This window comes from Vicia villosa, linkage group LG2 (genome assembly GCF_029867415.1).
Source record: "Vicia villosa cultivar HV-30 ecotype Madison, WI linkage group LG2, Vvil1.0, whole genome shotgun sequence".
NCBI classification, from domain to species: Eukaryota; Viridiplantae; Streptophyta; class Magnoliopsida; order Fabales; family Fabaceae; genus Vicia; species Vicia villosa.
Genome location: NC_081181.1, coordinates 2,351,859 through 2,423,947, shown reverse-complemented (window position 1 = coordinate 2,423,947; position 72,089 = coordinate 2,351,859). Strand labels below are relative to the sequence as shown.

Here is a 72,089-nt window from a genome sequence, read left to right as displayed (position 1 = left end):
AGTTTCTCGAATTGAAAAAGCAAAACCCTAACATCGAGATTCTGTTGAAAACTTGAGAAAGCAAAACCCTAACATCGAGATTCTGTTGAGAATTTCGAACGTGTGACTCTCACGTGTCAAGTTTCATTTTCAAATTATGATCATTATATCAAACGTGAAATAAAACTTCACATCGTCTTCAATTCATTTCATTATGTGGCCCACACGAAATGCACCATAATTGATTTAGGTGAAACTTAAACAAAATAGTATCTCATTAATCACCATTACATATAATCCAAATACAGATCAATCAACAGTGTAACTCAAAGTTAAAAACAATCAAAAATACTCTACATAGTTTCAAAATTCTTGTAACTAAGTAACTCAACATTGATTATGTATTTCTTTAATGCAAATACTCCAAGACTCATCATCTACATATCGATTCATGTATTTCTTTAATGCAAATACTCCAAGACTCATCATCTACATATCGATTCATGTATTTCTTTAATGCAAATACTCCAAGACTCATCATCTACATATCGATTCATGTATTTCTTTAATGCAAATACTCCAAGACTCATCTACAAATCAAACCTGAAAATACAAATATATGAAATATCTCAGAATGCTACACTTTAACATCTTGAAATCAAAATCAGTAAGTATAACAACAAATAGCTAACCTTATTTCTTTCAACCTTCTTTTTAGTTCTTCTTTTCTTGCTTCAAGGACCCTCAACTCATTTTTGCATTCTTCAAACTCCACTGTCTTTCTTCTAAAACACTCTTCATCAAGTCCTACAACTTCATGCATAGTCCTAAGAAAGAATCTTAATGAGCCAATCTTTCTTTCGAGCCTTAGACATCTTGACTCCATTGTGGCTAACTCTTCAACAATTGCTTGCATTTCTTCTTTCAAAATTAGTTTGAGATTAATGATTGATAAGTGGTAACTTACACATAAGTGCTAACTTATATATATACATTTTCATTATGATTTTTGAAAAAAAAAAATATTATTATTTCATTATGAGGAGGAGGGTAAATCAAAATTTGCTATTATAGGAGTAAAATACAATTTTTTTTGTTTTGATAAGTTTTATTAATTATTTTTTTACATATTTTCAATTATCTATTTGAATTTTTTAATGTTAAATAAATATTAACATCATTTTTAATTTCAACATTAAAAAGGATTAAAAAGGATGCTTCCATTTAACTTAAGTGTGTGCTAATAATGCTTCTCTTTAATTATTACGTGTTTATGTTATTTAGAGTTATTAAACCAATTTTGGTTATTATGTGATTGATGAAACTTTGATGCCAAACTTATTTGTTGTTCCGCTGTGTATTTCCTAAAGAATACTTTGTTTTGGTTTTTATGATCGGTGGATCATGCGTGATATTCTAATTGGTTGAGTTTATTACTAAATTTTCTTATTTTACGTCGAGTCAATAATTAGGGTGTTACCAATATAATCAGGATCGAGACTTGGGTCGTAAGATCTTACGATTTGAACTTTCCTTTTAGTGCTAAGATCTTATGATTTGGGGTGCTTTTGTAGTCAAGATCGTAAGATCTTATTTGTTATATTTATGTATTTTGAGCTACTTATTTTGAACTTGATCTTTTGAGCTTATTAAATTAAGGAATGATGGCTATGAAATTAATTAAATTAGTTGAATGTTGAGATTTATAGGTTACCTTGTTCATGTATTATAATTTTCATGTTTTTGTCCATATGAATTTACCATTTTGCCCTTCGGTGAAATCTTAAGTGTTGTTCTACGATCCTAGTTTTACAATCTTTTACAGGTTGTCCGATCCAACTTAAGATCCCGTGATTGACTATCTTGAGTACACTTTTCACCTTTATCTCCAAGAATCTACTCTAAAATCACACATGCACAAGAATTTGAAAATTGCACCAAGCCTTTCCCCTCTCTCCAATTCTCCCTTCTTCAATTCTCTCTTCCCTCACTTCTATTCTCTCTCACTTTTTGCATTCTAGTGAAAGAAATTTATGGAGAAAATGAGGAATTCCCCTCAATTTGGACTTACATAGCTTCAATGCAATTAACTATTTTTTCCTTGCTATTTAGATCATGTCACTAATTATGTCACGACTTTAATCATGCTAACAATTTCACTTATTTAATCACCAATAATCCTTCATAATTCCATCAATTATACTTAGAAGTATTTAGGGTTATTACAGTTGTAATCAATTACAACATAAGCCAGTGTGATTTTTCATGAACCATAATCACTATTTTGAATGACAAAGTTTTATGAAATCTTTTCTAACTTAATGTAATCCTTTAAAAAAGTTTTTAATCGTGTATATAAGACATAATACGCTAGAAAAAAATTACCTCTTTCAATAATCAATTTCATACAATTCAAACATTGTTTTCAAAGTGTTCATAGAATTTTAAATTATTGGAACTTTACATAAATTTTGTATCATTCAAAAGTTTCATGAAAACTTTTTGAGCATTCAAGATATATAAGTTTAAATTGTAATATATAGAAAGAGAAGACCAATCATTCAACTAAGAATCCAAGTCAAGAACAGATCTTATTCAAATTCATTTACAAATGGCGTGTTGTGACTTAGTCATCAAGTTTGTGATGAGAAATTGTTCTAAAGAAGAAAGTAATGTCATTTCTTTTTTGTTTATCGATTAGAAGGTTGTAAAGAGGCCTTGGTAAAAACTTATATAAGGATATAAACTAGGGGGCAAAACGGGATGCCTCGTCCCGTTCCACCTCGTCTTAAGCCCGCAAAAAAAAAAGAGTGGGGCGGACAAGCCCGCCAAGTAGATATGGGCATAAAAATCTTACCAACTTCGCCAAGGTGGCGAGCGGCGTGCTTGCCCGCCTATTTGTTTTTAATTTTTTAATGTATAGACTATTTTTACCTTTCAATTAAATTTTTCACTTACTTTTTAGAACATTTTTTTATAAAACATCTTTTTAACAAATTTTAGTTAATAAATATTTTATATATTCATAAATAAATATTTTATATATTCATAAATAAATATTTTATATATTCATAAATAAATATTTTATATATTCATAAGTAAATATATAAAATAATATCATAAGAATTAAAATTATTAGAATGAACTAAAAAGGGGCGAACTTAAGACGGGACATGCTGAAAGAATAAGCGGAACAGGCTTTGGCGGGCGGCGGATTTTGATGAGACGGACTTTGGGGGGCGACAGACCTAAAATCTCTACCCAAACCTCCATTTTTTGACAAGTGCGCGGGCCTGGCAGACTACGACCCATTTTGTCACCGCTAATCTAAACACATTGAATATATCTCTTTTATTCTTTATTTTTATGCACTTTAATTTTTTTCACTTTACATTTTCTTAAATTGCGATCTATTCATGACTTCCGGGAAAATTACATGTTAACAAACTTAGTGAAAAATTCAACAATCCTAATTTACTCCCTCTTAAATATCATAGTTACTTGTGAGATTCTTAAAAAATATTGCACTAACTATAACTAAATTATTCATATTTTATGCGTTATTAATATCAATTTTATATATTTTAAATTATTTTTTATTATTTTTAATATCATATTATTTATAATATATATATATATATATTATATATATATATATATATATATATATATATATATATATATATATATATATATATATATATATATACATATATATATATATATAATTATTAATATTTGTATTTTTGAATTAATTATTTATATCATTTTATAATATTTTACAAAATAATTTCTTAAAATTTCTTATGATATTATAAATAATTAGCATAATTATTAATTAATTAATATTTATTTATACTATTAATTAATTTTTCTTTTTAAAAAATAATTGATTTATAAATTTTACTAACTTTTTTATGATAATATCTATATAAACAAATGGGATTTTTTTTTTGTTTCCAATAACCAATTTTTGAAAGAAAAAAAACGTCAATAACATGTATTGGAAAAAATTACGCAAATAACTAGATTTTAGAAAAACCTACAAGTGCACACCATCTCAGATGACGCATGCTTGTAAAAAATATGAGTAGGCGTCAAGTGAAGTGACTAATGCATGACGTGACGCCATTCCATTTGACGTATACATGTAAAAATTAGGAGTATGCACCAAATGACTTGTCGCATGAGTTTATATGTATTTTCTATAAATAAGTCCCTTATCTTCCACCATTTTCACACATCTATTCTCTTTCTACTATATATCTTCTTTCAATTTTTTTCTCATGACATCCGAAATAATATTTAAAAAGGATGACCATGTTATTTTTCTGTGAAACCTCCGATTAAAATGAAATTTTGGAACATCCATTCGATGGACCATCTTAAGAGGTCCTTGATGCGTTGGTTAGACGGAGATATCCAAACTTTGAGAACATGGGTAAACGACTTTTCGAAAGCGGAGATTCTTCTATGCATGCCGACCTCTTGGATTTTATAGACTCAAATCGCATTGATTTTGGGGCCCTCGACCCAATCACAATAGGAAATTCCTAGACAATAGAATATTAGGAGAGGACAAAGACGTGAAAAATAGATATTATTGTAATCGTTTATTTTTCTAACCACGTAATCATAACTTTAATTAATATTATCAATTTTTCCTTTTATTCTTAAATACTTTTATTATTAAAAAAAAAGGAATACATCTATGCGCTAGATGACTTGGCGCATGCTCTTAAGTTTTACATGCATGCGCCAAATGAAATGGCACCACGTGACATATTTGCATGCATACACCAAGTGAAGTGACACCTACTCATAAAAATTGCATGCACGCGCCATCTGAGATAGTGTGTACATTTTGGTCGTTTCTAAAATCTGATTATTTACGTAATTTCTTCCAAAACATAATTATTGACGTATTTTTATTTAAAATGCTGGTTATTGAAAAAAAATCAATAAATCATGTTCCCAAAAATTAAACGATAGATAGGTACTGTTGATAGCTTTACTTCTCTGATATGTTTCGGATGTAAGATGTTGGTTCAGTGTGCTGTTGATGGCGACCGTGCATGAAGTTTCATTGTTTCCTGAATCCGAAGGTGACATGGTTTACAGATTTTGTTTGCTAATCAAGTTGGAGCACCTTGAGGGAGGATGATCATACACTGTTGATGTTTACTTCTCGAAAGATGGGACCAATGTAATGGCTGTTGATATACGAGTAGGGTGTAAACCGCTGATGCTTCTGAAAGAGATTTTTAAGTAATTAGGATTATTTTAGAAGACAAAACTTAAAAAGTTTCAATGTATCATTGTTGCTTGTGGACTGTAAAGTTGTCAGTTTGAGTAGCCTTTGTGTATGATGTTTACGTTGAATCGTGATGGAGTGACAGATTGTTGTAGACCTTGTCGTGGAATCCTTATGGGTGATGGTAAAAGTTCCTGAAGCTATTGGAATGTTTTGAGTCGCGAATTAGAGTCGGAAATGCGAGGAGATGAGTATGATTTCAAGGATGGTAAATGTTGGTAATGGTACAAAGACATTATATCCTGGTGTTATCGTAAGGTGTGTAATAGCATGTTGTTGCATGACGTCGGTGTTTGCATTTCAGATAACTTTGGAAATTCACATCTTGTGTACTGAGTATCGGATTGATGTTCCGTTTGAACCTATGAAGAGATAAATATATATTATATCCTATGAAAGTGTTTTATAATATAGTAGATGCATTCCTATATGGAGGAACTCTAAAGTCGATTACGGATCTAGATGCATTTGGCCATGGGTGGTTATTATCGCATTCGTTCGAGACGAGGTCGAGTGTAATATGTTGTTGGTGAATAAGTGAGAGAATGAGATGCTCGACATTAAAAATGATATGAAAGTATTGGAGAATCACGTCAAGATGCAGCTGATGCCGATTAACAATGATTAGGATGAAGATATCCTTTTTAGGGAATATGCTTTTAAGAAGAATTAGAATCTTGTTTGTGATGCCAAAGTGGCGGCATGTGTAAAGAAATAATTTGGAGAGGTTTTATCACTAAACCGATGTGGAACGACATTGTTGAGATTTCAATTGGAATGGGGCGAAGTGTAATGTAATGATATAGTAGTAATTCTTGAGTTGGAGAATACTTAACCTTCGTGTGATGCCAAGCAAGTGTAGAGTGGACCGTGTAATATGTTGAGCATTGGAATCTCATCGACAAGATCGAATGAGGGGAAAATTATGGACGTATTTGTGAGCCTCAAAGTAAATTGTTGGATTATGGTGTTGCAAGTGACTTGAATACCCGTTTTAAAGGAACACTATTATAGTTTGGTAATGAGGGTTTATGCTCCATTATGGTTGTCGGCTATCTATTGACAAGTTGAAGAATTAATCACCCTTAATCTCTTATTGATAGTAGACGGAATTGTATTGAATGGGATAGACTTGTCTTGCTATCTTAATAGTGTGTAGAGTGATTGATGTTATATCGTGAGGATAGTCGCTCACCAGTCTGTGTGAATTAATCGAGAAATGGCTATGAAAGAGTTTAGACGTATCGAACGATTCAGAGTAGCAGGTTTATATGCGAGCTAACGTTGCATAGTGAAAGATTGGAATATCAAAGTGAACAAAGATTTTATGGTGGATTTTAAAGAAATGCGGAACTAGACTGAAACTTGTAAACTAGATAGTTGACAAAAATTTTATTTAGGATGGTTTCTTAAGATGGATGACCAGAGTTGCGCATCTGAAGCATGGTGTGGCGCAGTTGCTATGTGTACGACATCGTCCTATGGGAATTATATGGCTTGATCTACATGTTTGATTTGGTGAATTGTTGATATATGGATGTTGTGCCAAGGCACTATGCTTTCTAGTAAATATTTGCTGATTTTATAAGAATATTATTGTGGTTGTTGGTTGATGGTGAGTTATGTGTATATTTGTCGAGTTATACTGTTAAGTTGATCTTATAATGATTATGTCACTGTCGTCATGATGTTGTTGTTGATTACTGTAAATAATGAATAATACTCCATAATATGAAGAAATTGATTATGTTGGCAATGTTGATGTCACTATATGGGTGATACGACGATGTGAATAGAGTTGTTGATATTTTGTTGATAATTGACATACATAGATATGGGAATGAAATTGTGTAATGTGTTTTTGTGTTGAAAATGTTGTTAAGATGATAATGTAATGTTGTATATCCAAGTATAAGGGTGTTGTTGTTACCGATTTAAATGTTGGTATGCCAGTATGTGGTTGAGTGGTTGAGATGCTATTAATGGTTATGTCATGAAAGTGTTGAATGATTAGGATGTGTGTACTTGATTTGAATCGTGTAGAGTTATTGTTATGTCAAGAAAAGTAGTGAATGAAGTGTTGCCAAATGCGACTTGGGGACCAGAGAGTTCGATGCGAACTTCGCGTTAAGAGTTGTAGTATCGAGTGGATTTTCGAGGACACAAATATTTTAAGTGGGGGAGAGTTGTAACGCCCGTTAATTTAATTAATTATTTAATTAAATTATTTTCGAATTATTTGTTGGAATGTTGTGATATGTTGATATAAGTTGCTATATTATTACTTGTTGATAACTTAGTTGATTAATATTAGTAATAACATTAGAATATTAATAAGACTATTATATGGGGTTGTTTTTATGGTTGTATGTAGTAAAGGTGGGGTGTGAAAGTTAGGCCCAATAGAATAATAAAAAATTTGAGGTTGATTTAAATAAAAAATTAGGTTATAAGTGTTGAGAAAGAATTGGAGAAAGGGTTCGTGAGAAAGTTGCAGAAGAGGAAAAAAAGGCAAAGGTTGGAAGTTAGGGCAAGAGGACTCGATCGGTAGAATAAGATGATCTCCAATCCAAGATAAAGGTGGGGTTATGACTATATAATGGGAATTATGATGATTGGTATATGGGGATTTAGTTCTGTTTTATGTAATCGTAGTTATTATGTTTTGTTGAGTTGATGAATCTGTTGTGTAATTGTGATTTATATTGTGTTAATCCATGAATTTCATGTGATAAGAATGTTGCTCTGATATTTGAGTTAAATTCAATTGAACAAGTTGTTACTGATATATGATAAATTATGAGTTCTTGCATGGTTGTAGGAAATAATTGAAATTAAGGTAAACTGTAATTATGTAAATTATCTTGTGTTGTTCCGAACTGGCATGATTAATCGAGGGAAAAATCCATGGGATAATCGATTGATTTTTGGATGAAAATGGTGATTTTCTGAGACACAATAGACTGTTTGTGGCAAGTGTCACCATGTTTTAGTGGCGAGTGCAAAAGTTGGCCTGGACTGGCAAAAGTTGTAAGTTGAAGGCCTATGCCTTGTTGATGCCTCTATTAATGGGCAATTATTAAGTTAGGGGCTTTGCGCCGTTGGCACCACATGCATGTGCATCGTAACGAGTCGCATTCCAGGTTGCATTTTGAGTAGCTATGATGATAAAATAGTTGTTATATTATGTTGATGATTTTGTTGTGATAAACGTTGTATAAAAGTTGTGAAGCGGTGACTTGCATGAACTGATTGTAGCATAATAATTATCATACATCCGATTATATTGTTAGATATCTCACCCCTTCTATTTGAATGTTACCCCTATGTTGGTCGTGTAGGTAATCCAAAGTGAAAGTTGTTTACCTTAATTATTTCGAGTCAGGTGCTAGTCTCTCTGATATCTAACACTCGGGGGGATGAACACTTGTTGCTTATTGTTGTCATTGCTTTAGTTGTTGAATTTTAAGTTGATATTAATAAGTATTTTATGATTTTTGAAGTTGTTTTCAATTGGACCAGACGTTATGTCGTTTAAGTTGAAATGATGATTCGGTCGCTTTATTAATGAAAGTTGGTTTGTTTTGAAAGATTAAATTATGTTGTCATCAGTTTATCCGAGTTTTAAGTGTTATGTATATGTTTTATATGCGATTAAATGTCGTTATTTTTAAGAAGTAAATGTAGCATCCTGTTTATATGTTGGAATTTCTTAACTCTGATTTTAATAATATTCACCGGGTAAAATGGGGTGTTACAGAGATTACTAAATCTCAGTGAGTTCTCATATCTTATGGATTATCTAGGTTCTACAAGGTGCATGCAACCAAATGGATCCACAACGGATCTGGGGTTTTCCTCATGGATGGGTACAAACACTAAAAAGGTATAATCCACATTGTAAGTCTCTTGACTAGCCAAAGAGATCAACAAGCAAACATGACTATTAGTTTCCTCCATAATAGGTCTTCTGGGTTTACTTGCCTTCGTTCTCTCGGGAGTTATCCTTAAGGTTGGGTGTTCAAGGGTTACCTGCCTTTCTGCTATTGGAAACTGTCCTCAAGTCACACAAACAATTATGCAGACCCGTACCCATGTACGAGGAATTCAAAAGTAACATGTCTACCCAGGCCCACCCTATCACACCCTCGGTGAGTTCCCTATGTACATCACATCAAGAGACTCACACAAGACTACCATATGATGGATTATATGAATACTGGGTGATTTACGCCTATTATGCAACAAAACCTCATTTGTGACGAGTTACCAAGTCGACTTCCTAAGTGGTGTCACTACCCCGTCAATCATATAAATGCAGGTGATTGACCAAATGTGAAAACGCCTACATGACAGTACAAGCCTAGCGGGCAAAAGCCTAGTGGCATTGCCTACGTGGTACCACTAAAGGCGAGTAATCAAAGTGATATTGCGTATGTGGCATCACTAACTCATCATACCAAGCACGCCAACATGTACTCCAAGTGGGAAAATGCCTCATAGACCCTCACTTGCGCATCACAATGGTAGCTCATGTGTGTATGACATACCGATAAGCCGATGTGTTTTCCCTGGTCATGCAATCCTGTTTCATTCTCACACTAGTACACCGCAATCCAAGTCAACCGAGATTTACTACCTAACAACATAAGTCTAATTCAGTTCAAGCATACGTCCAAAGAGCCATATGCGAATGTTCAACCGGAAGAAACAAAAATCCAACCAAATAAATGATCACATTCTATTATTTCATCACATAACTCATATTTAACATTTACATGTATTTATTAATCACACACATATCCATGAGTTTAGTATAGAACGATCATAAGACAATGGAGGTGTTCAGTTCACTCTACGGAAATGAGTTACTCTTGGGGGATTTATCGCACAAAATGCTATTTGTAATAATTCTCCAATCGGGGTTCAGAAGTGTTGAAGAACGACATTTTGATAACGGAGATGATTTTCCTAAATAGTACGTCTTATTGGCTTTCCAACAACATAAGCTCCACGTCAAACGGATAAATGAGTTAGAAGTTATGAATTTTCGAAATTCTGAAAATTTAGCTCAACATGCAGAGTAACGGGTTACTTCTTTTAGGTAACCGGTTACTTCAGTCCATAAGTCATTTTTTTCACTTTTTCGCTCCGAGGTAACTGATTACTTCATACAAGTAACCGGTTACTTCACTGACAAATTCAAAATTATGCATTTTTAAGCTACTAAATCCATTCTTTTTCCAATCCAAACATTCTCAACATGTCACAACATTCCAAAATCATGTATTCACACATTTCTAACACAAAACAACCAAGATAACTACATGTTATCAACATGCAACCACATCCCAAAATGAATCAAGCATCAAGAGACATATTTTCCATCATTGCAACAACATGCAATACAATGATCTCACTAAGCCCTTATCATGCAATCTTTTCCACCAAATCCATACCCAAGTTCCTATCTATGGAACTCACCTTGGATTTAATGGAGGTTTGGATGATATACATGCTTCATTGAGAAAGACTTTAGATATTATGTGTCTATATTATTATTTGTCTTAATGCAACATGCATTTTACATTGCAACAATTGTTTAATCTAGGCAACATGCCTTTTACATTGAAATAATTGTTTAATCTATGCGACATGCCTTGTACATTGCAACAATTGGTTAATCTATGCAATGTGCCTTGTACATTACAACAATTGGTTAATCTATAATACATGCTTTGTACATTACAACAATTGGTTAATCTATAATACATGCCTTGTACATTTCAACAATTGGTTAATATATAATATGTATGCACGCTTAATCCAAGACTCATCTACAAATCAAAACAGAAAACACAAATATGAAAGGTCAAGACAAAATCATCAAAATTTAATATTCTTTCAAATGTATCATCACAAATGCACCAATACAAAACACACTTATCATTCTTGAAGGTGGTATACAAGAACACCTTCAAGAATAAAAACACCTTCATGCACCTTTTTCCTTTTGAAACACAAACAAATCAAATATCTCAAAATGCTCTTGAAACAAAAACTACCATGAAATGAAAATCACTAACTATAACAACAAAAAACTAACCTTGCATTTCTTCCACCCTTCTTTTTAGTTTATCTTTTTTTGCTTCAAGGACCTTTAATTCATTTTTACTTTCTTCAAATTCCATTGCTTTTTCTTAAAATTCCACTGCTTTTTCTTCAAAAACATTCTTGATCAAGTTTTACATCATCATGCATTATCCTGAGAAAGTATCTCAAACTACCATGAAATAAAAAATATAGTATATATAATTGTTCAGAATTTGGATAAGTATATTGCATTGTCCAAGCGGCAACAACGTTTGAAATATGCTAGGTTGGTCACATGTTCGATACTTGAAGCAGTCATACATAATGTATGTAGGTTTTTTTCATATTTACTATATAATAAAAGGAGCATTATTCCTCTAGCATCATTCCACCATTCAAGCAATATCAATCTTTTCCATCTACTTCTTAACATCAATTCTCTCATAATATTTCATTTAAATCTCTTAATAATTTTTTTAAACATAAATTTTAGATATATTAATATTTTATAATTTAATATTAAAATATTTATTATATGTTCATTTTCATTTATCATTAAATTTTTTTATAAAACTTAAAACATTCTTATAATTTTTAATATTATTTACACTTTAAGTGAAACATCTCTTTTTAAATTCTTTCCATTCTACTTATTTGAAACTTGTTTTTAAAACTGGAACAAGGACTCCAAAGTGTATGAGAAGAAACTCTCTTTAAAGTCAAATTTAAATTATTATTTATTTTCATAATTGAATATTTAAAAAATTATTATATGATAAAAATCAAAGGTTATTTGATTAATTTTTTAATAGGGGTTTGCTTTTATTATTAGCCTCGGGCTTCTAAAAAGTCAGTACAGGCCCTGTCAAAGAGCCAATGGTTCTTTTCAGCTCTAGGCACATTGACTCGACTCTGGATATCTCTTCAATAATGGCTTTCATGTATTGTTTCCTTCACATTCAAAATTAGTGGTGAGATTACTGAGTGATAGTGGTAACTTGTTATTATTGAGAAACCAGTCATCATTTCAAACCAAAAACATGTTTGCTTACCATGATTGAAGACTAATACAATACAAGAAACAACTCTATGAAAAGATTGCACCAAGAAGCTTTCATACCTTCAAAAAGAACTAAAACTCCATAACAGAAAATGGCAAGAAATCCAAAACAAAAAGAAAAACACAAAACTTACCACTTATCCCAACATTTTCTTTTCTTGAAGCAACCTTAGTTTTTTTCCAAGTGCTTCAAGCTCCACGTTATGCTTTCTGAAATAGTCTTCACTAAGTTTAGCACATTTGATGGTGTTTGTAAAGTATCTCAAATACCCCATCTCTTTTAATCTCTACGCATTTTGCTTCAATTCTTGATATCTCTTCTCTCAAGTTCTTCATTTCTTTGTTTTTTCTTTATTTGACCAACTCACTGTTTCCGCTAATAAACTCATACATTGTGATATAAACAACTTTCATCTTTAAATACATAGATGCATTCAGAAATACGCATGTTTGTTTAACTGGTTTTTTTAATTTGTTATAATTAAACATTAACTTTAGTTTTTCTTTTTAGTTACTAATTTGACTCGAACCAAAAAAAAAATATCACTACCCATCACTTTTGATTGAGAATGAATACCTTTATAGTAAATAAATTTAAATTTTTAATTTATTTTAAAATAAAATAATATTAAAAACATATCATAACGTAACATTAATATTTTCATATTGATATTCCACTAAACTTTAAATATCCTATTGCAAAAAAAAAAATTAATATTAATACATAAAATATATTTTTTCTACAACTTTCCACAATATATATTATGTGATTATGCTATCCTAGCTTTGTCTTACACCGCTAACATATTTCGAGTGTATTCTCACCCCCATTTGTTTGTTGTGGTGTATGTGCTCCTATGGGATACAGATAGGCAGGTTAATGAATAGATACTTGAGGTAGAGGACGACTTCAATGCCTCCTTAGTTACTTATTCGTTTGGGTCTTTAGTGGAGTCGTTGTGATATGTAACACTGGAACAAACTATTCTTTTGTTTCTTATTATGTGTTTATGTTATTTATAGCTGTTAAACCAATTTTGGTTATTCTGCGATAGTTGAGACTTCGATGTTAAACTTATTTGTTGGTCCGTTGTGTATTTCTTAAAGAATACTTTGTTTTGGTTTTTATGATTGGTGGATCACGCGTGATATTCTAATTGGTTGAGTTTATTACTAAATTTTCTTATTTTACGTCGAGTCAGAAATTAGGGTGTTAGTAATGTAGTCAAGATCGAGAGCTGGGTCGTAAGATCTTACGATCTTACGATTTGAAATTTCCTTTTAATGCTAAGATCTTACAAAAAAAATTGGTGTGCTTTTATAGTCAAGATCGAGATCTTTAAGGTAAGATCGTAAGATCTTATTTGTTATATTTATGTATTTTAAGCTACTTATTTTAAACTTGATCTTTTGAGCTTATTAAATTAGAGAATGATGGCTATGAATTATTAATTAAATCAGTTAAATGTTGTGATTTATAGGTTATCTTGTTTATGTATTATTATGTTTATGTTTTTGTCCATGTGAACTTACCATTTTGCCATTCGGTAAGATCTTAAGTGTCGTGCTACGATCCTAGTTTTACGATCTTTTACATGTCGTCTGATCCTACTTAAGATCTCATGATTGACTACCTTAGGTGTTACACATTTCACCTTCTTCTCCAATAATCTACTCTAAAATCACACATGCACACGAATTTGAAAATTGCACCAAGTCTTTCCTCTCTCCAATTATCCCTTCTTCAACTTTCTCTTCCCCCACTTCTATTCTCTCCCACTTTTTGCATTCTAGTGAAAGAAATTGATGGAGAAAATGAGGAATTCACTCTCAATTTGGACTTACATAGATTCAATGCAATTGTCTGTTTCCCTTGCTATTTAGATCATATCACTAATTATGTCATGGCTTTAATCATGCTACTAATTTCACTTATCTTATCACCAATAATCCTTCATAATTCCATCAATTATACTTAGAAGTATTTACGGATATTACAATTGTAATCAATTACAACATGAGCTAGTGTGATTTTTCATGAATCCATCAAAAAGGTTTTAATGGAGTATATAAGACATAATACACCAGAAAATAAAATTACCTTTTTCAATAATCAATTTCATACAATTCAAACATTATTTTCAAAGTGTTCATACAGTTTCAAATTATTGGAATTTTACATAAATTCCGTATCATTCAAAAGTTTCATTAAAATTTTATGAGCATTTAAGTTATATAAGTTTGAATTGTAATATAGAGAAAGAGAAGACCAATCATTCAACTAATAATCTAAGTCAAGAACAAATCTTATTCAAATTCATTTACAAATGGTATGTTATGACTTAGTCATCAAGTTTGTGATGAGAAATTGTTGTAAAGAAGAAAGTAATGTCATTTATTTTTTGTTTATGGATTAGAAGACTGTAAAGAGGTCTTGGTAAAAACTTATACAAGAATAAACTAGGGGTGGCAAAATGGACCGCCTCGTCTTAAGCCCGCAAAAATAAAAACGGGACGGCCAAGCTCGCCAAGTAGATATGGGCATAAATATCTAATCAGCCCCGTCAACGCGGAGGATTGGCGGGTTTGCCCGCCTATTATTTTATTTTAATTTTTTAATTTATAGACTATTTTTATCTTTCAATTAGATTTTTCACTTATTTTTTAGAACAATTTTTTATAAAGCATCTTTTTAACAAATTTTATTTAATAAATATTTTATATATTCACAAATAAATATATAAAGTAAAACCATCAAGAATAAAAATTATTATAATTAATTAAAAAAGAGCAAACTTAAGGCGGGACGGGCTTTGGCGGGACGAATTTTGGTGGGCGACGGGCCCAAATCTCAATTCAATCCCGCCATTTGTTGGCGGGTGCGCGGGCTGGTCTTGCAGGCCAGGATCCATTTTGTCACCGCTAATCTAAGCACATTGAATAAATATCTTTTATTATTTATTTTTATGCACTTTACATTTTCTTAAGTATCGATCGATTCACGACTTCCGATAAAATTACAAGTTATCAAACTTAGTGAAAAAAAACAACTCAGCCATCCTAATTCACTCCCTCTTAGATCTCATAGTTAAGTGTGAGACGATTTTAACAAATATTGCACTAACTATAATTAAATTATTCATATTTTATGTGTTATTAATATTAACTATATATTTTTTAAACTATTTTTGTTACTTTTAATATCATATTATTTATAATATATATATATATATATATATATATATATATATATATATATATATATAAACATTATTCGTTTTTATTTATATTTTATTAATTATTAATATTTGTATTTTTGAATTAATTGTTTATATTCTTTTTTTAATATTTTACAAAATAATTTATTGAAATTTATTTTGATATTATAAATAATTAGCATAATTATTAATTAAGTTTTATTTATTTATACTATTAGTTAATTTTTCTTTTTAAAAATTAATTGATTTATAAATATTAATAACTTGTTTACGATAATATCTATAAAATAAATGAATTGTTTTTACAATAACTAGTTTTTGAAATAATACGTCAATAATAACGTTCTGGAAGAAATTACGCAAATAATTAGGTTTTAGAAAAGACCTACAAGTGCACGCCATCTCAGATAACGCATGCATGTAAAAAATATGAGTAGGTGCCAAGTGAAGTGGCGAATGCATGACGTGGCGCCATCCCATTTGGCGCATGCATGGAAAAATTAGGAGTATGCGCCAAATGACTTGACACATGAGTTTATATGTGTTTTCTATAAATAAGTCCATTATCCTCCACCATTTTTCACACATCTACTCTCTTTCTACTATCTTCTTTCAAAAAAAAATTCTCATGACATCCGAAATAATTTTCAAAAGGGATGACCACGTTATTTTTTTGGTTGTGAAACCCCGATTAAAATGAAATTTTAGAACATCAATTTGATGGATCATCTTAAGAGGTCATTGATGCCTTGGTTAGACAGAGATATTCAAGCTTTAAGAGCATGGTTAGCCAACTTTTCAAAAGCGGGAATTCTTCTATGCATGCCGACCTCTTGGATTTTATGAACTCAGATCACATTGATTTCCCGGGACCCTCGACCCAATCACAGCAGGAAATTTCTAGACAACAGAATACTAGGAGAGGACAGAGACGTGAAAATTAAATCTTGTTGTAATCGTTTATTTTTCCTAACACATAATCATAACTTTTAATTAATATTATCAATTTTTTCCTTTTATTCTTAAATATTTTTATTATTTAAAAAAATGAGAATACGCGCCAGATGACTTGGCGCATGCTCCTAATTTTTACATGCATGCGTCAAATGGAATGGCGCCACGTGACATATTTGCATGCATACGACAAGCAAAGTGGCGCCTACTCATAAAAATAGCATGCATGTGTCATCTGAGATGGCGTGTACGTTTTGGTCATTTCTAAAACCTGCTTATTTACGTAATTTCTTCCGAATATTTTATCAATAATATTATATTGTTTAATAATTTGTTTTGAGAATGAATGTAATATTTTGTTATATACTTTTATAATTTCTTTTTCCTTTTATTGTTTATTTGGATATGATTATTATTGGTATGTGAATGAAAAGAAGAGGATAAAGAAAACTCCTATTGTTTCCACTATTGCATTCTTGCTACTTGAAAATCATGAGAAAAATTGTAACTCATGTAAGTATAATATTAACAGTAATCTTTGAGAGAAATGTGTATTTGATTTAAATTTATTTATTTAAGTATTGGATATCTTCAATAAACAAAAATGATAGTGTGAGAATAATCTATTTTTCATTGGAACTCTCTCAATTATTCATGCATTATTATTAATGATTTTGGAGGTACCATTTGCACTTTACTTAGAACAGAACTTTGGGTCATCTAGAATATAAACGACATCTTATTTGAAAATACTAAAGTTATCCACATCATTTGTGAAGACAAAGCATATTGCATATTTCATGGTAAAACTCGCATCCACTAACAATAATCTTCTGATTCACAACTTCCTTTCATCAGAAAGGAATTTAATTTTATCAAATCCTATGCATGAACAGCCCACCAATAGCACACGTAGTTAGTTAGGAGTCTGTTATATTTCAGTTACATGTATGAGTTTTATATACTATACAAGCTAGCATAGGTAGCTTATGGTGTAGCTCAGCTTTACTTGTATATATACTTGCACTGTAACCTCTCCATAGCTAATGAGAATCTTCTTATTTCACTATGTTCATTGAGTTTCATAATATGGTATCAAGCCATTATCAATGAATATTCTTCAAATTTCTCATTCCTCTTGTTGAGCTTTTTCATCATTTTTCTTCGCAGTTTTTTTTCTCATCTGCATATTGTTCTTGATCGTTTCTTTTTCCCATTGTTTCTTCATCTTTCGTTCACACTCTCGTGTGCACATCATCGATCCAATCATGCCTCCGCGTACCGCACCTAATTCTCAGCTTGATCTTGATTCTGTCTCCTACATTCATCCCAGTGAAGGCCCTAATACTGTTATCGTTACACCGAAGCTTGATGGTTCAAATTACCTCACATGGAGTCGCTCCATGCAGCGTGCTCTTGGCGCCAAAAACAAACTTAATTTTCTTGATGGTTCGATGGATCTTCTTGATGAAGATCATCTCAATTTCACACAGTGGCAGCGATGCAATCACCTTATTCTCTCTTGGATCATCAACTCAGTGAGTGACCAAATCGCTTCCACCATTTTATTTCATGAAAATGCTATAGATGCTTGGCACAATCTTCATGAACGGTTCTCTAAGGCCGATCGCATTCGCATCTTAACTTTGCGTTCCAAGATCAATAATCTACGTCAGAATTCTAGGTCTGTTATGGAGTACTTTCTTGAGATTAAGGGCTTATGGGAAGAGCTTAATTCCCATCGCCCTCTACCTATTTGTGTTTGTGCTCATAGATGCCATGCAGTGCAAAAAGCTCAGGATCATCTCCTTGAGGAACAAGCTATACAGTTTCTCACAGGTCTTGATGATAAGTTTTTTGCTGTAAGAACTCAAGTATTGATCATGGATCCCCTACCATCCATCAATCGAATCTATTCTCTTGTTGTGCAAGAAGAGAGTCACCATCATACGACTACTCCCAATGATGATTCTTCTATCCTTGTGAATGCTGCTCAGAAATCCGATTTCAAACATAAAGGTTTTCAGAAATCCTCTCCTCGTGTTTGCACCTTTTGCAATAGAATTGGTCACACCGTTGATTTCTGCTACCAAAAACATGGTCATCCCAATTTCAACAAGAATAAATCCTCTGTTAATGCTAGTCAAGTGGATACACCTGCCACTGAATCTCTTGTTGCAAATCCCGAGCCTCAGAATAACACACCAATTACACAAGCTCAGTATGACCAGTTGATTACTCTATTGCAACAAGCTAATTCATCTGCCCTTGCTGCTAGTGTTACTACTAATCAAGTGTCCACTAGTATGCTACCTTGTGACCAATCCTCAGGTATCTTTTGCAATACCACTCAGCATATGCTTAAAGCTCCTCATTCCTGGATTTTGGATTCAGGGGCAAATGATCATGTTTGTTCCTCTTTGCAATTTTTTCACTTTTATTATAAAATTGCACCTGTTAAGATTACATTGCCTAATGGCAATAGTACCACTGTTCATTATGCTGGTAATGTTAGGTTTACTTGTAACGCCCCAGACTGCTTTCGGGATGATCGACTGACCCCACAAACCAATACGGGTCTTTTCAGCATGCTTTGACCTCACTCGCACGCTTCCCAGGAAACTTCCCAGAAGGTCACCCATCCAAATACTACTCCAAGTCAAGCACGCTTAGCTATGGAGTTCTTATGGAATGAGCTACCGAAAAGAAGATGCATCTTGTTGGTATAGGTAGTACCTATTAATCCTTATAAGCTTTCCTTCAACCATGCAGTCCCATACCTGCATAGCCTTAGGATTCCTCTCATCCCGATGTGGCGACCACCCTTGCCATCTAGGCCTCAGGTTTTACATGCGGTGCAACCACCCCTCGCCTTCTTCGGCCTCGGGTGTTACATGCCCACCAGCTTCCGCATGGTTCGTCCTCGAACCACATCGTACTGGGAGAGGTCTGGCTATGATACCATTTGTAACGCCCCAGACTGCTTTCGGGATGATCGACTGACCCCACAAACCAACACGGGTCTTTTCAGCATGCTTTGACCTCACTCGCACGCTTTCCAGGAAACTTCCCAGAAGGTCACCCATCCAAATACTACTCCAAGTCAAGCACGCTTAGCTATGGAGTTCTTATGGAATGAGCTACAGAAAAGAAGATGCATCTTGTTGGTATAGGTAGTACCTATCAATCCTTATAAGCTTTCCTTCAACCATGCAGTCCCATACCTACATAGCCTTAGGATTCCTCTCATTCCGATGTGGCGACCACCCTTGCCATCTAGGCCTCAGGTTTTACATGCGGTGCAACCACCCCTCGCCTTCTTCGGCCTCGGGTGTTACATTACTTCTCTTCTTTATCTTAACCATGTTCTCTTTGCACCTGAATTCAATCTCAACCTCATATCTATCTCTAAGCTTTGCCATACCTTGACATGTTCTGCTATTTTCTTTGTTGATCAATGCTTATTGCAGGAGCTGAATACCTCGAGGATGATTGGTTTGGGTAAAAAGGAGAATGGCTTGTATATCTTGCAGATAAAGGATGCTCAATATAAAGATTTCCCTGGATATCTCCAAGTTCATATCCCATCTCAAGCAAACTCTTGTCATACACACAATTCTAATCAAAATGTTGTACTACCTAAAAATGCCCTTTGGCATTTCAGACTTGGTCACATGTCCCCTAAGAGATTAACTCAAATGTCAAAATTGTATTCTTTTTCTAATTTTGATATTCATGCCACTTGTGACATTTGTCAACATTAGACAAAGAAAACTGCCTTACTACCCTAGTCATTCTTTAGCTTCCCACATGTTTGAACTTATACACTTTGACATTTGGGGCCCTTTGTCTGTTCCTTCAATTCATAATCACAAATATTTCTTAACCATCTTAGATGATCATTCTCGCTTTGTATGGATAGCTTTACTTAAATCTAAATCTGAAGTTTCTCAACATGTACAGAATTTTATCAACATGATCATTACTCAATTCCATGTCACTCCTAAAACCATCAGGTCCGATAATGGTCCTGAATTTCTCCTAAACCAATTCTATGCCTCTAAAGGCATCATTCACCATAGGTCTTGTGTTGAGAACCCACAACAAAATGGTCGTGTCGAGCGGAAACACCAGCACCTTTTAAATGTAGGCAGAGCACTTTTATTTCAATCTAAACTTCCCAAATCCTACTAGTCTTATGCCATTCAATATGCTACTTTTATCATCAATCGTGTACCTACACCCATCCTTCAGAACCAGTCCCCTTACCAAGTTTTACATGATACTACTCCTGCCTTAGATACCTTTAAGGTATTCGGCTCACTTTGTTACGCCTCAAATATCCAATCCCAAAGAACCAAACTTGATCCCCGTGCCCGTAAATCCATCTTCCTAGGCTATAAAACTGGCATGAAGGGTTATGTTCTTCTTGATTTTCACACATCTGAGATATTTGTGTCTCGCAATGTCAAGTTTCATGAACACATATTACCATACAGTAGTTCTGCCACTGATCCTCAAGACTCCACTCCTTGGTCTTACTTTCCATCCAAGTCTCCCATCAACCCATCTAACACCACTCCTCCTACTTCACCACCTGATACTCAGTTTTCCATACCCTCACCTCCAGCTTCAAATCCATCCATTCCACCCCAGCCTCTCTCTTCTGACACTCCACTTTCTAACCCTACATCTCTCACCCGATCATCTTCTAGAATGAGACAACATCCTCAATATCTACAAGATTATATATGCAATTCTCTCCATACTTCAAAGCAACCATCCCCAGGTATTTCGTATCCCTTGTCCCATTTTATTTCGCATGATCATCTTTCTTATGCTCACTCTAAATATGCTTTATCTCTGGTCTCTAACTCTGAACCTAAGACTTATAGTGAAGCTTCTAAACATGATTGCTGGAACCAAGCAATGCAAGTTGAACTTTCAGCTCTTGAGAAAAATGGGACATGGAAGATTGTTGATATTCCACCTGGTATAAAGCCTATTGGCTGTCGTTGGGTGTATAAAATAAAGTATCTTGCTGATGGTTCTATCGAGAGATACAAGGCGCGTTTAGTTGCGAAAGGTTACAATCAAATCGAGGGCCTTGATTACTTTGATACGTACTCCCCAATTGCCAAGATCACCACTGTTTGTTCTGTCATTGCTCTTGCCTCTTGCAAAAACTGGTACATCCATCAGCTTGATGTCAACAACGTGTTTTTGCATGGAGAGATTGCAGAAGATGTCTACATGGTTATTCCTCCCGGAGTTCACACTGCGAAACCTAACCAAGTTTGTAAGCTCGTGAAATCTCTTTATGGCCTTAAGCAAGCTAGCCGTAGGTGGTATAAGCGACTCACAACATTTCTCCTTGCACAACATTACACTCAGGCTACCTCTGATCACTCCCTTTTCATTAAATCCATTGATACTTGTATCACCATTCTGTTAGTGTATGTAGATGATGTCATTGTCACTGGCAATGATCATGCAGAATTACACTCGATCAAAATGGCTTTACATTCAACTTTCCAGATCAAAGATCTTGGCAAACTGCAATATTTTCTAGGTATCGAAGTTGCTTATTCTCAAGCTGGCATTCTTCTTTACCAACGTAAGTATTGCTTGGATTTAATAGAGGACTCTGGCTTCCTTGATTCAAAACCTGTATCCACTCCTGCTGATCCTTCTATCAAATTACACCATGATTCGAGTGAAGCTTATCACGACATCCCTTCTTATCGAAGACTCAGTGGGAGACTCCTATACCTCAATGCCACCAGGCCAGACATCACCTTTTACACACAACAGCTGAGTCAATTCTTGTCAAATCCCACAGTTACACACTTTAATGCTGCTTGTCGTGTCTTACGATATCTCAAATCTTGCCCTGCCCGTGGTATACTGCTTCCTCGTGACTCCACATTACAGTTGCATGGCTACTCCGATGCTGATTGGGCAGGTTGCTTAGATACTCGTCGATCCATCTCTGGGCAGTTTTTCTTTCTTGGTCGCTCACTGATTTCATGGCGTTCCAAAAAGCACCTAACAGTGTCCAGATCTTCATCAGAAGCTGAGTACCGTGCCCTCGCCGCAGCCACATGTGAACTTCAATGGTTATTGTTTCTCTTGCGGGATCTCCATGTTCAATGTCTCAGAACAACGGTTATCTATTGTGATAACCAGAGTGCAATCCATATCGCCTCTAATCCCGTTTTCCACGAACGTACGAAACACTTGGAGATTGACTGCCACATTGTCAGAGAAAAACAGAATCAAGGTGTCCTCAAACTTCTCCCTGTCAAGTCACATGATCAGCTTGCTGACTTGTTCACAAAGCCACTTCTCCCTCAACCTTTCAACGCTCTTATATCCAAGTTGAAGATGATAAACATTTATCAACCTTCATCTTGTGGGGGGATATCAAATCCTATGCATGAACAACCCACCAATAGCACACATAGTTAGTTAGGAGTCTGTTATATTTCAGTTACATGTATGAGTTTTATATACTATACAAGCTATAGGTAGCTTATGGTGTAGCTCAGCTTTACTTGTATATATACTTGCACAGTAACCTCTCCATAGCTAATGAGAATCTTCTTCTTTCATTATGTTCATTGAGTTTCATAATAAATTTTATGTTTATAACTTTTTATCTTTCTTTTTTCAAGCATTATAACAAAGAATGATTTCTATTTTATTGTATACATCAATTGAATCTTATAAATTATATTAGTTTTATTTTTATTATTATTTTTAATTTTTAATATTATTATTTTTATTTATATTAATATGATAATAATTATTAATTATCTCTAAATATCCTTTAAAATTAAATCATTATTTACGAAAAATAAAATTGTAAAATAAAATTTAGTTGTAAGTTATAATTGATTTAGTTTTAAGTTATTAAACTATTTAAGAGTTATGTAATGATAAACTATTTGATTTATTATAACATTTAAGTAATATGTATTATGAATAATTAATTTATTTTGTTAAATGGAAGAGAAATATGACATCTTAATTTTGTCATCATAAAGTTATATTTAAGAATCAAAATATCACATTGTCAAAAAAAAAAATCAAAATATCACTAATTAATTAAAAAAAATTAACATAGATTGGTTAAAAAATTAATAACTTAAAATCATAAATGTTAGAATCATCTATGTCTATAAAATTGAAAAAAAAAAAACTCTTTAAAGTTTCATTTTAATTTTCAAAATTATTTCTTATTTAATTTAATTATTGATGTGAAAATAATTAATTTATTGAGATGATTATATAAATTTTTTCGATTGATTAATGATATACATTGAGCTATAATAAATAATAGTTTTTTATACCCCATGAAATAACCAATTCATTAATCAGGTCACAACATATTTCTTCCACTACAATAAATAAATAAATAAATCATGAAAATATGAATCAAATTACTTGATAAACATAAGAACAGGGAAGAAAAAATCAATATGGTAAGATATAATATAATTTTAAAAAATTATTTTTTTAGAGAATATATAATTAAAACTTTTTTTGGACTTGACATTAAATAAAAAAATCTTAGGTTTTATAAATTATAGACTAAACACTAAATTAATAATTGGAATTTATATTGATCTACTCTTATATGTATTATGAATTTAATGATTAATCACAAATAATATATACAAATAATTTTATATAACACTTTTTTATAATATTGCATTATTCATGTAAATATGACATATCTTTCAAATTTAAAGAAAACAATTGAAATTATTTTATGTATAATTTATTAAGATTTCTCATACTCTAAAATTTTAATTTATATTTAAAAAAAATTCTCATGATTATAATTAACTATATTGAATCAAATACATTATTTCATTTTAAAAAAATAAGCTAAAAATTCTAAACAAACCCGTGCAACGCACGGGCCAAAAATCTAGTTTATATATAAATACAATGTTTTGTTTTCATTTACAACATTTGCTTTTGAAAACTCACACTACAATTTAAATATAATTTTTAATATACTTATTACAATCTACAATACATCTCTATTATATATATATATATATATATATATATATATATATATATATATATATATATATATATATATAATTTATTAAATTGATATTATAATAATAATAATTAAAATTATAATAATAATAAAAAAAATTAAATTTGATACAAAGAGTAACATAGAGACATCGAAATCAAGAATTAGATTTTACTTCATTAAAACAAAGAATTAAATTTGATTAAATTTGTTAACCACTCAAATCCTTAAAATTGGCTAAAGTTGAATAATTCTTCACACAAGAGAGTAACTATCAAACTCTTTAATTTCTTTTACGATATAACTTGGATTAAAAAACATAATTTTTTCTTAAATATTAATCTATTATCAATATTCTCCACCTTATAATATCTATAAGAATGAAAAACAACTCATGGCTCTATTTATATAAATAATATATCAATATACCAGATAAATATTTGAACTACATGTTTTTCTATTTTGTAACTTCTATTATATAATAATGATGAATAGAATTAATATTGAACTTATTTTAGTAACTCCTATTATATAGTCAAGGCCGGCCCTGTGGGGGTGCAAAGAGCGCTACCGCACAGGGCCTCCAAATTTACAGGGTCTCAAATTTTATTGGGCTTAATATAAATATGTAATTAAATAATATGTAAGGCTTTAGAAAGTATTTAATCACTTGTTTTGATATAGCTAAGGGGTTGGGCGCTTGTTTTGTGATGGATTTCTTGTGGGATTCGAATCTGAGGTTCTCAATTACTTCTATATTTTTCTTCATTATTAAATTAAAGAAAAGCTACAACCTGTACCTATATCGTTTTCTCATTATTAAATTAAAGAAAAGCTACAACCAATACCTATATCTATATCGTTTTCTCATCTTAACCAATGTATTTGATCGGGCTGTTATATTTAATTAATTTAAATATTTATTATATGGAACTTATTTGTTATTAATTTCTTATAATTAACTGTTTTACAATATTTTTTTTTGGGTATTGTTTCCTTCATAATAATGTTTTAAAACTTTAGCAAATGTATTATTTCATTTTACTTAGAGTATTATTAAGTATAATAAATTAACAATGTAAGTTATTAAATATAATTAAAATATTTTATTATTAATATTATCGAAATTATTCAAAAAATTATATTTTAATTAGTCAAATTTTTACCGAATATTTCTATATATTTTTTCTCCAATATTTAATTTTATTTACAAATTAAACGAATATAATTTTTAATCAGTTATTTTTCATCTATTAGAGGCCTAATTTTAAAATAGATCAGGGCCTCTAAATTGTTTGGGCCGGCCCTGTATATAGTAATGATGAATAGAATTAATATTTAACTTATTTTATTGATTATAATTTTCATTATGAATTTAATGGGAATACACCGACGATGTAAAGTAGTTTTACACCGTCAATGAATTATAACCGTCAGATTTTAAGTTATGTTTGACTTTTATTTTAATTATATATATTTTATTTTAGATAATATATAATTAAAACTTTTTTTGGACTTGACATCGAATAAAAAATTATTAGGTTTTGTAAATTATAGATTAAACACTAAATTAATAATTGAAATTTACATAGATCTACTCTTATATGTATTATGAATTTAATAATTAATCACAAACAATATATACAAATAATTTTATATAACACTTTTTTATAATATCGCATTAATAACGTAAATATGACCTCTTTCTAATTTAAAGAAAATAGTTGAGATTCTTTTATGTATAATTTATTAAGATATTTTATATTGTAAAATTTTATTTTGTATTTAACATAATTTTAAAGCATATTTAATCATATGATTTTAATTAACTATACTTAATCAAATATACTCTTTTATTTTTAAAAAATTAAGGTAAAAATCTAGTACAAAGGAAACATACATTCACCATGAACATAAACCCCTAACCGTAACAAAATCTATTTTTCTTAGTCATCATATCATTTGTGTTTATGGTGTCGTTGATACCTATGTGTTGTGCTTTGTCTGAACTGCTCATAGCCATCATACATTATTTTAGACAACTGTATTTTCACGAATCTTTATATACTCAGGTTGGAGATTTTCACATGCATTGTGAGTTGAGATTGACTTTAATAAAAACAATTCAAATGAATGAGAAGAACACGTCAGTTCAATCTTTTAGAAATAAAAAGGAAGAAAAAAAATATCTTTGAGATTTGCACATTAACATTTAAGAGATGAATTGACTTGAGATGATATCAGAAGATCTTCGAGTTGGATGTGGGGAAGGAGAAAATCGACAAGAAAGTGATGAGAGAGAACAAATGATGATGCTATGCAAATTTGGTCTAAACAAAAAAAGTGGAAAACCAATGAGAGAGAACAAATGATGTTGAAGGAAATGTACCCTTTGAGCACAAAGTTCTGAATTGATGGAGGAAATTTTTAGTTTAACCATTTAAAAGGAATGTCTAAAAAAATTTGAAACATAGAAACAAAGGAGATTTTTTTCCTCCACTTGCAAAAGAGATGTTTTCCCATAAATTTATATTTAGTCAAATTAAAACTAATGGCAAAGTTTAGTGAAAATTAAGTTTAACTAATTAAGGTACAGTTTGGCCGAACTTTTTTTCTACTTTTCCATTTTTTTTAAGAAGAAGGTGGGCCAAACAATATTTTATTTAAGCTCTTAATAAAAAAAGCCCATTTTTTAGAATGAAGAAAATTGAATAAAAGGAGCTTTTAAAAGAAGGTATTGATATGAACTTTAAACTAACTTATTCGGAGGTAATAATTTAGTCCTTGCATCGATTCCTTCCAAATACAATTTTTATCATTTTTTTAATATTATTTTCTTATTTTCTATATTATATAAAGAGCATGAGTGTTACCCTATTATGCTCCTGCCACTTTATTCTTCTTTTGCGCCGATTCTGTAAAAAACTTCTGCAACTGACAGGTACTATTTACTTTAGTTTTGTTCCGTTCACTATTTTGTTATGAGTATATTTTATTGTGTTTGTATGTGAAACTGGTTGTATATCACTTCAACATCAATATTTCTTCCCTACACAATATATTATATTATTATATTTGTACACCAACATTTGTATTGTCAAGTTTGTACTACTGTATCACGTTGTTTTCATTCCTTAAAAAAATTATATCATTATATTTGTGAGATTTATAGTAGTTCTATACAAGTTATTAGCATAAATAAATAATTTAATTTGACATAGTGGTTCTATAATGGCATCAGATTAATTGCATAGTAATATTAGTTTTAGGACTTGAATTTTATATAGTAGATGCAGAACATAGATAATTGGAATTTAGACATGGTTTTATTTTTTTTATAAAATAAAAAATTGATTGAGAAATTATTAAAATAATAGGTGAAAGATGAGTCAAATATTTTTTTTTACTCTGTCTTTTAAGAAAAACTTGAAAATATTTTTTTGAGGTATTTATAATTTTCTAATATATTGCAGCTATGTCTACAAAGGAAAATTTTGTATTAAAATCAGAAAATTTAGGAAAAGCAAAGTGGAATGATCCATTTGATACCAAAATGTTACTTGACATTTGTATGGATGAGATTCGAAAATGTGGAAAACTGGGGTTGCTTTTAGAAATAAAAAATGGAAAGAGATACGTGAAACATTCAACAAAGGTGCTAATAAAAGTTATACCCAAAAGCAATTGAAAAATAAAATGGATAATTTGAGAGTTGATTGGACTACCTGGAAACAATTATTGGGGAAAGAAACCGGCTTGGGATGGAATCCTCAAACTAGAAATATTGAAGCTGACCGTGCATGGTGGGATGCTAAAATAAGGGTGAGCATTGAAAATATTAATTTTTTTATTTAGTTAAAATTTAATGAAATAATAGTTTGTTTAAGTCATATCCTTAATTGATTACACAGGAGAATGTGAAATATGCAAAATTTCGATATCAAAAATTAGAATTTTGTGATGAACTAGAATTTATTTTTGGGGAGACTGTTGCAACGAGTCAACACCAATGGACACCAGCTTTGGGGGTACCATTGGAATCTAACGAAAAAAAATACTATTGATAATGTACCAGTAGAAAATATTGAAACTGATGAAGATGAATTTATTTATGTAGAAAATCCTCAACCAAAGAAGAAAATAAAGACTCACTTGACATGGGTGAGAAAGTGACAAAGGGTAAGACAAAAGCTGGTACTGCAACAACTATGAAAAATATATTAGAGAGATTGTTCAAGCAGCTGAAGGTCATAATGAAATTGAAAATGCTGAAATTACAGCCACGTCCCATGTCCATGGACAATACTCAATTCCAGATTGTGTTAAAATATTGAAAAGTTTAAAAGATGAAGAACTTTTGAATGGGCAACAATTTAGCTATGCTTTAGAGATGCTTAAAGATGAAAATAACCGAATCCTACTAATGTCCTTAAAAGATTCTACAAATGCTTTGGTAGAGTGGATTCTATACAAGTATGAGTGACAAAAATATATAATATTAGTTTAAGATTTAAGTTTCTATTTTCTATTTTTATTTACTTCTATGTTTTTAGTTGAGATTTGACCTCATGATATATTCTATAGTATTCTATCTATTTTGTTATTTGTCTTCAAGTACTTGGTTGTGAGTTTTGTATTGATATTTATCAGGATAATGCACATACAGCTATCACTTAGCATAAGTTAGTTACACTTAGCTTATCTTATATTAGTGGTTAGTGCAATTAGTTACTAATACAAGTGTATATATATATAAACAGTTCCATGTACATTCTTTCACCAATAATGAATAATGAATTCTTTTACTTTTATTTCTCATCTCAGTTGCGATATTATCATGGTATCAGAGCTCAATGAGCTCTGGTGACCACACCGCTTCTTCTTCCTCTACCCTGCATCAATATTCTGGAAGGTTCTCTTTTGCTTCCTTTTTTTTCATTCCTCAGATATTGAATTCCTTCTCTTCGTCAGAGCTTCCTCTGATTCTTCAATGGATCACCAGAGCTATGCCGATTTCGCAACAAACTCTGCAAATCCCTATTACTTGCATCCAAACGAGAGCCCTGCGCTGATTCTTGTTGCTCCACCATTGGACAACAAGAACTATCACACCTGGTCACGATCTATGCTACTTGCGCTGATCTCCAAGAATAAAGAGAAGTTTATCGATGGTTCGTTCCCAAAACCCTTCATCACCGATCCATTATTCGCTCAATGGACTCGCTGCAACACCATGGTGGTTTCTTGGATTCAACGCTCGATTTCTGCTTCGATTGCGAAATCCGTTCTATGGATCGACTCCGCAGCTGGCGTTTGGAAGAATCTTCAAATTAGGTTTTCGCAGAGTGACGTTTTTCGAATCTCAGATATTCAAGAGGAATTGTATCGCTTCCGCCAAGGTACTTTTGATGTCTCTGAATACTTTACTCAATTGAAAATGCTTTGGGACGAACTGGAGAATTACCGTCCCCTACCATGTTGTAGATGTTCCTTTACTTGTTCTTGTGGTGCCGTTGATTCCGCCAAGATCTACCGCGAACAAGACTATGTGATTAGATTCTTGAAGGGCTTGAATGAGAGATTTGCCAGTTCTAAATCGCAGATAATGATGATGAATCCAATGCCTAGCATCTACAAGGTGTTTTCACTCGTGATTCAGCAAGAACGAGAGTTAGGTCTTGTCTCTCCTACTGATTCAACTGATTCTGCAGTTTCTGCACTACATGTTCAAGGTTCTTCCTCAGGCAAAGGATATCAAAAGGGTAAATGGTCTCAGCAGTCCAAAGGCACTGGTCGTGTATGCACACATTGTGGACGCACAAATCACACCGTGGAAACATGTTTCCTGAAGCATGGGTATCCCCCTGGATTCAAGCAGAAAGGCAAAATTCCTCCGGCTAACGACTGCAATTCTCAGCCACAAGCCAACAATGCCTCAACTGCTCCTCCTGCAGAAGTGTCACAAGCCTCTTTTGGTTTTACTCAAGACGAACTTCAAAGTATCCGTGCCTTGCTTCAGCAATCCAAATCCAGTCCTGCTGTTAATTCCATAGTTTCATCTCCCTTAGCCCTAAATTCTCACTCTTCACACATTGGTAAGATTTCACACTTTTGGATATTAGACACCGGTGCCACTGAACACATTACTTTTAGTCTTGATCTCTTTACTTCTTATCATACAATATCTCCCATATCTGTTACATTGCCTGATGGCTCTCTTATGAATGCCTGCATAGCTGGTAATGTTGCCATTTCTTCTTCTTTATCTTTGCAAAATGTTCTATATATCCCCTTTTTTCATGTCAATCTGGTTTCTGTCCCTAAGTTGACTATTAACAATGATTGTCATCTTAATTTTTCCTCCAATCTTTGTCACATTTTGCAGAACCATTCGAAGAAAACGATTGGTACAGCTAGCTTGAAACAGGGTCTCTACATTCTTGATATTCCTGATGCTCCTTCCATGTGCAATTCTGCTATTTCAAATTCTTTTGAAACATGGCACTTAAGATTAGGCCATGCTTCTCATTCTAGTTTACAATTACTTGCAAAATCTTGTCCTATCATTCCTTGTAAAAACAACATGAATCCATGTGATTCTTGTCATTATGCTAAACAAAAGAAACTTCCCTTTCCCATTAGCAATACATGTACTACTTCTCCTTTTGATCTTCTACATGCTGACTTATGGGGGCCTTTTGCCACTGATTCCATTTTAGGCCATAAATACTTTCTTACTCTTGTAGATGATTACTCTAGGTTTACATGGGTAATCTTTCTCAAAAATAAATCTGAAACCAAACAAAGCGTTATTCACTTCATTTCTTCTTTAGAAAATCATTTTCATACTACTCTAAAATGCTTTAGGTCTGACAATGGGACAGAGTTCCTCACTTTACAGTCTTATTTTCTCTCTAAAGGCATTCAACACCAGAAATCATGTGTGGAGACTCCCCAACAAAATGGGGTAGTCGAGAGAAAACACCAGCACATATTGAATGTGGCTCGAGCTATCACTTTCCACTCTAACATTCCCTTAAATCTGTGGAACTTTAGCATCAAACATGCTGTTCACTTAATCAACCGCATTCCTAGTCCTCTATTAAACTCTAAATGCCCTTATGAAAAACTCTTCAATATTTTTCCTGTGATCATTCACCTTAAAGTTTTTGGTTGCCTATGTTTCTCCACTACTCTTCAAAACCATAGAACAAAATTCCAGCCTCGAGCCAGAAAAGCTGTTTTCCTTGGATATAAGGATGGCACTAAGGGCTACCTCCTCTATGATTTAAATTCCAATGAACTTTTCCTTTCAAGGAATGTCATTTTCTATGAATCTACCTTCCCTTTCAAAGGACCTCTTAAATCCAGCCCTGTCTCAACCCAAAACCCTTTGGATATTAATCATCCTCTCCTTGATTCTGATGTGGCTCCTATCCCAATTTCCCCTGACAGTGGTCCCACATTACAGCATGCTACACCTGAGTCACCTATTTTGAACTCTACACCTACTTCATCTGATCTGTCTCCTTCTCACACCTCTCAATCTTTATCCTCCAGTCCTATTCTAGTTGACATTGACCCTAATACTAATAATACTAATAACTCCAATACTCCTTCTTCTGCCAGCCTGGATGCTATTTCAGCTCCTGCCCCCCTATTAGAAAATCTACCCGAGCCAGAGTTTTACCTACCTATCTTCAAGACTACCATTGTAGTCTTCTCCCTCACTCTACCATCAACTCCTCTACCTCTATTCCATATCCTCTCTCTACCTCTCTCTCTTACCAAAACTGCTCCCCTACATACAAACAATTCTGTTGCACCATTTCATCCATCCCTGAACCAAAAACATATGCCCAAGCATCTAAATTGGATTGTTGGAAAAAGGCAATGGATGCTGAGATGGCTGCTCTTGCAGAAAACCAAACCTGGACTATTGTGGATCTCCCTGCAGGTAAGGTCCCAGTTGGCTGTAAATGGGTTTACAAGGTTAAATACCATGCCAATGGCTCCATAGAGAGATATATGGCCCGATTGGTTGCAAAAGGGTACACACAGTTAGAGGGTGTTGACTATTTTGACACATTTTCTCCTGTGGCCAAAATTACCACAGTAAGGGTACTTCTTTCTCTTGCAGCTATCAAGCATTGGCATCTTGAGCAACTTGATGTCAACAATGCCTTTCTTCATGGAGATCTCCATGAAGAGGTCTACATGTCTTTACCTCCTGGCTATGGCTTTTCTGATTCTAATAAAGTGTGTAAGCTAACAAAGTCTCTTTATGGTTTGAAGCAGGCTAGTAGGCAGTGGCATGCTAAGCTCTCCTCTTCCTTACTTTCATTGGGATACACTCAATCTGAGGCTGATCATTCCCTGTACACTAAAAGTTCTTCTTCTGGTTTTACTGCTCTTTTAGTCTATGTTGATGACATTGTCTTAACAGGTGATTCTCTTGCTGAAATTCAACATGTCAAGGCCTTTCTACACAATAAGTTTCGTATTAAGGATCTTGGTCACCTCAGATTTTTTCTTGGCTTGGAGATTGCTCGTTCTAGCAAAGGTATCTTCCTCAATCAAAGGAAGTATGTTTTAGAATTGCTTGAAGATACAGGTTTTCTTGGAGCCAAACCTGTCTCAACCCCTTGTGATCCCAATGTTAGACTCTCCTCTTCAGATGGGATTCCACTTGATGACCCTTCATCCTACAGAAAGTTAATTGGACGCCTACTCTATCTCACAAACACGAGGCCTGATATTTCTTATTCAGTACAACACCTTAGTCAATATGTGGCCAATCCCTTTGTCTCTCACTACCAGGCAGCTACTAGAGTCTTAAGATACTTGAAAGCCTTTCCTGCTCAAGGTATCTTGTTCAGCAGCTCCAGTCAGCTCAGACTTCATGGCTTTGCCGATTCTGATTGGGCACGATGTCCAGACACACGCAAGTCTGTCACTGGCTATTGTGTGCTCCTTGGTAACTCTCTCATTTCCTGGCGCTCTAAGAAGCAAAACACCGTGTCTCGATCGTCTACTGAAGCGGAATATCGAGCCCTTGCGTCTCTGACTTGCGAAATTCAATGGCTGAAATATCTGTTTGATGATTTCCGCATTGTTTTCTCTGCACCTGCCTCGTTGTATTGTGACAGCAAGTCTGCGATTTACCTTGCTCATAATCCCACGTTTCACGAACGCAGCAAGCACATAGAGTTGGACTGTCATGTCATTCGTGAGAAGTTACTTTCAAAACTCATTCATCTTCTCCCTGTTCCCTCCAGCTCTCAACTTGCCGATGTTTTGACCAAACCACTCCATGCTCCTCTATTTTTGTCATTTTTGTCCAAGTTGGGTCTATGTAATATCCATAGTCCAACTTGTGGGGAGGTATCAGGATAATGCACATACAGCTATCACTTAGCATAAGTTAGTTACACTTAGCTTATCTTATATTAGTGGTTAGTGCAGTTAGTTACTAATACAAGTGTATATATATATAAACAGTTCCATGTACATTCTTTCACCAATAATGAATAATGAATTCTTTTACTCTTATTTCTCATCTCAGTTGCGATATTATCAATATTTACGTTTATTTAGTTGAATTATTTTAAACAATAATATATTTACATTTATTTCCTTATTTTTTAAACTGAATTTCAGATGTTTTCTAATCAAATCAACGAGCATTCGAGAAAAGTTAAAAAAAGAAAATGTGAGTTTTATAAGATATGTTATGTTGCAGCAGTAGTTGCTTAGGACTATCATATGAAGTACCTAATGAAGCAAGGTAATAGATTTCTTTATTCTCATGGATGGACTTGGGTTCGAGAAACTCTTAACACTCCAGGTGAAAGTTATAACATGTTTAGGATGTGTCATACCCCAATTTTTGACCTAAGATACCACCTCATATCATTTGCATATGCATCATTTGCATCTCTAACAAATTGCATAGCTTGTGTTTGCTACTTGTGCTTAGCAGGATTTAATCAGGAAATCACTCATCAGTACAAGTAACAATCAATTAGGGCTTTGTTCTCCCTTCATTTCAAATGAATCATCTTCATCAACAACCAACATTTGGTCCCCAGAGATTCACTTCAACAAACTCAACAGCTTTGAATCGACTGAATTAGGGTTTTGACTGAAGACAGCATGCTCTTGACTTTTGCTCAGGATTTGACCTAATGACTTGGGACATGACCTCAAGACCCCAAGTGCATCATTTTGACCTAATCCATTGGCTCAGAACATCTCCTACACAAAGATTGATCAGACAAATCCTCAGATCAGGGTTTTTTGAACTATCAGGGACTAAAATCGGGGATCACATTTGGGAAACCCTAAAAACCCCCAGGAAGTCAATCAAAGGTTTCAATCATCCTCAAATAATCCCTATGACAATATACAATGGAAATTACATCTCAATTCAAGACCTACAGGCATCAATTTCATCAGGTCGACAATTAGGGTTTTTGACCTAATTCACTGAGCAACTGACTTTTTAATCAGGACATGGTGCCACAACTCAAATCATGGTTTAATATCCTCTAATAACTCAATATGATCCATTCACACTATTCATTTGATGAGGATAGCTTGTTTCACTTGAAATCTCCAGAAACGCGATTCGTCTGAAAAAGTCAACTGTACAAGATCACCATTGACTTTTGGGGAATTTTGGTCAACCATGACTTTTGAAGTTTTGAATCATCAATATATGATATGAGAAGTCATTTGATCAAGGAAAATCAAGAAAATCAATCAAGAATCAAAAAGTCAAAAGTTTGACTTTCATACTTAGAAAATTTTCTAAGTGTTTTTCAATGGTTTTTTCCAAACTTTGGAAGGGAATTTCTCAAAATTTCACCTACAAACTGAAAAAAACTTCCAACATGAAAGTTGTAGATTTTGATCCAATAAACAACTTTGACACATATAAATTTTTTCCATAAGATCAACCATTTAAGAGATATGGAGCTTCAAAGTTGGTACTTTTTGAAAACTTCACTTAAAACTTCATTTTTCTCAAAGTTCATGAATCTTTTTCACCCACTTCCTTAAGGATCTTGAAGAAACTTCCAACTAGGGTTTTGAAGTATGTAATATGAGCTTTCCAAAATGTCCAAGAGCATGAAAAAATATGGAGTGTAGCTATGGTTTTGAATTTTGACATTAGTGACCATTTCACTTGAAATTTCAAGCCATTTTTGCAAAGTTATGAACCAATTTGCCAAATAATGCAAGTAATGATACACCAAAGCAATGATTGAAGATATTTTTCTGATTTGAGACAGATGGGAAAGAGATAAGAAGCATAGCCAATTTTAACCATGGTTTAGTAACTTTAACCATATGCATTTAATGGTAAGATTCCTTTCTATCCTTTAAGTGCCAAATCACCAAAGAAGAAGCAAGTTGCAAAGCTCTGAGTTCAGAATGTTTGGCCTATAAATAGATGTGCAAATCACTCTTCAAATCACACCAAAACCTCACAATTATAGGTTTTCTCTCTTCTTTCTTAGAATGCAAGTTTCTTAAGTTTCAAAGAGGTAAATTCTCAACCTCTAAACCTTTGAAGTTCTGGCCAAGGTGAGGGTTCTAACATCTCATAAACATCAAATGTGATGTGTTTGATCCATCCACACACCCCAAAAACACCTAAATCTCAGAATCACTCTTCAACCACCATGTTTGCATAAAATGAGCCTTAACATATCAATTCTCATACCAAGCCATATCTGTCCAAGTTAATCATCCAAACACACTCCATATACTTCATATGAACTGTTCCAACCATTATCCATGATCTGAAACATCAAAATCAACTAGCTTGATCCTCACTTGAGCTAAACTGCAGATCGGGTACCACAAGGTGATCAAGAGGTTTTCAATTCACTCCAAGCATCCAGACATGTTCTATAAGGTCCATTGAAGCTGTCCAGATTGAGCAACAACATCTGTAACACCTCCAGGCTCAAATTCGATTTCCAGCTTTGCCATTTTTGAGGTAAGTGCTCATGAACTTCAAACTCATACATACATGCATCATAAATGAAAAATTGAGTTGCTATCATGTTTCTGCACTATCACTGATCAATAGCCCTCAATCAATTTCACAATTCATCAATTATACACAATTTCAGATTGAATCATAAGATTAGGGTTCTTCGTGTTCATCAGAAAACCAATGATCTTAGAGTGAAAATAAATGCAATTAAATGATACCATCGTGTTCCTTATGAAAATTCGAGCAAGATAGGCTATTCACTTGATCAAATTGGTTCAGTTTTAAGAAAATTCAAAATCAAATGGGGTTTGTGTTCTTGGCGCCATATTTTTGAAATTGAATTTAGAAACTTGATTCAAAACATAATCAATTCGTTGCAAATGATTAACAGACCACGCGCGTGGTCCAGTTGGTTAAACTTTTGAGTAATAACCTTAAGGTCACGAGTTCAACACTCATAAGGACCAAAACCATTTTTCTATCACTTGTTTTTTTCATTTTTTTACACAACTTTAATTAATTATTTAACCAATCAAAATAATTCATTTTCACTTCATTTTTTACACACCTCTTATTTAATATACATATTTTGACAATATCAAAAAAAATCACAAAAAAAGATTTATTTAATATACTTTTAATTAGGTTTAAAATGACATATTTTTAAGTGTTTTTAAATACTTTAAATATTGTTTTATTTGATTTTTTCAAACCTAATCACTTGTAAATATTTTTGTAATCAAACCCTAATCACTTAGGTCTTAATTAAGCATTAAAACTTGTTTTAAACTTAATTAAGTTGATTTCTTTCAAATTCAAATCGTTTTAAAACGAGCGATCACAATTCTTTTCAAAAACGAATAAACCATTTCTTTTTGAAACTATTGATTAAATTTTAATTGATCAATTGATTTTCAAAACGAAGTGGGGCCTCTCGAATATTAGAGAGTATAAGACCCACTCTTTTTTCCTTTTACAGTTTTTCTTTGTACAGAAAACTTTTTCAAAACAATACTTTTCAAACTGTTTTTAAAACAATAAATCTCACATCTTTTTTTCAAAACTACCCACCCTGTTTTATGAAAATAAAACAGGGGCCTCTCGAATATTAGAGAGTATAAGACCCACTCTTTTTCCTTTTTACAGTTTTTCTTTGTACAGAAAACTTTTTCAAAACAATACTTTTCAAAACAATCTTCAAACAGTTTTTCAAAAGCGAAACCTCGCGCTCTGTTAATAAAGCAATCAACCATGTTTTGTAAATAAAACACGGGCCTCCACGTAGGTATAAGTCCCAAGCCCTTTTGTACATACCCATCCCTGTACATGAAATTAGGTATTTCATTGTACGCCTTTTTGTACATATCTCGATCAATCTGATTTTTAACTTTGAATAACAAATCAAAAATGAAGGTTTTTCTTTAAATCTTCCCAAAAAAACCATGGGCCTCCATGTAGGTATAAGTCCCAAGCCCCTTTGTAAATACCTGTTTACATAGCTTTGAATAAATTCAAGCGGACCTCTCCCCGAGTGTGAGTCCCGAGCCCCTGCGTATACAAATGGATCATGCTTACAGGTATATTTCCTTCATAAACTCCATTATATACACACACTTTGTCATATATACAATTGTTCATACCTGTTCATGTTTGTTCATACTTGTTCATGTTTGTTCATATGTGTGATATGTGTGCTTGTTTAACTTAGTACAACACTAGGTTCCCCATAGCCTCCTATTGGGCTTCGTGCAAAGAATCTCCACTAGTTTAGGTTAGGACATAGAGTATGGTTTCCCGGTGAAATCGCTCTAAGAGCTCAGACCAACTATACCATGCCTCCCCTTGGGCTTTGTACAAACGAGTGACCCTCCCATAGCCTCCTCTTGGGCTTACAATGCAAGGACCCTGGATTGTCCCTCCCATAGCCTCCTCTTGGGCTTACAATGCAAGGACCCTCGGATAGCCTCCTCTTGGGCTTCGTACAAGGACCCACGGGCTTCTTATAAGCATCCCCAATATCCAAATCAAAAAACCCTAGGAGATTAGACATCTTTCATCTCTATGCTAGGAGTATCTCTTATATTTCATCACAAACAATCAATCAATCAAACTTTTTTGCCACAAGGCTGGCTAATCAATCAAACTTTTTTGCCACAAGGCTGGCTAATCAATCAAATTTCTTTTTGCCACAAGGCTGGCTAATCAATCAAACTGTTTTACCACCGTACTGGATGATTAATCAAAGTTTTTGTCACAAGGCTGACTTCATTGAAACTTTTGCCACGAGGCTGGCTGATTAATCAAAACTTTTTGTCACAAGGCTGACTTCATTGAAAGTTTTTGCCACAAGGCTGGTTAAACAACAAAAACATCTTTATCATTCTAAGCACCCTAAGTGGCATGGCCCCGGGCTTATAATGAAAAGATTTTTCAAACAAAAAACAAACAGATGTATGTGATGATATAAATTAGATACATCTAGCATTTAGACGACATTTGTCTATTTTCCTTTGCTTCCACTAGCATAAGTGGGAACTACGATTGCTCTGACTTTCTCAACATCCCTTTGAGAATACGTAGGCACAAGGTCGATCCTTGGCGAGCAAAATAAAACAAAAAAAAACCATTTAAACCTTAGCACCCGTAGACCCCGAGCTACAGATGCTCTGATTCCCTCTAGGGGATATGTATGCAGAGGATCGCGATGATCTTTGCGAGCATAATCAAACAAACACCTTAGGTCCCACCTCTTTCTCACAAGAACCTCCACCATAACAAGAATGGAATAAACAAAACAAAGAAACCTATAGAGTACTATAGATACGTTGGGTGCTAATACCTTCCCTTCGTATAACCAACCCTCTTACCCAAGATCTCTCCCCCACTTTTAAGGTTATTGCAACTTTTTTCCTTTTCCTCTTTTGGAAACAATAAAAAGTTTGGTCCGTAAAAAAGAAAAATCATTTTTTGAGCACTCGAGCCCAAAGAAGGCATCAGGTGTCTCATCCCAAAAAAAGACAACGATTTTTCCCCGCGACAGAAAAATGGCGACTTCACTGGGGAACATCTTTTTATTGTTTCCAAAGAAAGGGTTATTTCTATTTGTTTTATTTTTATTATGTTCTTGTTTGGTTCTTTGGTTCTGTTACTTGTGTGGATTCTGTTACAAGTGATACATTATGGACAAATCCTAACCCGGATTAAGTACACATAAGAAATTAGGTGGAGGGTATAGTCATGTGCAGGCGCACGTGAGAATCCTTCCGCTCAGTGGAGGTTCCTTGTTTGTAATATATGTTTAGCGAGTTAATTGCGAAGACATTATTGCTTTCATTGAACTGTAGAAGCTGAGAGACCGTAGAACCCCAACCCATCCTGGCCTTATTAGGTTGTGGTGCAGAAACTATTCAGGTGAAGACTTGGATTAGTTGTCATGCGGAGAACCACACTCAGACGAGTTTTTCTTGAGAATATTACTGGCTCATGAGTTTAATTGTGGAAAGCCGGTAATATCCGAAAGAAAAATGTAGACTCTGACGTATCAGTAGAACATGTTGTACAGGTGATTAACTAGAACTATCCCATTTTTGGTTCTCTGACCTCATGCTCGTGACGCTGGACCTTTGAACCTGTGTGTACCATGTATTTGTATTGCCATTACCATGTCTGTATTACCATGTATGTGCTACCATGTATGTGTTACCATGTTTGAATATGTGGCATCCATCCATCCACGCATTCATACATCCATAAAAAATAAAAAAATCTTTTTCCATAAAAACATGATTTTTCCAAAAATTTAGAGAATTTTCTTTGCAAACATTATAAGGTTAAGTTATGGAAAAAAGGTATACCAAGAGGTACGGTTTCAAAGAGCCTAATGTGGAAAGACTGAAAGAGTTAGCATCTTTTGTACAAGATCCTTCTGATTTTAGGAAAAGCCATGGAAAGCTTTTGCCTATTTTGAACACTCATGTTGATGAAGGGCTTCTCAAAACTCTGGTTCAGTTTTATGATCCCGTCTACCGGTGTTTTACCTTTCCAGACTATCAGTTGGTACCAACCTTGGAAGAATATGCCAATCTTTTGGGTATTCCTGTGTCTGACAAAATACCTTTCAATGGTTTGGAAGCCATTCCTAAGTCACCAGTCATTGCAACAGGAAATCTGAAGTAGAGAGTAATTGGACTACCAAAGGAAACCTTCCAGGTTTGCCTTCACAGTTTCTAATAAAGAAAGCCTTTGACTTCATCGAAACTGGTAGCATGATAGCTTTTGAAGCTGTACTAGCCTTGCTCATCTATGGGTTGGTTTTGTTTCCCAATATCGACGACTTCGTTGATATCAATGCCATAAAGGTCTTTTTGAATGGAAATCCCGTTCCGACTCTGCTTGGTGACATGTATTTCTCCGTCCATCATAGGAATCACCAAGGTGGTGGAATTATTGTATGTTGTGCACCTCTGTTGTTTAAATGGATTGTTTCACACTTACCTAAGTCTCCCATTTTCACGGAAAACCGGGAAGGTTTGCGATGGTCTCAAAGACTTATGTCTCTTACCCATAATGATATTCAGTGGTATACCTTGGCTCGCTGCGGTACAGAAACCATTGAAAGTTGTGGAGAATTCGCCAACGTACCCCTCATTGGTACACAAGGAGGAATTAACTACAATCCGGTCCTAGCCCGACGACAACTCGGGTATGCAAATTCAACTAAACCCATTGGATCTACAGTGGAAAGTTACTTTTATCAGGAAGGAAATGATCCTCAGGGGTTGAAAACAAAAATGGTGAAAGCCTGGTACGACATCCGATGGAAAGAAAAAGGTGAGACAAAGAACTGTATCGCTACGAGCGCCTACACCTGTTGGGTAAGGAAAAGAGCAAGGGAGTTTCAAATGCCTTATGATTATGAAAAACCCATGTTCCCTGTGGTGCCTCAACGACTTAACATTCCTGCTATGGAGGAATACCAAGACACTTTGACCAAGATGAGGATAGAGAAAGACGCTTGGAAAGAAAAGTTTCGAAGAACTGATGTGGAAAATAGAAAGTTGAAGAAACAAGTGAAAGAACACGAAGAAACTCTCTATTATCAGGATGGATGGCTCATGAACAAAGATGAGAAGATCCGTCGGAAAGATGCCGCAATCAGAAGATACATCAAAGAAAGCAAGAAAAAGCTTGAAGGCTCAACGAGCAACGCTCCGATACCTGACAATTGGAAGAATGTGGTTGACAAGCTGAGAGCTGAAAAGGCCGAGTTGAAAGCTCGCTATGGGAAAGAAATCATGAAGCTCAAGTTGCACAATGCATTTGGTTCTTCGTCTGATGAAGATGCTTAGGATTTATTTAAATTTTCATTTATCATTTGCTTTTGTAAGGAGCTACGCTCCAATGTTGTAACATTTCCCATTATTTGAATAAAAGAATAGTTTGTGTTCAAATGTTTGCAAGGAAATAATCTTTAAAATGTTTGGAAAAAATCATAAATTTCTTTTTGCATACATCATTCTGCATATCGAGTCTGTTGTATAGAGTCTTATCTTTTGGATCTTTCTCCAATAGATCGTCAAGCTGTCGCGTCTCAAAGTGTCTCGACCACGCTCACAATCAGATCACAGATACAATACTCGTTCAAGTAGAAGAAGAGTAATGGAACACTCTGAACAAGAGAATATTGAGCTCCGTGGTACGGTGACCACCCTTCAGGAAAAGTTGGAAAGTCTTACTACTCTGGTTGACTCCTTAATGACCGCACAAAATCAGCCGCCGCCACCCAACAGTCAAGCAACGGTAACATCTGAGGTCACTACTCCAGTTTCTACGGTTGCATTCGGCATTCCATCTTTCTCCATGCCAGAAGGTTGGGGCACGCCTTTCAGCTTTGGTACAGGTTTCCGCCATAATGTTTCTGGGGTTCAAACATCCACAACTGAAGCGCCTGCTGCTCAGAGTTCACAGTTCACTCCAAATCAGGGGATAACTTTTTCTCAAGTTACTATGGCACTTTCTCAACCCACTATGACGGTTCCGACTCCTATGGTTCACACTGTTACTTACGGAGACAATGAGGTTTATCATGATCAGGGTGATAGCACAAATCAGCGTAATCTTGTAGGAGATCTCCAAGAGCAGTTCAACAAGATTCAGCTGGAAGTCAAAGCTATTCGTGGAAAAGATTTGTTTGGAAAGAATGCCCAGGAGCTATGTTTGGTTCCCAGTGTACAAATACCAGCCAAGTTCAAGGTCCCAGACTTTGAAAAATACAAAGGAAGTTCTTGCCCACAAAGTCATCTTGTGATGTATGCCAGGAAGATGTCTACTTATGCAGATAATCATCAGTTGCTTATCCATTACTTTCAAGACAGTTTGACTGGTGTCGCACTGAAGTGGTACACAGGTTTGGATAGCACCAATATTCGAACTTTCAATGACTTAGGCGAGGCCTTTGTCCGACAATACAAGTATAACTCGGATATGGCTCCAGACAGAGATCAGCTTCGATCCATGGCTCAGAAAGACCATGAAACTTTCAAAGAGTATGCCCAACGATGGAGAGAAACTGCTGCTCAGATTAATCCACCGTTAAAAGAAAAAGAGATGACAAAGATCTTCTTGAATACTCTCAGTCCGTTTTACTATGAACGCATGATTGCTAGTGCTCCAAGTGATTTCACCGAAATGGTAAACATGGGGATGCGTCTAGAAGAAGGAGTCCGAACCGGACGTCTAACTAAAGAAGGTGGATCTTCAAGCGGAACCAAAAAGTTTGGAAGTGGTTTCCCAAAGAAGAAAGAACAAAGTGTTGACATGGTGTCCCAAGGAAAGCCAAGAGGAAATGTTAATCGTCAACGACAGGTAGCTGCTATCGCACCAGCCGTTAATACAACACCGAATCCGGGATTTACTCCGCAGTTTCAACAACAACAGCCTCGACAACAGGCTCAGCAGTTCAGCAATAATCAGAATCGTGTACAAAGAGCTCCACAGTTTGATCCGATTCCAATGACCTACACAGAATTGTACCCTGCTTTGATTGAAAGAGGTCTTGTTCAGACTAAAGCACCACCACCAGTACCTGAGAAACTCCCATGGTGGTACAAAGCCGAGGTCTCATGCCCTTATCATCAAGGAGCGCCTGGCCATGATCTTGAGCATTGCATAGCTTTGAAACATGAAGTTCAGAGGTTGGTAAGATCTAATCTCCTCTCTTTCAGAAATTTGAATCCAAATGTGCAAGCAAATCCGCTGCCCAATCATGGAGGGCATGTTGTAAACATGGTGTATGGATGTCCTGGTCCGTACCGAGTCTATAATATCAATTTCTCAAGAGCCAATTTGGTACAAATGCACGCTACTCTCTGTCGAGGGCAGAATTTTCGCCAGCATCACTATGGTTCCTGTAGCATATGTTGTGTAGATTCTCATGGATGTTCGATTGTGAGAAGAGATCTCCAAGTACTGTTGGATAATGGTACTATTCAGATCTACAGAAATAGGAATGAAAATGAAGTTAACATGATAGGATGCTATCCGCATGAGCTTTTAGTCTCAGATATCAACTCGGAAATGCCTACAGTTAACGTCATCGTTCCTCATTACAACATGCCTGAGCGCATGGAAGTTACTTATAACAAGCCGAAGGCTCCTGTTGCTCCTTTGATCATTTGTCTACCTGGACCTGTTCCCTATGACTCTGACAAGGCAGTTCCATACAATTACAATGCCACAATGATAAAGAATGGACAAGAAGTTCCTTTACCTACTCTTTCATCTGTCGTGAACATCGCTGATGTGAGTCGAGTAACAAGAAGTGGACGTGTGTATACTCCGCTACCTCCGAAGCAACCTGTTGCTCCTGCAACTGGGCAAAATCCTGTCAATACACCAGTAGGGAATCCTGTGGAAACTCCTGTCAGTAATCCAAACACTGATGTTGGTCAATCCAGTGGAACCAATGTCAATCCCGATTTTGATGAAATTTTGAAGCTTATCAAAAGAAGTGAATACAAGATTGTGGATCAGCTTATGCAGACTCCTTCAAAAATCTCAATACTTTCATTGCTGTTGAATTCAGAAGCCCACAGGGAAGCCCTGATGAAGGTCTTAGATCAAGCTTTTGTAGATCATGATGTGACTGTTGACCACTTTGATGGGATAATAGCCAACATAACAGCTTGCAACAATTTAAGCTTCTGTGATGAAGAACTCCCCGAGGAGGGTAGAAATCACAATCTTGCTTTACACATTTCTATGAACTGTCAGTCAGACTCTTTGTCCAATGTATTGGTAGACACCGGATCTTCCTTGAATGTGATGCCAAAGACGACTCTTGCTCGTTTGTCTTACCAAGGAATGCCTATGAAGTTCAGTGGTGTAGTTGTCAAAGCATTTGATGGATCGCGAAAATCTGTTATCGGCGAGGTCAACCTTCCCATGACAATTGGTCCACGTACATTTCAAATCACCTTCCAGGTCATGGACATTCAAGCTGCTTATAGCTGTTTGTTAGGACGACCATGGATCCATGAAGCAGGGGCAGTAACTTCTACGCTCCACCAAAAGTTAAAGTTTGTAACAAATGGAAAATTGGTAACGATAAGTGGAGAACAAGCCTTGATGGTGAGTCATTTATCCAATTTCTCTTTCATTGGTGCTGATGATGTGGAAGGAACTCAGTTCCAAGGTCTCTCTTTAGAAGACGAATCTTCCAAAAAGAAAGCGTCAATCTCTTCTTACAAAGAGGCGGTAAAAGTAGTGAAAGATGGAACTACCACTGGCTGGGGGCAAGTTGTGATCCCGACCAAGAATGAAACCAGAGCAGGTCTCGGATGTTCACCAACATTCTCAAACTACACTAAGAAGGATGAAACCCTTCGTCCGATCAAAGAAACATTCATTAGTGGAGGGTTCCTTAACCCAATTCCTCAAGAGGTTAATGTCCTTATCGAAGAATGTATCGAAGAAGGTCTACCCGATCCTGAAGAAGAATGGAAATGTTATCTCAATGACTCGGGATACATATCTCAGGAAGAACCATATCCTCCTTCAGAAGAATCCAAAGGCAATGAAACTGAACCTGTTCCTACAGAAATCTGGGACACCTTGGGACAACCAAGTGGAAAATTTGATTATATGGTGAAATATACAGCACCTGAAAGTTACAAGATTGCGATTGAGGATATCCAACCAACTGGATGGGGAGATTCCTTTGAATATAATAGTCAACCAGAAGAGGTTTATCAGCCCTGTCAATTTTCTCAGCAGCCTGAAGTTACTGAAGATTTCGGCTTCAACGCATCTGCCAAGGTTTATAATCCTGAAGATGGTTATTATCACATAAATGCCATTTTTGAAGATGAAGGGGAAGATGATCCCGCAACCGACTCAGAAAGTGTTGCTGACAATGAGTCTCTTCATCCTGAAGACTGGGAAATACATCCTGAAAATTCTGGAGATTGTGACTCGTCTTATGCTCTTCAAGAAGTAGAAGAAGACTGTTTCGACTCTACAAAGAACAAGGTTGACAGACCAGGACCTTCAAATCCTGCTCGACCAGCGGTAAATGTCAACACTGAAGATAATTCTGAGGAGAATTTTCCTGAATACATAATACACAGAGGAGTTCGTTGCTACTGGAAGGCTGTCGACGTTCCGAATGTTGTTCGCCGCTCAAAGTAATCACCTCGCTGTTATTTTGACCTCCTGCCTTGCCCAAAGCAGAGAGATGTTTTATAGGGCTTTGCTTTTAAATGTTCCGCCCAAATAACTTTGTGTATAGGGCTTTGTTTTAAAAGTTTCCCTCTTTGTCCTGCCCAAGACAAATGAGTTTGTGTTTAGGGCTTTGTTTCAAAAATGAATCATAAATAAAGTGTCATTTTGAATTCCCTACATTACATGTTTTATTTTTGCTTTTTTCTGGAAATGGTAATCCTAAAAAACCAAAATAAAGAAAAAAAACTTTTCAAAAAATCTGCATACACTCTTGCATTCATAAATTTTCTGAAATAAATATAAATCACATGTGCAGATTTATTATTGATAAACCCATTGAATGCAATAACCCTATGCCCTCTCCCAACTTTGAGTTTCCTGTGTTCGAAGCCGAAGAAGAGGAAGAAGAGGAGATCCCGGACGAGATCTCTCGATTACTTAAGCACGAGGAAAGAGCCATTCTGCCTCACAAAGAGCCTTTAGAAAAGATCAACTTGGGTTCTGAAGAAGACAAAAAAGAAGTGACCATTGGATCGCTGCTTGATGCTGATGTCAAGAGTAAGTTGACAAACCTTCTCAAAGAATATGTTGACGTGTTTGCCTGGTCCTACCAAGACATGCCTGGGTTGGATACCAATATTGTTCAGCATTACTTGCCATTGAAGCCAGAATGTCCGCCGGTTAAGCAGAAATTGCGAAGGACTCACCCTGATATGGCTAACAAGATCAAAGTGGAAGTTCAAAAGCAACTCGACGCAGGTTTTCTTGTCACCTCTGAATATCGTCAATGGTTGGCCAACATAGTGCCAGTTCCGAAGAAAGATGGCAAAGTCAGAATGTGTGTTGACTACCGTGACTTGAACAAAGCCAGTCCCAAAGATGACTTTCCGTTAACGCATATCGACATGCTGGTTGATAACACTGCTAAGTTCAACGTCTTTTCCTTCATGGACGGGTTCTCCGGTTATAATCAGATCAAGATGGCTCCTGAAGACATGGAGAAGACATCTTTCATCACTCCCAAGGGTACTCATATCCCGTTCTCCGCCAGATTGCTATTTGAGTGCACCAACAACATCGCAGAATATGAAGCTTGTATCATGGGTCTCGAAGAAGCCATTGACTTAAGGATCAAGATCCTCGACATATATGGAGATTCAGCTCTCGTGATCAACCAAATCAAAGACAAGTGGGAAACTTATCACCCTGGCTTGATTCCTTATAGAGATTATGCAAGACGTATGTTGACTTTCTTCAACAAGGTTGAATTGCATCATATACCTCGAGATCAGAATCGAATGGCAGACGCCTTGGCTACTCTATCTTCCATGTTCAAAGTCAATCATTGGAACGATATGCCTACAGTTAGAATTACGCGCCTTGAAAGGCCCGCTTATGTGTTTGCAACTGAAGCAGTCATCGATGATAAACCGTGGTTCCACGACATCAAACGCTTCCTTCAAACTCAAGAGTACCCGCTTGGGGCATCAAACAAAGACAAGAAGACTCTAAGGAGACTTTCTGGCAGTTTCTTCCTGAACGGAGACGTGCTATACAAAAGAAATTTCGACATGGTTTTGCTCAGATGCGTGGATAGACACGAAGCAGACATGTTAATGCATGAAGTGCATGAAGGGTCCTTTGGAACTCATTCAAACGGGCATGCGATGTCCAAGAAAATCTTAAGAGCAGGATACTATTGGTTGACAATGGAATCAGACTGTTACAAACACGTGAAGAGATGTCACAAGTGCCACATCTACGCAGATAAGATCCATGTACCGCCGACTCTACTCAACGTTCTCTCATCTCCGTGGCCTTTCTCCATGTGGGGTATCGATATGATTGGAATGATCGAACCGAAAGCTTCAAACGGTCATCGTTTCATCTTGGTAGCAATTGATTACTTCACTAAATGGGTCGAAGCAGCATCTTACGCCAATGTTACAAGACAAGTGGTTGTGAGGTTTATCAAGAATAACATCATTTGCCGATATGGTGTTCCCAGCAAGATCATTACTGACAATGGTTCAAACTTGAACAACAAGATGATGAAAGAATTGTGTGAGGAATTCAAGATTGAGCATCATAACTCTTCTCCTTACAGACCAAAAATGAACGGCGCCGTTGAAGCCGCTAACAAGAACATTAAGAAGATCGTCCAGAAAATGGTCGTCACTTACAAAGACTGGCATGAAATGTTGCCATTTGCTTTACATGGGTACCGTACTTCAGTGCGTACTTCAACAGGGGCAACTCCCTTTTCTCTAGTATACGGCATGGAAGCTGTGCTCCCCGTAGAAGTTGAAATCCCATCAATGAGAGTCCTCATGGAGACTAAGTTATCAGAGGCTGAATGGTGTCAAAACAGATACGATCAGTTGAACTTAATCGAAGAAAAACGTATGACTGCTCTATGCCATGGACAGTTATACCAAGCAAGGATGAAACAAGCCTTCAACAAAAAGGTTCGACCTCGTGAATTTCGAGAAGGCGACCTCGTGCTTAAAAAGATCTTGTCTTTTCAAACAGATTCTAGGGGCAAATGGTCTCCTAATTACGAAGGCCCGTATGTTGTCAAAAGAACATTTTCTGGCGGCGCCATGACTCTTGCAACCATGGATGGTGATGAACTCCCATATCCTGTGAATGCTGATGCAGTCAAGAAATACTTTGTCTAAAAAAAATACAAAAGAACAGCTCGGTAAGTTGAAAACCCGCAAAGGGCGACTTAGGCAAAAATGAGCGTCTCGGTGGACTGAAAACCCGAAAGGGCGGTCCAGGCAAAAATTAGAGACAACAAACAGAAAAAAATTCATCCTGGTAGATTGAAAACCTGAAAAGGCAATCTAGGAAAAAATTAGGGATTTATGACAAAGTAACTGCATCAGTCCATACTTCGTCACCTGAATCGTCTTTTCCATCAAAGGATCTTCAATCAAATCATCGCCAATCAGAAGCAACAAGCACAGTTGGAACTCAAAGTTGTTAGGGGGAATAGTGGTTATTGCTTTCAATGTAGCTTTTTCCGCATAATTACCATTTCCAACTTTTGTAAATACTCCATGGAATCACGCCTTTAGCGGATTTCCATCCTATTAAATAAATTTGAGCCTTGTGCCCATTTTGTCTGCAATCTCTAATTTCTTTTAGCTTGCAAAATGACGCTTTAATTGTGTTATTCACTTTTGAAAAAAAGAAAAAAAGTTTTAAATGAATTTACTTTTCTTTTTCAAAATAAAAGCGAAACTTTCCTTTGAGTGGTGAACAACCGAAGGAACATCAACAGCTATCTCCATAGGATGAATCAAAGATTATGATAGGAAAAGCTCTTCTATCCCCAGTGAAGAAGCTCTTCTATCCCCAGTAAAGAAGCTCTTCTATCCCCAGTGAAGAAGCTCTTCTATCCCCAGTGAAGAAGCTCTTCTATCCCCAGTAAAGAAGGTCTTTTATCCCCAGTGACGAAGATTTTCCATCTCCAGTGAAGAAGCTCTTCCATCCCAGTAAAAATGCTTATCTTCCCCAGAGAAGTTTAAAGCACACAGCATTGTTCACCTGTGTTATCTACCCCGTGTTGAAAAACATTTGCCAAGTATCTGGTTGTATTGCGACGTCGGTCCCTCTCCAGTATATACTCTTTTGTCTGTCAGTATTGTCAGCATGCATGCTACATTCATGACATTCATCATTCATACATATTTGCATCATTTATGCATTCTTGCATTTTTCAATGTTTGCTTTAAAATCACTTGTTTAGGATATATTTATCCTCAAAAAAAAAAAAAAAAAAAAAAAAAAAAGAAAAAGAAACAGGTATGGGCGTGTCATCTCTCCAATAGATTGTCACCCATAAGCAGAAAGAACATTTTGTTTCTCCAGTTCCCCACTGAGATCATTCCTCGTGGAAGAAGGTTGCTTTAGTTTCTCCTCTCAAAACAAAGGAGAAAATACCCAGTTGAGTTCATTCCTCATGGGTACAAAGTCTTGTTTGACTGTCTCTTTCCAATTCATTCTTGGTTAGAACCTTGTCTTTACCAGAGATTCAAATTCCGATTCCTCAAACAGAGTCGTGAAAAACAGACAATAAGCAATGGCCTCATCATCTGAGCAGCTTATGTCTCTTTCAAAAGCTTTTTCCTCTCTAGGAAATCAATCATGAAGACCATTTGACAATCAGGGTCTTATTACTGTTCACAAGGCTGAATAACCAGTAATTTCCCTAACAAAGTCTCCAGGATCATTTTATCACTTGGCTGATGATTGATCATGTCTTCAAAACCGCTATCACAAGGCTGGTAGTCGGTAACCTTTTGTTCTGGTTATATTATTTAACATGTCTATCACAATGCTGATAGTCGGTAACATTAACCAAACCTTTGAAACTCTTTTTACCTTGTCAAGTCTATCACCATGCTGATAGTCGGTAACACAGTTTCATACCTTTCACCTTCGCATTATTAAACAAGTCTATCCCCATGCTGATAGTCGATAATGTCGATTGGTAAGTTTTTTACAAAGCTATCATTCCCCGGTGAAGCATACACTTGCTTTCCCAAAAAAGAAAAATGGATTCTCTTCCTTAAAACGGATTGAGACATCCTTCCCAATATCTTTTCCCCAGTGGAGTCAGTTCTTGATATTCCCTCGGTAAAGATATCCTTGCATCATTGGCAATTTTGGTATCTTAGGTCCAAAATTTGCGTCTTCTGATATTTAAGTCTCTTCTACCCTATCAAAACGAAGATTTTTAATCTTCATATCTCAGGTTGAAGAAACTTAAATAGGGGCATCTGTCATACCCCAATTTTTGACCTAAGATACCACCTCATATCATTTGCATATGCATCATTTGCATCTCTAACAAATTGCATAGCTTGTGTTTGCTACTTGTGCTTAGCAGGATTTAATCAGGAAATCACTCATCAGTACAAGTAACAATCAATTAGGGCTTTGTTCTCCCTTCATTTCAAATGAATCATCTTCATCAACAACCAACATTTGGTCCCCAGAGATTCACTTCAACAAACTCAACAGCTTTGAATCGACTGAATTAGGGTTTTGACTGAAGACAGCATGCTCTTGACTTTTGCTCAGGATTTGACCTAATGACTTGGGACATGACCTCAAGACCCCAAGTGCATCATTTTGACCTAATCCATTGGCTCAGAACATCTCCTACACAAAGATTGATCAGACAAATCCTCAGATCAGGGTTTTTTGAACTATCAGGGACTAAAATCGGGGATCACATTTGGGAAACCCTAAAAACCCCCAGGAAGTCAATCAAAGGTTTCAATCATCCTCAAATAATCCCTATGACAATATACAATGGAAATTACATCTCAATTCAAGACCTACAGGCATCAATTTCATCAGGTCGACAATTAGGGTTTTTGACCTAATTCACTGAGCAACTGACTTTTTAATCAGGACATGGTGCCACAACTCAAATCATGGTTCAATATCCTCTAATACCTCAATATGATCCATTCACACTATTCATTTGATGAGGATAGCTTGTTTCACTTGAAATCTCCAGAAACGCGATTCGTCTGAAAAAGTCAACTGTACAAGATCACCATTGACTTTTGGGGAATTTTGGTCAACCATGACTTTTGAAGTTTTGAATCATCAATATATGATATGAGAAGTCATTTGATCAAGGAAAATCAAGAAAATCAATCAAGAATCAAAAAGTCAAAAGTTTGACTTTCATACTTAGAAAATTTTCTAAGTGTTTTTCAATGGTTTTTTCCAAACTTTGGAAGGGAATTTCTCAAAATTTCACCTACAAACTGAAAAAAACTTCCAACATGAAAGTTGTAGATTTTGATCCAATAAACAACTTTGACACATATAAATTTTTTCCATAAGATCAACCATTTAAGAGATATGGAGCTTCAAAGTTGGTACTTTTTGAAAACTTCACTTAAAACTTCATTTTTCTCAAAGTTCATGAATCTTTTTCACCCACTTCCTTAAGGATCTTGAAGAAACTTCCAACTAGGGTTTTGAAGTATGTAATATGAGCTTTCCAAAATGTCCAAGAGCATGAAAAAATATGGAGTGTAGCTATGGTTTTGAATTTTGACATTAGTGACCATTTCACTTGAAATTTCAAGCCATTTTTGCAAAGTTATGAACCAATTTGCCAAATAATGCAAGTAATGATACACCAAAGCAATGATTGAAGATATTTTTCTGATTTGAGACAGATGGGAAAGAGATAAGAAGCATAGCCAATTTTAACCATGGTTTAGTAACTTTAACCATATGCATTTAATGGTAAGATTCCTTTCTATCCTTTAAGTGCCAAATCACCAAAGAAGAAGCAAGTTGCAAAGCTCTGAGTTCAGAATGTTTGGCCTATAAATAGATGTGCAAATCACTCTTCAAATCACACCAAAACCTCACAATTATAGGTTTTCTCTCTTCTTTCTTAGAATGCAAGTTTCTTAAGTTTCAAAGAGGTAAATTCTCAACCTCTAAACCTTTGAAGTTCTGGCCAAGGTGAGGGTTCTAACATCTCATAAACATCAAATGTGATGTGTTTGATCCATCCACACACCCCAAAAACACCTAAATCTCAGAATCACTCTTCAACCACCATGTTTGCATAAAATGAGCCTTAACATATCAATTCTCATACCAAGCCATATCTGTCCAAGTTAATCATCCAAACACACTCCATATACTTCATATGAACTGTTCCAACCATTATCCATGATCTGAAACATCAAAATCAACTAGCTTGATCCTCACTTGAGCTAAACTGCAGATCGGGTACCACAAGGTGATCAAGAGGTTTTCAATTCACTCCAAGCATCCAGACATGTTCTATAAGGTCCATTGAAGCTGTCCAGATTGAGCAACAACATCTGTAACACCTCCAGGCTCAAATTCGATTTCCAGCTTTGCCATTTTTGAGGTAAGTGCTCATGAACTTCAAACTCATACATACATGCATCATAAATGAAAAATTGAGTTGCTATCATGTTTCTGCACTATCACTGATCAATAGCCCTCAATCAATTTCACAATTCATCAATTATACACAATTTCAGATTGAATCATAAGATTAGGGTTCTTCGTGTTCATCAGAAAACCAATGATCTTAGAGTGAAAATAAATGCAATTAAATGATACCATCGTGTTCCTTATGAAAATTCGAGCAAGATAGGCTATTCACTTGATCAAATTGGTTCAGTTTTAAGAAAATTCAAAATCAAATGGGGTTTGTGTTCTTGGCGCCATATTTTTGAAATTGAATTTAGAAACTTGATTCAAAACATAATCAATTCGTTGCAAATGATTAACAGACCACGCGCGTGGTCCAGTTGGTTAAACTTTTGAGTAATAACCTTAAGGTCACGAGTTCAACACTCATAGGGACCAAAACCATTTTTTTATCACTTATTTTTTTCATTTTTTTACACAACTTTAATTAATTATTTAACCAATCAAAATAATTCATTTTCACTTCATTTTTTACACACCTCTTATTTAATATACATATTTTGACAATATCAAAAAAAATCACAAAAAAAGATTTATTTAATATACTTTTAATTAGGTTTAAAATGACATATTTTTAAGTGTTTTTAAATACTTTAAATATTGTTTTATTTGATTTTTTCAAACCTAATCACTTGTAAATATTTTTGTAATCAAACCCTAATCACTTAGGTCTTAATTAAGCATTAAAACTTGTTTTAAACTTAATTAAGTTGATTTCTTTCAAATTCAAATCGTTTTAAAACGAGCGATCACAATTCTTTTCAAAAACGAATAAACCATTTCTTTTTGAAACTATTGATTAAATTTTAATTGATCAATTGATTTTCAAAACGAAGTGGGGCCTCTCGAATATTAGAGAGTATAAGACCCACTCTTTTTTCCTTTTACAGTTTTTCTTTGTACAGAAAACTTTTTCAAAACAATACTTTTCAAACTGTTTTTAAAACAATAAATCTCACATCTTTTTTTCAAAACTACCCACCCTGTTTTATGAAAATAAAACAGGGGCCTCTCGAATATTAGAGAGTATAAGACCCACTCTTTTTCCTTTTTACAGTTTTTCTTTGTACAGAAAACTTTTTCAAAACAATACTTTTCAAAACAATCTTCAAACAGTTTTTCAAAAGCGAAACCTCGCGCTCTGTTAATAAAGCAATCAACCATGTTTTGTAAATAAAACACGGGCCTCCACGTAGGTATAAGTCCCAAGCCCTTTTGTACATACCCATCCCTGCACATGAAATTAGGTATTTCATTGTACGCCTTTTTGTACATATCTCGATCAATCTGATTTTTAACTTTGAATAACAAATCAAAAATGAAGGTTTTTCTTTAAATCTTCCCAAAAAAACCATGGGCCTCCATGTAGGTATAAGTCCCAAGCCCCTTTGTAAATACCTGTTTACATAGCTTTGAATAAATTCAAGCGGACCTCTCCCCGAGTGTGAGTCCCGAGCCCCTGCGTATACAAATGGATCATGCTTACAGGTATATTTCCTTCATAAACTCCATTATATACACACACTTTGTCATATATACAATTGTTCATACCTGTTCATGTTTGTTCATACTTGTTCATGTTTGTTCATATGTGTGATATGTGTGCTTGTTTAACTTAGTACAACACTAGGTTCCCCATAGCCTCCTATTGGGCTTCGTGCAAAGAATCTCCACTAGTTTAGGTTAGGACATAGAGTATGGTTTCCCGGTGAAATCGCTCTAAGAGCTCAGACCAACTATACCATGCCTCCCCTTGGGCTTTGTACAAACGAGTGACCCTCCCATAGCCTCCTCTTGGGCTTACAATGCAAGGACCCTGGATTGTCCCTCCCATAGCCTCCTCTTGGGCTTACAATGCAAGGACCCTCGGATAGCCTCCTCTTGGGCTTCGTACAAGGACCCACGGGCTTCTTATAAGCATCCCCAATATCCAAATCAAAAAACCCTAGGAGATTAGACATCTTTCATCTCTATGCTAGGAGTATCTCTTATATTTCATCACAAACAATCAATCAATCAAACTTTTTTGCCACAAGGCTGGCTAATCAATCAAACTTTTTTGCCACAAGGCTGGCTAATCAATCAAATTTCTTTTTGCCACAAGGCTGGCTAATCAATCAAACTGTTTTACCACCGTACTGGATGATTAATCAAAGTTTTTGTCACAAGGCTGACTTCATTGAAACTTTTGCCACGAGGCTGGCTGATTAATCAAAACTTTTTGTCACAAGGCTGACTTCATTGAAAGTTTTTGCCACAAGGCTGGTTAAACAACAAAAACATCTTTATCATTCTAAGCACCCTAAGTGGCATGGCCCCGGGCTTATAATGAAAAGATTTTTCAAACAAAAAACAAACAGATGTATGTGATGATATAAATTAGATACATCTAGCATTTAGACGACATTTGTCTATTTTCCTTTGCTTCCACTAGCATAAGTGGGAACTACGATTGCTTTGACTTTCTCAACATCCCTTTGAGAATACGTAGGCACAAGGTCGATCCTTGGCGAGCAAAATAAAACAAAAAAAAACCATTTAAACCTTAGCACCCGTAGACCCCGAGCTACAGATGCTCTGATTCCCTCTAGGGGATATGTATGCAGAGGATCGCGATGATCTTTGCGAGCATAATCAAACAAACACCTTAGGTCCCACCTCTTTCTCACAAGAACCTCCACCATAACAAGAATGGAATAAACAAAACAAAGAAACCTATAGAGTACTATAGATACGTTGGGTGCTAATACCTTCCCTTCGTATAACCAACCCTCTTACCCAAGATCTCTCCCCCACTTTTAAGGTTATTGCAACTTTTTTCCTTTTCCTCTTTTGGAAACAATAAAAAGTTTGGTCCGTACAAAAGAAAAATCATTTTTTGAGCACTCGAGCCCAAAGAAGGCATCAGGTGTCTCATCCCAAAAAAAGACAACGATTTTTCCCCGCGACAGGATGCAAATTCATACTCTATTGAAACTTGAAAAATTATTGGTGAGCAAAGGATGGTTACATCCATCTAAAGAAATGACATCATTGGAGGCACTTGCTATGTTTCTTTGGAGTTGCGCACATAGTGAAACTAATCGAAATGTTCAAAATAAATTTGAAAAATCAGGAGAGACGGTAAGTAGAAAGTTTGGGGAAGTTTTGGATAGTTTATGTTTATTAGCAAAGGAAATTGTAAGGCCTCCGGATTTTAAATTTACTGAAATTCCATCCAAAATAAAAAATGATCGTAGGTATTGGCCTCATTTTGAAGGATGCATTGGTGCAATCAATGGAACGCATATCCCTGCCATTGTTCTCACTAAAGATCACATTCGTTATATTGGTAGAAAGGGATATCCAACCCAAAATGTCATGTTGGTGTGCAATTTAGACATGTTATTCACTTTTGTTGTTGTTGGTTGGCCTGGTACTGCACATGACACTCGTATTCTTTCATGTGTGATTGAAGAAATGAAAAGTGTGTTCCCTCATCCTCCTGAAGGTATGTATAAATTCATTATACAATAAATTTTAACACACACGCATATAATTGATTTTCTATATAAGTTAATAATGAAAATTTCAAAATTATTAGGAAAGTATTATCTTGTTGATGCTGGATATACAAACATGAAAGGATATCTATCACCATTCAAAGGTGAAAGATATCATATTCTTGATTTTAGAGATGAGAGTCAAGTAGAAGGAATGCATGAAGTATTCAACCATGCACATTCTTCATTGAGAAATGTCATTGAAAGAACAATTGGAGTTTGGAAGAAACGCTGGCATATACCATGTGATATGAGACCATTTTCACTCATTAAACAACATAAGTTCATAGTTGCAACAACAACACTCCATAATTTTATTCGGATGTATGGTGTTGAAGATGAGGAATTTAATAAAAATGATGATATCTATGAATATATGATTGGTCGTGAAGAAGAAATAAATATAAATGAAAATGTGGGTTTATATAATCCAAAAAGAGTACAAGATGAAGGCTACATGAATCGAATTAGAAACCAAATAGACCTTGCATTGATGGAAACTAGAAATGTATGAGTTTTTTTTCTAATGAATTATGTTTATTTTTAAAAATGAAATGATTTATAGTTTTAGTCTTAAATTATTTAATAACTCTTTTAATTTAATAGAAAAATTTTACCAAACAACTTTTAACTTAAAAGTGGCTTTGTATAAATATAAAATAAAAACTAACAAACAACTTTATCTTTATTTAAAAAACTCTTATTTCCAACTATAACTTAAAAGTAACTTTTAGAACCGGAAAAAACTCGGCCAAACGATACCTAAGTATATCTTCTAATGATTTCAAGTTTTAAGTTTTAACTAATTAAAAAAGATACTAGTAATAATTTAAAAATAGAAGCATGCATGAAACACGATAGGCCCGTATCTGACAGGTCCCACAGCAAGCTAGCAGTGCATCACAGCGCAGTCATCAAACATATCCCAGCCGCCACATCACTATTCTGTCTGAATATTCAATTTAATTCAATTCTATTCACTGTTCTTCTTTTTTTCTTTTTTTCTCAGTTAGGGTTTCTATTCCATTTCCATGGCCACCGCAATTCGAACTCAGTTCTTCACTCCCACCGCCACCACCACCACCACCGCACGCTCTCAACCTCTCCTCCGCCTCCATTTCCCTCATTCCTCTAAACGAATTAACTCCATCTTCTCCATTTCATGCTCCTCTCAGTCTCAATCTCAACCCCAATCCCAACCCGAACCCCTTCGCCACCGTCCTCCTTACATCCCCAACCACATCCCCGACCCCTCCTATGTTCGCATCTTCGACACCACACTCCGTGACGGCGAACAGTCCCCCGGAGCCTCCATGACTTCCAAGGAAAAACTCGACATTGCTCGCCAGCTTGCCAAACTCGGTGTAGACATTATCGAGGCTGGATTTCCCGCCGCCTCTATAGACGACTTCGAAGCCGTGAAAATGATTGCCACTGAAGTCGGAAACGCCGTCGATGAAAACGGTTATGTCCCTGTCATTTGTGGTCTCTCCAGATGTAATGAGAAGGATATTCAAAGGGCTTGGGATGCAGTTAAACATGCAAAGAGACCGAGGATTCACACTTTCATTGCTACTAGCTCCATTCATATGGAGTATAAACTTAGAATGACCAGAGAACAGGTTATCGAAAAAGCTCGCAGTATGGTCGCTTTCGCCCGTAGTTTAGGCTGTGAAGATGTCGAGTTCAGTCCCGAAGATGCTGGAAGGTATTCACTAATCTATATCCCAATGCATGAACTGTATCATTCATTTAATTTTAACTCAGTATTTCACTATCATTGTAACTATTGTTCTGTTTTTGTTGTTGGTGTTATTGATTATAATGTGTATGATGATAACAGGTCGGATAGAGAGTTTCTATATCAAATTCTGGAAGAAGTTATTAAGGCCGGGGCTACTACGCTTAATATACCTGACACGGTTGGAATAACTATGCCAAGTGAATTTGGGAAACTGATTGCGGATATAAAAGCTAATACACCTGGAGTTGAGAATGTTATTATTTCCACTCACTGTCAGAATGATCTTGGACTTTCTACTGCGAACACTATAGAGGTGGGTGTTCTTGTCTTTTTTAGTTTTCATCTATACTTTGCATTTGTAGCTGGGTTCTGAGTTTGTGTGCTCTTGATTGTGGCTGCTTTCAGGGTGCACGAGCCGGTGCTAGGCAGCTGGAAGTCACCATTAATGGGATTGGTGAAAGAGCTGGAAATGCCTCCTTGGAAGAGGTGAGGGTTAATAATATTCTGTTTATTTTGTTGACGTAATAACAATTTCATTATTTCGTTGCTCGCTTGCATTTGGAAACTCATTTTTTATTTTGCTTTCTTTGAAGGTTGTGATGGCCCTGAAATGCGGAGGACATATCTTCAACAATCTCCACACTGGAATCAATACAAGGCACATTTATTTGACAAGCAGAATGGTTTTGTATCTGCAGTTATTTTTAAGTTGTTTCTTTCCCCCCCTTTAAAGACACTTTTTGATTGTTTGTTTCGTATTTTTATCTTTTCCTATAGGTTGAAGAGTACTCTGGTTTGCAGTTACAACCACACAAGGCTCTTGTGGGAGCTAATGCTTTTGCTCATGAAAGTGGCATACATCAGGTTGGCTATAACATATATCTGAATATACTTTAGATGGTTGGACAAACCTTGGAACTTAGATTTGTATGATTTTGAACTTAAATTTGCTTACTCTAGCAACTGTTTGCAACATTTCCTCCAACTCATATATGTTAGTGAAAAGGTTACATTTTGTGAACTAGTGAAAACTGATTGTATATATGAAAACGTACTATCTGATTACGTGTGTAATGTTTCAAGACACCTAACACTCTTCAAATCCAACAATGGAGGGAGCCTCATGCACCACGCTACCCCAATTCCTTTTTGTTTTTCCCCTTAAATTGCCGCTGCACATAAATATTTACATTAGTGCTCTCCTGGGTACATAGATAGTGTATGATTTTTTATGTTTTAAAACTAATCTTAGAAGAAATAGTTTTTCTTTATATGCGGCTGGCTATATAGTCCCGGTTCAAAATCAAATAAGGTATTCCATGGATTTTTTTATCCCATTGGACAAGCTGAAACTTCATCTTGCAAGATAGAAAGATACATATGATAAAAGAAAAACAAACTTTTTAAGCTTCTTTTGAACATTCCTTATGAGGTTTAACCCAGAGCTACATTAGCGTTTTTTAATTCCTTTTATACATTTACACATACAACATGAAAATATGAAAATACCCTGCTGAATATAATTGGAGATAAATTGGCTGACCATATATCTCACATCAAACATACTAATAGAAAACAACTTTTGTGGGTACCATGCACCAAATTTTATGACAAAAGAATTTAACTTTATCAGTGTAGCATATTGTGGTAGCTATGTTACTTTTAAAGGGTTTAAGCAAAATAATGAAAGGGATCTTTGGTAACTTTATTCCCTTGAGTGCCAAGACTCAAAGACGTGAGCCCTACATGATTATGCTCTAAGTCTCCACTTTCTCTTTTCAACCAATCAGAAAGATATAGTTATTCTCCCCTGTCTCTCTCTGTTTTCAATTTTCACCTATAACAAATGCAGTGTTAGTGCTGTTATTCAAACCAGAATTAACTAATAGTTTCACCATTGTGTTGTAGGATGGAATGCTTAAACACAAAGGTACATACGAAATCATATCTCCAGAGGATATTGGACTCGAAAGAACCAATGAAGCTGGTATTGTTTTGGGGAAACTTAGGTATGTTATTTATTTTATTTATAGAACACTTATATTTGCATGGATCTTGGACACACTTTTCTTTTCTAACTGTTCAAAACTTATCTTCTCCTAAAATATGTATTATATAGATATGTTGCTGTAATGTTTGCAATTACCATGAGAGTGAACCAAGTTGAATTGATTAAATTTAATTTAATTAAATCAATTTTACCATGGCTAAAATTTTAGAGAAACATGATAGTGAAAGCCTATGGGGTTGCTTCTGTAAATGCATAACCAACACCGAACTTCGTCTTTACATTGGATGGTTGTTTAGTTTTTCTGCAATGAATAGTGCAATTGATTTGACTGTTGTTTAACTTCGTCCTCCAAACAAAAAACTCGTGCTCCTAATGATGCAGCGGACGCCATGCTCTGAGAAAGCGACTTGAAGAGGTATACATACATTCTTATTGTGGCTAAAGGTCTTTTGAATGGTTTCTTCAGTTTTATGAGTTACTCTTTGTTGTTTCAGCTTGGATATGAACTTAAAGACGATCAAGTTGAGAGTTTGTTTTGGCGTTTCAAAGCTGTGGCTGAGCAAAAGAAGGTATATAAGAACTGATGATTTTATCCTGTTCCATTTCATTGACTCAGTCAACGAATTGGGTTTACTTGTCTTTTGATAAGTGGTATTATTTTATATCAAGCAATTAATATGACCGGTAATAAATGAAACCAGTAGTGACTAGTCCCTCTTTTTCAGAGGATTACTGATGCTGATCTCAGAGCTTTGGTAACGGATGAAGTTTTTCAGGCAGAGCCTATCTGGAAGCTTGCTGATATACAGGTAGGTTGAAATGTTCTTTGAAATTTGTTCAATGAAAGGAAGCTATGGCACAGCCGTGGGAGTTACGGCTAAGTGATTTTATGGTCATGGTTTTGGTCTCTTTCTGAGTAAGACTGTTTACAATAGACCCACATTGGGTCTGCCTCTTCCCTGAACCTTGCCATAACCAGAACTTTGTAGCTCCAAGTTTCCGTTTTATGAAATTTGATATATAACTGCTTTAACAATCATATAACAAATATAAGGTAATTGTTGGTTGAGATATTAGAAGAAAGATAGCATATAAATAAGCGGAGGGATAAAAGGGAGAGGAGATCTAGTCATTCTGAGAGGATAAACCCTCAAAGTTGTGCTGGTGTAGTGTCGTTATCAAGGGAATTTTTCCTATATTTTGTAACAAGAGACCAGGTTCATATCACTAATCAAAGTCTATCCAGTTCAGGTGACTTGTGGAACTCTTGGTCTCTCAACAGCAACTGTCAAACTTGTCGGCGATGATGGTAACACACATGTTGCTTGTTCTGTTGGTACTGGGCCTGTGGATTCAGCATACAAAGCTGTTGATCTGATTGTGAAGGTTTGAAGTCTTATATATTCATGGTTGCTATTAACTTAATTGAATTTTGCTGAAATTGTTGGCACTATTAATATGATGGAGGAACCTTCTACCCTTAACTTATGTGCAGGAACCAGCAACTCTTCTTGAATACTCCATGATCGCAGTCACCGAAGGCATTGATGCAATTGCCACTACCCGAGTTTTAATTCGGGGGGAAAGCAATCAAGCGTCTACTCACGCGTTAACTGGAGAAAGTGTTCAGCGAACTTTTAGGTATGGAGAATTCTGAAGTGGATTACTGCAATGTATCTTGTTGTTTCTAACTAACAATCCACGCACACCATGTTTTTTTGTTTATAGTGGGACCGGAGCTGGAATGGATGTTGTTGTTTCCAGTGTCAAGGCCTATATTGCTGCAATAAACAAGATGCTGAGCTTCAAGGAAACACCATCTGCTAAAAAAATCCCAGTCACTGCATCAAATGTTTCATAATTTGTGTTAATGCTTTCGTGAGGGAGTTTAGCTGCACTGTAGTGTGAATTAGTACTCGATATTTATCGATATCCAAGTGACTTTTGCAATGAATGTAATGTAATTTAATAGTGTTTGGTTACTTTTTAGAAGCTATAAGACTTGGCTTCACATCAATATGGTATCAATGTGATTTGAGTCAATGTCATTTGAGTAAATGTGATTCAGTCTCAAACACATACTAAATTAATGTGCTTTAGTGATATATGCCGATTGATGGAATGTTTGTTTTAGAAAATGCTTGTTGATACGACAACCAACGAGCATGCATGTAAACAAGTCGATAATAATCATCTGATGAAACACTTTTCGTTTTTCACTCGTGTCGTCGGTAAATGAGTTGTTATATACTATATCATTTTTTTTGTTTTTTCATTTCTGTTTTATGTAACGAAATCATGGTCATCTAGGTTAGGGTGGAGTCTACAAGGTGCAATGTCATGACTCATGTTGAATGTCCTCCCTCATATTGAAGTGCTTCTACACTGAAGCACGTTTCACCTCCAACTTAAATTTAAAAGCACATTTGATAAAGGCTACCAAACAGTACACTCCTTTTGTTCCGACCAAATAACAGTCTTTCGTACATGCTGATTTGCATTGCATCGTACCTTAAAGAACATTTTTACGCTTGTCATTTAAAAACCTAGGAATTGTCGAAAATGAAGATAGATAGCGACTCCATAACGTGAAAAAACACCGAACATTGTCCTATATTTAAGAATCTAGTGGGAACAAAACGGGACATTAATATTTAACTAGCTTTCTACTCCTGACATATAATTAGAGACCACAAGATGCATGTGAATGATAGATCTGAAAACATGAAACAAGTTCTACATCCTCACATAACCTTTATTGTTTTATTATTGCAAGCATGAGGACAAAAGGATAATAATGTACTGCATGTTCACTACGTACCATTTTAACAATCAAACAAAATACAGTATCTGAGAAAGAAACCACACATATTTTTGTAGAATTTATTAGAATTATGTGCATGTTTGATTATGTTTTTTTATGAATGAGTTAGAATTAACTTCAAATGCTTTTTTTATGACATTTAATTATTGCTTACAAATATTTTTTCATGAGAAAATAGGAGGGTGCACTATCTGTGTAAAATAATTTTACGTTATCAATCAATGATCATCGTGTCTTCTATCAAATCACACAATATTTTTAAATTAGTGATATGACGAACCTTTACTAATTTAAAAGAAAGAGCAAAGGTTCGCCATATTATTTTTAGTATTTGCCACCATTACATCAACGAGGCTAGTGGACTCATACACGAGGTATCTAGAGAGCCGATGTAAATGTACATGAAACATCTTTGATAGGTTAGGTTTTGCTACTACCATAAACTAGGGTTTTACTCAAAGAGATGAAGATGAAATTTAAGAAAGTAATAACATATTTTAATTCAGCATGCTGAGAATAGAGGCAGCAGCACCTTAAATACAAAGTCTAGAATATGGGCCTTAGATAACAATCTGGCTGAGCCCATTTGGAGGAATTAAAAACAAAGTTCTAACTTAGAAATTAAAATTTAATTCATAATGTAATCCTGCTGCCATGTGGGCTTCTTCATAATTCTTTTGGGCTTATCACTACTATCCATTCCGGGGAGAACCTTGTCCTCAAGGTTAGAGAAATTGCTTGGCGGATCCGGCCCACTGCAAGGCCCATCGTAAGCTGGGTTATGAGAATTAGTGGAAGGAGTATTAGGGTTGGTTTTTGGAATGAAAACGGTGGGTAAAGTAGGTTTGAGAGTGGGAGCCAGCTGTGTTGTTGAAATTGAAACGTTGGGAATCTACGTGTCGGCTGAAGGGACAAAGGAAGGTGAATGTTGGAGATCCAACAGGAAAGGGGTGGGAAGTGTATTTGGTGAGGCAGACAAAGGAGATTTGAGGTCTTTCTTGGGCAGTGTAGCATTGAATGGGGAAGGTGGGGGACAGATGGGCGCACATGGGATTTTAGTGTTGGAAAGAGGTGAAGGGAAAATATGTGGGGTCACGTAGGAATGGGAAAGGGAATTGGAAGGGGATCCAATGTTGATAGACGGTCCCGATTTGAAGTTGGTTTCATCCCACGGTTGAACACAGGTGGAGGTATCTAGAAAAGTCTGACTAGGGATATGTGGAGCAGAGGCACGTGAGTGGTACTTTAAAGACTTAGTTAAAGTCTTTGAAGTATTTGGTACGTTATTCACTTCAGAGGAAATTGAAACATCAGTTTTTGGGACTACTTCTTCCTCTCTGGCCATCGATGAAGATGATTCCCCACCCTTTGAGTCCAGATTTCTTTTCCTTCCCATATTCGTTTCTTGTATCCTATCCTTACCTGAAACCACAACAGTAACCTCATCCTCATCGTCGTCATCTCTAATGTTAACTGGTAGAGGATTAGTGATAGCCTTTGGGTCTTGTGCGTGAAAAGATCTCAATTGAGAGACATGAAAGACTGGGTGGATCTTAGATGAAGGTGGAAGTTGCAGCTCGTAGGCGACGACACCGATTTTGCGCAGAACCGGAAAGGGACCGAAATATCTCTTGGAGAGTTTCTGAGATGTCCGTCGATGAACAGAGGTTTGTCTATATGGCTGAAGTCGCAACAAAACAAGATCTCCTGGAACGAAGGTACACTCTTTTCGTTTTTTATTTGCTTGTTCTTTCATAACCTTTTGGCTGCGGTTCAAGTTTATCTTCAATTTATTAAGGATACTTTGTCTCTGTTGTAGCGTGGAATCAAGTAAAGGAAGGGTTGAGAATCCTTTGACATAATCCCTAATAGCTGGCGGTGGACGACCATACAGGGCTTCGAAAGGCGTCATGTTGATCGATGAATCTAAGCAGTAGTTATGCCAAAATTCAGCAAGGTGAAGATATTTGAACCATTGTCGTGGGTTGTCGCTTGTGAAACACCGTAGGTACGTTTCTAAACATCTGTTAACAACTTCGGTTTGGCCATCCGTCTCAGGGTGATATGCTGTACTGTATTTCAGGGTTGTGCCTTGCACTCGAAAAAGCTCCTTCCAGAAAGCGCTTAAGAAAATTGGATCTCTGTCAGACACTATCGTTTTAGGTATGCCGTGAAGTCTACATACCTCCACCGAGAACCGTCTTGCTAGATCGACCGCGGAGAACTTGGATGGTAAAACAATGAAGTGGGCAAACTTTGTTAATCTGTCACAAACAACCCAAATGACGGTGTGACCGAAGGATGTGGGAAGGTGAGTAATAAAATCCATGGACAAATCTTCCCAAACCTGTGCTGGTATTTCCAGAGGTTGTAACAACCCTTGTTTCTTTGATGGCAGGTATTTGTTATGCTGACAAGAAAAACAACATTGCACAAATTTCTTAACATCTTTGGAAAGACCTGGCCAAAGGAAGGTAGCAGAGATGCGGGACACGGTTGGCTTAAAACCGGAATGACCAGCTGTCGGGGTGTTGTGGTATTCCTTAAGGATTGTGGCTCTGAATTCCAGATCATCAGGTAAAAAGATTCGATCCTTAAAGTATAATAATCCTTGTCTAAAATGGAAAAGTAATTTCATCCTTGGGTTGTTTTGGCACTTACTGATCAGATCTTGCCCTTGTTTGTTGTTTGCATAATAATGTTGAAGTTGTGAGAGGAAAGTCGGGACCGTGGATGAGAGAGAAAACATGAGAAAATGCTCTTCTGTATGCCTCCTGCTCAGAGCATCAGCTACACTGTTCGTTTTACCAGGTTTGTAGAAAATTTCGAAACTGAAACCTTGTAGTTTTGTTGTCCATTTTTGTTGCTCCGATGTTTGGATTGTTTGTACTAGCAAATTCTTGAGGCTCTTTTGATCAGTAAAAATATGAAAATGTCTCCCAATAAGGTACTGACGCCATTTTTTTTACTGCTTCAGTGATTGCGTACATTTCACGAACGTAGACAGAAGCAGCCTGCAACCGAGGACACATCTTCTTGCTGAAAAACGCTAAGGGGTGACCAGATTGGGAAAGAACAACACCAACGGCTACTGCGGAAGCGTCGGTCTCTACAACAAAGTCTTGCCAAAGTTTGGAAGAACAATCACTGGAGTTTTAGTCATAATCTGTTTTAAACTTGTAAAAGCATGCTCAGCTTCTGTATTCCATGTAAACTTAATGGAACGTAATAAATCGGTGAGTAGAGCGGCGAGTGTGGCGTAGTGGCGGACAAAACGTCTGTAAAAAACGGTAAGGCCCAAAAATCCCCTGAGTTGCGAGAGTGATCGTGGCTTCGGCCAATCCAATATTGCTTGTATTTTGTCTGGATCAGGGGTCACACCACTTAAAGAGATAACATGACCTAGGTACTCAACCTTAGGAACTGCAAAAACACACTTAGAAAGTTTTGCAACAAACTTATTTGAAGCAAGTAGGTCTAAAATCAAAGTTAAGTGAAGTAAATGATCAGAATAAGAATTGCTGTAAATTAAAATATCGTCAAAGAAAACAAGAACAAACCGTCGTAGATATGGTCTTAAAAGGTCATTCATCGCTGATTGAAAAGTACTAGGAGCATTAGTTAAGCCAAAGGGCATCACCAAAAACTCATAGTGCCCATCAAAAGTTCTGAATGCCGTTTTATGAGTATCTTCGGGTACAACCCTAATTTGATGGTAGCCTGACCGAAGGTCAATCTTTGTAAACAAAGTAGCAGAACCTTGTTAGGACAAGATTTGTTCTGATCAATTATCTTAGTTTTGATGATAACAATAATATGAATTTTGCTTAAGATAATATGGTACTCTAATCCAATGCAATTTCCTTGTCAGGAAATATATAAAGAGTATGCATAATTCAGCGCTCAGAAGCTTTGTCTCAAAGGGTTCAGCATGCAACATCAGAACATGGTCTGGCAAGACATCAGAAGATGGTCGAAGCAGAATCAGAACATGGGTCTATGGAAGCATCAGAAGAACATGAGATCAGAAGCACTGAAGTTCTGATGGTATCACGCACAGAAGCACTTCAAGGTCAGAAGATCAGAAGATGCTTTGCACCAAGCTGTTTGACTCTGATGATATTCAAATGTTGTATTCACAAACATCAGATCAGAAGGAAGTACATGTGGCAGGCTACGCTGACTGACAAAAGGAACGTTAGAAGCTATTAAAGGCAACGTCAGTAGACACAGCGTGAACAAGGCTCGAGGTAGTTGACAAAAGCGTATAACATTAAATGCGATGCTGTACGGAACACGCAAAGCATTAAATGCACTCAACGGTCATCTTCTCCAACGCCTATAAATATGAAGTTCTGATGAGAAGCAAGGTTAACGAACTAACACAATTTCTGTGAATATTAACTTGCTGAAACACTGTTCTATTCAAAGCTCAGAATCTTCATCTTCATCAAAGCTCACTACATTGCTGTTGTAATATATTAGTGAGATTAAGCTTAAACGTTAAGAGAAATATCACAGTTTGTGATTATAGCTTTTAAGAAGCAATTGTAATACTCTTAGAATTGATTACATTAAGTTGTAAGGAACTAGAGTGATCGTGTGGATCAGAATACTCTAGGAAGTCTTAGAGGTTATCTAAGCAGGTTGTAACTAGAGTGATCGTGTGGATCAGAATACTCTAGAAAGTCTTAGAGGGTATCTAAGCAGTTGTTCCTGGAGTGATCAGTGTGTGATCAGAAGACTCTGGAAGACTTAGTTGCTGACTAAGTGGAGAACCATTGTAATCCGTGCGATTAGTGGATTAAATCCTCAGTTGAGGTAAATCATCTCTGCGGGGGTGGACTGGAGTAGTTTAGTTAACAACGAACCAGGATAAAAATAACTGTGCAATTTATTTTTATCGGTCAAGTTTTTAAAGCTACACTTATTCAAACCCCCCCTTTCTAAGTGTTTTTCTATCCTTCAATTGGCATCAGAGCGCCGGTTCTAAGGTGCAAGCACTTAACCGTGTTTAGAAAAGATTCAGGAAGAGAAAAATGCTTCAGTAAAAGATGGCTGATGAAACTGCAAAGTCTACATCTACATCTGGCTCTGCTGAGCAACACAACGGTAACAATGGTTATACTAGACCGCCGGTATTTGATGGTGAAAACTTTGAATACTGGAAAGATAAACTGGAAAGTTACTTTCTTGGTCTAGATGGTGATCTATGGGATCTTCTGATGGATGGTTACAAACATCCGGTAAATGCCAGTGGCGTAAAGCTGACAAGGCAAGAAATGAGTGATGATCAGAAGAAGCTTTTCAGGAATCATCATAAATGCAGAACTGTTTTGCTGAATGCTATCTCTCATGCTGAGTATGAGAAGATATCTAACAGGGAAACGGCCTATGACATATATGAGTCCTTGAAAATGACTCATGAAGGAAATGCTCAAGTCAAGGAGACTAAAGCTCTTGCTCTAATCCAGAAATATGAAGCCTTCAAGATGGAGGATGATGAAGACATTGAAAAGATGTTTTCAAGATTTCAAACTCTTACTGCTGGATTGAGAGTTCTTGACAAGGGATACACCAAGGCTGATCACGTTAAGAAGATCATCAGAAGCTTACCCAGAAGATGGGGTCCTATGGTGACTGCATTTAAGATTGCGAAGAATCTAAATGAAGTCTCTCTGGAAGAGCTGATCAGTGCCCTGAGGAGTCATGAAATTGAACTGGATGCAAACGAGCCTCAAAAGAAAGGTAAGTCTATTGCATTAAAATCCAATATCAAGAAATGCACTAACGCTTTTCAGGCTAGAGAAGAAGATCCTGAAGAATCAGAATCTGAAGAAGAAGATGAACTGTCCTTGATCTCCAGAAGGCTAAATCAACTCTGGAAGAACAAGCAAAGGAAGTTCAGAGGCGTCAGAAGTTCAAAGAAATTTGAACGTGGAGAATCTTCTGATGACAGAAGATTTGACAAGAAGAAGGTCATGTGCTATGAATGCAATGAGCCTGGACACTTCAAGAATGAATGTCCAAAACTTCAGAAGGAAAATCCTAAGAAGAAGTTTCATAAGAAGAAAGGTCTTATGGCAACCTGGGATGAGTCAGAAGATGATTCAGACTCTGAAGATGAGCAGGCTAACTGTGGGTTGATGGCGATAGAAGATGACGGATCAGAATCTACATCAGAATCAGATTCTGAAGAGGTATTTTCTGAACTTACTAGAGATGAGTTAGTTTCCAGTCTAACAGAACTTCTGGAATTCAAGTCTCAGATTAGTCTCAAATACAAAAAGCTGAAAAAGCTATTTGAATTTGAAACAAAGAAGCTTGAGTTGGAGAATTCTGAATTAAAAGAAAAACTTTTAAAATTATCCAATAATGTTGGATCTCCTTCTGATTCAGAAAAATCCACTCCTAGTCTAAACCATATTCTGAAAGAATATGATTTAAGTTTCAGGAAGTTCTTATCTAGAAGTATTGGCAGAAGTCAGCTAGCTTCTATGATATATGCTGTGTCTGGAAACAAAAGAGTCGGCATTGGTTTTGAGGGTGAAACCCCATACAAACTTGAACCTGTTGATGAAATGAAAATCACATACAAGCCATTGTATGATCAGTTCAAGTATGGCCACTCCCATGATATTAGGCACACTTCACATGCTCAAAGTTTTCACATTACACACACTAAGAAGCATGTGACACAACCTAGGAAATATCATGAAACTCACATTAAGAATTATCATGCTGTTCCTCCTATTGCTTACAATGTTAAATCCAAGTTCAATCAGAACTTGAGAAAATCTAACAAGAAAGGACCCAAGAAAATGTGGGTACCTAAGGATAAGATTATTCCTATTGCAGATATCCTTGCCTGCAAAAAGGACAAAGCACAACATGTCGTGGTACCTGGACTCTGGATGCTCACGACACATGACAGGAAGAAGGTCTATGTTCCAAGACCTGGTGCTTAAGTCTGGAGGAGAAGTCAAGTTTGGAGGAGATCAGAAGGGCAAGATAATTAGCTCTGGAACTATAAAGTCTGGTAACTCTCCTTCCATTTCTAATGTACTTCTTGTAGAAGGATTAACACATAACCTCTTATCTATCAGTCAATTGAGTGACAATGGTTATGATATAATCTTTAATCAAAAGTCTTGCAAGGCTGTAAATCAGAAGGATGGCTCAATCCTATTTACAGGCAAGAGGAAGAACAACATTTATAAGACAGATCTGCAAGATCTTATGAGTCAGAAGGTGACTTGTCTTATGTCTGTTTCTGAAGAGCAGTGGGTCTGGCACAGAAGATTAGGTCATGCTAGTTTGAGAAAGATTTCTCAGATTAACAAACTGGATCTTGTCAGAGGACTCCCTAATCTGAAATTCAAATCAGATGCTCTTTGTGAAGCATGTCAGAAGGGCAAGTTCTCCAAACCTGCATTCAAGTCCAAGAATGTTGTTTCTACCTCAAGGCCATTAGAACTCTTGCACATTGATCTGTTTGGCCCAGTCAAAACAGCATCTGTCAGAGGGAAGAAATATGGATTAGTCATCGTAGATGATTATAGCCGCTGGACGTGGGTAAAATTCTTGAAACACAAGGATGAGTCTCATTCAGTGTTCTTTGATTTCTGCATTCAGATTCAATCTGAAAAAGAGTGTAAAATCATAAAGGTCAGAAGTGATCATGGTGGTGAATTTGAGAACAGATTCTTTGAAGAGTTCTTCAAAGAAAATGGTATTGCCCATGATTTCTCCTGTCCTAGAACTCCACAGCAAAATGGAGTTGTAGAACGAAAGAATAGGACTCTGCAAGAAATGGCCAGAACCATGATCAATGAAACCAATATGGCTAAGCATTTCTGGGCAGAAGCAATAAACACTGCATGCTATATTCAGAATAGAATCTCTATCAGACCTATTCTAAATAAGACTCCTTATGAATTGTGGAAGAATATAAAGCCCAACATTTCATATTTCCATCCTTTTGGATGTGTATGCTTTATTCTGAACACTAAAGATCATCTTGGTAAGTTTGATTCCAAAGCACAAAAATGTTTCCTTCTTGGATATTCTGAACGCTCAAAAGGCTACAGAGTATACAATACTGAAACATTGATTGTAGAAGAATCAATCAATATCAGGTTTGATGATAAGCTTGGTTCTGAAAAACCAAAGCAGTTTGATAATTTTGCAGATTGTGATATTGATATATCAAAAGTTGGTGAGCCAAGAAGCAACGCATCAGAAGCAGAGCTTCTCAGAAGCAAAGAATCTGAAGATCAAGTATCAGCTTCTCTGGAGAATCTAAGCATTTCTGAAGAACCATCTGTCAGAAGATCATCCAGACTCATCTCTGGTCATTCAGAAGATGTCATTCTTGGAAAGAAGGATGATCCAATCAGAACAAGAGCATTCCTTAAGAACAATGCAGACTGTCAATTAGGTCTTGTATCCTTGATCGAGCCAACTTCTGTTGATCATGCTCTAGAAGATCCAGACTGGATAATTGCTATGCAAGAAGAACTGAATCAGTTTACAAGGAATGAT

At 35.6% G+C, this 72,089-nt stretch overlaps 3 protein-coding genes, 1 long non-coding RNA gene and 1 pseudogene across 4 annotated transcripts in view; 3 read left to right on the top strand and 2 right to left on the bottom strand.

Annotated features, from left to right (window-relative positions):
- The window catches only part of LOC131648776 (uncharacterized), a 3,075-nt gene extending 2,949 nt beyond the window's left edge, over window positions 1-126 (bottom strand). The window contains exon 1 of the long non-coding RNA XR_009298171.1: window positions 1-126. This exon is cut by the window's left edge and continues 107 nt beyond it. This is a non-coding gene — a long non-coding RNA (uncharacterized LOC131648776).
- A 28,026-nt stretch (window positions 127-28,152) lies between these two features.
- Window positions 28,153-29,160, top strand: LOC131645753 (uncharacterized; annotated as a pseudogene).
- A 27,223-nt stretch (window positions 29,161-56,383) lies between these two features.
- On the top strand, window positions 56,384-57,480 carry LOC131648462 (uncharacterized). Its single transcript, XM_058918215.1, has 2 exons — window positions 56,384-56,914; window positions 57,008-57,480. Exons 1-2 carry the CDS (start codon window positions 56,449-56,451, stop codon window positions 57,478-57,480), a joined length of 939 nt encoding a protein of 312 aa, XP_058774198.1. The 5' UTR covers window positions 56,384-56,448.
- Window positions 57,481-57,925: 445 nt separating this feature from the next.
- Window positions 57,926-62,940, top strand: LOC131648774 (2-isopropylmalate synthase 1, chloroplastic-like). The gene is made up of 12 exons (XM_058918501.1): window positions 57,926-58,674; window positions 58,810-59,023; window positions 59,116-59,196; window positions 59,304-59,393; window positions 59,488-59,574; window positions 60,619-60,719; window positions 61,103-61,136; window positions 61,216-61,290; window positions 61,447-61,530; window positions 61,973-62,107; window positions 62,217-62,362; window positions 62,450-62,940. Exons 1-12 carry the CDS (start codon window positions 57,998-58,000, stop codon window positions 62,580-62,582), a joined length of 1,857 nt encoding a protein of 618 aa, XP_058774484.1. The 5' UTR covers window positions 57,926-57,997; the 3' UTR covers window positions 62,583-62,940.
- Window positions 62,941-66,654: 3,714 nt separating this feature from the next.
- On the bottom strand, window positions 66,655-67,137 carry LOC131648461 (uncharacterized mitochondrial protein AtMg00860-like). Its single transcript, XM_058918214.1, has one exon. It carries the CDS (start codon window positions 67,135-67,137, stop codon window positions 66,655-66,657), a length of 483 nt encoding a protein of 160 aa, XP_058774197.1.
- Between the last annotated feature and the right edge of the window lie 4,952 nt (window positions 67,138-72,089).

Bases quoted from the DNA above. Each gene is read 5' to 3' on its own strand.
- LOC131648462 (XM_058918215.1), top strand. From the start codon at position 56,449: ATGACATCATTGGAGGCACTTGCTATGTTTCTTTGGAGTTGCGCACAT. The intron at 56,915-57,007 runs GTATGTATAAAT...CAAAATTATTAG, and splicing joins GTTCCCTCATCCTCCTGAAG to GAAAGTATTATCTTGTTGAT.
- LOC131648774 (XM_058918501.1), top strand. From the start codon at position 57,998: ATGGCCACCGCAATTCGAACTCAGTTCTTCACTCCCACCGCCACCACC. The intron at 61,137-61,215 runs GTATACATACAT...TTGTTGTTTCAG, and splicing joins TGAGAAAGCGACTTGAAGAG to CTTGGATATGAACTTAAAGA. The intron at 61,291-61,446 runs GTATATAAGAAC...CCTCTTTTTCAG, and splicing joins CTGTGGCTGAGCAAAAGAAG to AGGATTACTGATGCTGATCT.
- LOC131648461 (XM_058918214.1), bottom strand. From the start codon at position 67,137: ATGAATGACCTTTTAAGACCATATCTACGACGGTTTGTTCTTGTTTTC.